The sequence below is a fragment of the Ranitomeya imitator genome, chromosome 10 (assembly GCF_032444005.1).
Source record: "Ranitomeya imitator isolate aRanImi1 chromosome 10, aRanImi1.pri, whole genome shotgun sequence".
Lineage (NCBI taxonomy): Eukaryota > Metazoa > Chordata > Amphibia > Anura > Dendrobatidae > Ranitomeya > Ranitomeya imitator.
The window spans coordinates 34,309,927-34,382,015 of record NC_091291.1 but is presented as its reverse complement, the minus strand read 5'-3'; the positions used below and the strand labels follow the sequence as shown (position 1 = coordinate 34,382,015).

At 43.5% G+C, this 72,089-nt stretch overlaps 1 protein-coding gene across 2 annotated transcripts; it reads right to left on the bottom strand.

Annotated features, from left to right (window-relative positions):
- Positions 1-21,648: 21,648 nt before the first annotated feature.
- On the bottom strand, positions 21,649-48,256 carry LOC138652072 (sarcoplasmic reticulum histidine-rich calcium-binding protein-like). Of its 2 annotated transcripts, XM_069742795.1 has the most exons (6): positions 47,282-48,256; positions 32,510-32,607; positions 31,416-31,484; positions 31,140-31,194; positions 23,300-23,336; positions 21,649-22,259 (listed from the first exon to the last, which is right to left on the bottom strand). In XM_069742795.1, the coding sequence occupies exons 1-6, from the start codon at positions 48,024-48,026 to the stop codon at positions 22,235-22,237; spliced, it is 1,029 nt and encodes a 342-aa protein (XP_069598896.1). In that variant the 5' UTR covers positions 48,027-48,256; the 3' UTR covers positions 21,649-22,234. The 2 variants fall into 2 exon arrangements, with proteins under 2 accessions (XP_069598896.1, XP_069598897.1); XM_069742796.1 differs by lacking the exon at positions 21,649-22,259 and having other exon boundaries at positions 23,296-23,336.
- Positions 48,257-72,089: the final 23,833 nt, after the last annotated feature.

The window sequence follows — 72,089 nt, the reverse complement described above, 5'->3', positions numbered from 1 at the left end:
TATCTATCTATCTATCTATCTATCTATCTATCTATTATCTATCTATCTATTATGTCTATTATCTATCTATCTATCTATTATCTATCTATTATCTATCTATCTATTATCTGTCTATTATCTATCTATCTATCTATTATCTATCTATTATCTATCTATTATCTTTCTATTATCTATCTATTATCTATCTATCTATTATCTGTCTATTATCTATTATCTATCTATTATCTTTCTATTATCTATCTATTATCTATCTCTCTATCTATTATCTATCTCTCTATCTCTCTATCTATCTATCTATCTATTATCTATATATATATCTAGATTCAAGATTCAAGATTCAATGAAGCTTTATTGGCAGGACCAAATACACATCAGTTTTGCCAAAGCAAGTGTATAAAGGCAATAGGGATAGGGACTGTGGGGATGTTGGGTAGGAGCTGTAGGGAAGGTGGATGGGGGCAGATCCATTGTGGGGGCTATAGTCCATGGCGTAGGGGAGGTGGATGGGGCAGATCCATTGTGGGGGCTATAGTCCATGGCATGGGGAGGTGGATGCGGCAGATCCAGGGTAGGGGCTATAGTCCATGGCATAGGGGAGGTGGATGGGGGCAGATCCAGGGTGGTGGCTATAGTCCATGGCATAGGCATAGGGGAGGTGGATGGGGCAGATCCAGGGTGGGGGCTATAGTCCATGGCATAGGGGAGGTGGATGGGGCAGATCCAGGTTGGGGGCTATAGTCCATGGCATAGGGGAGGTGGATGGGGCAGGTTCAGGTTGGGGGCTATAGTCCATGGCATAGGGGAGGTGGATGGGGCAGGTCTATTGTGGGGGCTATAGTCCATGGCATAGGGGAGGTGGATTGGGGCAGATCCAGGTTGGGGGCTATAGTCCATGGCATCATAGTTCTCTTTCTCGCAGTCTATGACATTCGCTCACATACCGCGCTGCTATCTCCACTGCTCTCTCTTCTTCTCCCAGCAGGATATATGTTTTCTCTTCCTCCTTCATGGTGATGAAGTCTGGGAAGAGAAGTGAGAGTCTCCTGAAGTGAGTGTCCCTCACTGCTGAGTATTTGGAGCAGTGTAGCAGGAAGTGGGTTTCGTCCTCTATGGCCTCCTGGTCACAGTGTTAGCACAGTCTTTCCTCCCTGGGCTTGTAGCTCTGCCTGTGTCGGCCACATTCGATGGCCAGACTGTGGGCGCTGAGTCTATATCGGCTCAGGATCTGGCGGTCTCTGGGGTCCGGGAGTTTCTCCAGATATGGCGCCAGTTTGTAGTCTCTCTGCAGGCTCCGGTACATGGTCAGTTTCTGTGAGCTGATGATATCATTCTTCCAGTCACTGACATACCTCTCCTGGCCTTCGTCTGCCATCTTCCTAATTCCGGCTTTTGTCAGGTTGTTGTGATTGGTGTTCTGGTCCGGTTGGGTTTGGCTGGGCTGTTCCGAGGGTTCTGGTTTTTCTGTTTCACCTACATGTATCAGGGCTTTATGGTGATGGGAGCTTGGATTGCTCCTATCTATTATCTGTCTATTATCTATCTATTATCTATCTATTATCTATCTATTATGTCTATTATCTATCTATCTATTATCTATTATCTATTAGATAATGAGATATTATCTATTAAAAATGAGAAATTGCTGGTCAACTTTGAACCCTTATAACTCCCTAACAAAAAAAAATTTTGTTTCCAAAATTGTGCTGATCTAAAGTAGACATGTGGGAAATGTTATTTATTAACTATTTTTCATGACATATCTCTCTGATTTAAGGGCATAAAAATACAAAGTTTGAAAATTGCTAAATTTTAAAAATTTTCGCCATATTTCCGTTTTTTTCATAAATAATCGCAAGTAATATCGAAGAAATGTTACCACTAACATGAAGTACAATATGTCACGAAAAAACAATCTCAGAATCAGCGGGATCCGTTGAAGCGTTCCAGAGTTATAACCTCATAAAGTGACAGTGGTCAGAATTGCAAAAATTGGCCCGGTCATTAAGTACCAAATTGGCTCTGTCACTAAGGGGTTAAACAATAGGTCAATTTCTGATGTTAGCGCCTCTATCATATAAAGTCCATTGTTTTTTATTTTTTCGTCTTTAGAAGGTTCCATTCCCTAAAATGTTTTAGGCTGGACATGCTACCGCATGGGGCAAGGATAAGACATAAAGAGAGTGTTATTGAAGAAGCTCATGTATTCCATCCGATATCCAAGGCTTCCAGGGAACACAGGACCGGCAGTAGTTCTCAGCCCCTGTCCCGAAATCCTAAGGCACATACCCGACCCAACGCTCTGCGGCCAAGAGATCGACACCAGACAAGTGAAGACTCGTCACTGACAAATCATCTGTTTGCACAGAAATGCCAAATTCCTCCATGTAACATCCATTCCCGTAATGGACATAAAGGGCTTTTCAGCACCAGGCAGCGCACCGACATCTTGTCTAGACCTCAAAACAACTGACGCTTATATAGAGGCAGAAAGCAGATCTACAGCCTGACCGGGCGGGAACCCCAAGAGTGAAGAAATATCTAAATCTATTATTCTAGTTCTAGAAAGCAATTTAATTAACACTTTAAGGATAGATTTAAAAAAAATCATCGATAAATGGACACATAGGCGATAGATAGATAATAGATAGATAGATGATAGATAGATATCAATATTCTAATCTATCTATCTATCTATCTATCTATCAATCATCTATCTATTATCTATGTATCTATCTATTATCTATTAATCATCTATCTATTATCTATTTATCTATATATCTATCTATTATCTATTATCTATCTATCTATCTAAAGAAGAAAAATGGAAAGCAGCACTCCAAAAAATTTAAAAATGAGGTAGACTTGAGAAAGGCTTTTGAATAGAAACGTCACCACGCCATGTGGACCCAATAAAGTCCACCTTATTTTGAGATATTTTGGAGTGCTGCTTTCCATTTTTCTTCTTTTGATTATTGGCAAGTTTGGATTAATTGCTTGGAGGCCTTGCACCCATTCATTATAAGTGCCGTTCCATTTTTTCTATCTATCTGTCTATCTACCTAGTATCTATCTATTATATATCTATTGTCTATTATCTATCTATCATTATATCATCTATCTATTATCTATCTATCTATTATCTATCTATCTATTATCTATCTATTATCTATCTATTATCTATCTATCTATTATCTATCTATTATCTATCTATCTATTATGTCTATTATCTATCATCTATCTATTATCTATCTATTATCTATCTATCTATTATCTATCTATTATCTATCTATTATTTATCTATCTATCTATCTATTATCTATCTATCTATCTATTATGTCTATTATCTATATATCTATTATCTATCTATCTATTATCTATCTATTATCTATCTATCTATTATCTATCTATCTATTATCTATCTATCTATCTATTATCTATCTATTATCTATCTATTATCTATCTATCTATTATCTATCTATTATCTATCTATCTATCTATTATGTCTATTATCTATCATCTATCTATTATCTATCTATTATCTATCTATCTATTATCTATCTATCTATCTATTATCTATCTATTATTTATCTATCTATCTATCTATTATCTATCTATCTATTATGTCTATTATCTATATATCTATTATCTATCTATCTATTATCTATCTATCTATTATCTGTCTATTATCTATCTATTATCAATCTATCTATTATCTTTCTATTATCTATCTATTGTCTATCTATCTATCTATCTATCTATTATCTATCTATCTATTATCTATCTATTATCAATCTATCTATTATCTTTCTATTATCTATCTATTATCTATCTATCTATTATCTATCTATCTATCTATCTATTATCTATCTATTATCTATCTATTATCTTTCTATTATCTATCTATTATCTATCTATCTATTATCTATCTATTATCAATCTATCTATTATCTTTCTATTATCTATCTATTGTCTATCTATCTATCTATCTATCTATTATCTATCTATCTATCTATTATCTATCTATTATCAATCTATCTATTATCTTTCTATTATCTATCTATCATCTATCTATCATCTATCTATCTATTATCTATCTATCTATCTATCTATCTATCTATCTATCTATCTATTATCTATCTATCTATCTATCTATTATCTATCTATCTATTATGTCTATTATCTATCTATCTATCTATCTATCTATCTATTATCTATCTATTATCTATCTATCTATTATCTGTCTATTATCTATCTATCTATCTATTATCTATCTATTATCTTTCTATTATCTATCTATTATCTATCTCTCTATCTATCTATCTATCTATTATCTATATATCTATCTAGATTCAAGATTCAAGATTCAATGAAGCTTTATTGGCAGGACCAAATACACATCAGTTTTGCCAAAGCAAGTGTATAAAGGCAATAGGGATAGGGACTGTGGGGATGTTGGGTAGGAGCTGTAGGGAAGGTGGATGGGGGCAGATCCATTGTGGGGGCTATAGTCCATGGCGTAGGGGAGGTGGATGGGGCAGATCCATTGTGGGGGCTATAGTCCATGGCATGGGGAGGTGGATGCGGCAGATCCAGGGTAGGGGCTATAGTCCATGGCATAGGGGAGGTGGATGGGGGCAGATCCAGGGTGGTGGCTATAGTCCATGGCATAGGCATAGGGGAGGTGGATGGGGCAGATCCAGGGTGGGGGCTATAGTCCATGGCATAGGGGAGGTGGATGGGGCAGATCCAGGTTGGGGGCTATAGTCCATGGCATAGGGGAGGTGGATGGGGCAGGTTCAGGTTGGGGGCTATAGTCCATGGCATAGGGGAGGTGGATGGGGCAGGTCTATTGTGGGGGCTATAGTCCATGGCATAGGGGAGGTGGATTGGGGCAGATCCAGGTTGGGGGCTATAGTCCATGGCATCATAGTTCTCTTTCTCGCAGTCTATGACATTCGCTCACATACCGCGCTGCTATCTCCACTGCTCTCTCTTCTTCTCCCAGCAGGATATATGTTTTCTCTTCCTCCTTCATGGTGATGAAGTCTGGGAAGAGAAGTGAGAGTCTCCTGAAGTGAGTGTCCCTCACTGCTGAGTATTTGGAGCAGTGTAGCAGGAAGTGGGTTTCGTCCTCTATGGCCTCCTGGTCACAGTGTTGGCACAGTCTTTCCTCCCTGGGCTTGTAGCTCTGCCTGTGTCGGCCACATTCGATGGCCAGACTGTGGGCGCTGAGTCTATATCGGCTCAGGATCTGGCGGTCTCTGGGGTCCGGGAGTTTCTCCAGATATGGCGCCAGTTTGTAGTCTCTCTGCAGGCTCCGGTACATGGTCAGTTTCTGTGAGCTGATGATATCATTCTTCCAGTCACTGACATACCTCTCCTGGCCTTCGTCTGCCATCTTCCTAATTCCGGCTTTTGTCAGGTTGTTGTGATTGGTGTTCTGGTCCGGTTGGGTTTGGCTGGGCTGTTCCGAGGGTTCTGGTTTTTCTGTTTCACCTACATGTATCAGGGCTTTATGGTGATGGGAGCTTGGATTGCTCCTATCTATTATCTGTCTATTATCTATCTATTATCTATCTATTATCTATCTATTATGTCTATTATCTATCTATCTATTATCTATTATCTATTAGATATATCTATTATCTATCTATCTATCTATTATCTATCTATCTATTATCTATCTATCTATCATCTATTATCTATCTATCTATTATGTCTATTATCTATCTATTTATCTATCTACTAGATTGTGGCCCGATTCTAACGCATCGGGTATTCTAGAATATGCATGTCCCCGTAGTATATGGACAATGATGATTCCAAAATTCGCGGCAGACTGTGCCCGTCGCTGATTGGTCGAGGCAACCTTTATGACATCATCGTCGCCATGGCAACCATTATGACATCATCGTCGCTGTGCCCGTTGCTGATTGGTCGAGGCCTGGCGGCCTCGACCAATCAGACGTGGGATGTCTACGTCCTTTATGACATCATCGTCGCTGTGCCCTTTGCTGATTGGTCGAGGCCGCCAGAGACGCGGGATTTCTACGTCGATGCTGTGCCGGTCTCTGATTGGTCGAGGCCTGGCGGCCTCGACCAATCAGAGAGCCGGGATTTCCAGGACAGACAGACAGACAGACAGACAGACAGACGGAAAAACCCTTAGACAATTATATATATAGATTATCTATCTATTATCTATCTATCTATTCTCTATCTATCTATCATCTATCTATTATCTATCTATCTATCATCTATCTATCTATTATCTATCTATTATCCATCTATCTATCTATCTATCTATCATCTATTATCTATCTATCTATCTATCTATCTATCTATCTATCTATTATCTATCTCTTTATCTATCTGTCTAGAAAAAAACAGCAGAAAGCAGCACCTGAACAATAGCAATAGTTGGGTGCAAGGCTTCACAGGCACATATCAGTCCTTATATTAGAAAAGTATCTATCTATCTATCTATCTATCTATCTATCTATCTAATATCTCCCTATCTCATCTTGTAGAGTCCCGTATAACACTAATTAGACTTTCCCAGTAAATCTGTCTGTCGTGCCCCTGTGACATTGATACAAACCACCAGATCTGCACTTTAATCCCTCAGGAGACGCCTGTCGTTCACACATATGACATCTGTTATATGGAACATTCCATTACAATACTATTGTAGATCTTCTGTCCTGGGAATGCAGAGTTTTCGGGAGCTCAGAGACCAGCTGGTCCAGTGGAACCAAGAATTCATCAGAGTTCTTCTTTTTCTTTTTTTGACAGCAGAAGGTTTTTGTTTTGATGGAGGACAGAATTAGAAAAATGATGGGAGAATTTGGTTAGGGCCAGTTTGACAGGTCGCTGGTGACAGCTCGAAGAAGGGACACAATGTAGGGCTTTCTTAAGGCTTTGTTCTGGTGTCCTGTCCGTGCCCTTCTCAGATACATTGTCTCCTCAGGGTTCACAGTAGGTTTCTTTGTATTGATGAAACCCCTTGGTCCTTTGCCTCTATTCAGTGGATATGTTATTGCAGGGTGTAAAGAAAACACACGCCGACTTCTGAATTGATGCCTAATTGCCCATTTGGAAATGAATGGTGAAGAGACAGATAGATAGCAGAGGGACAACATAAGGCCATGTCTAAGATGGATTTATGGCTCTAGACCAGGGCTAAGGAAATGTTATGGTGGATCTTCTTCTACTGGTGGTAGAGATTGTATCCTAACCTGGTGCTTGAAATGGAGTCCTAATGTAGAGATGGACAGGAGATGTAGGAACCTCTATAGTTTGTTCTAGAAGATGAACAGGAGATGTAGGAACCTCCATAGTTTGTTCCAGGAGGTGGACAGGAGAGGTAGGAACCTCCATAGTTTGCTCCAGGAGGTGGACAGGAGAGGTAGGAACCTCCATAGTTTGTTCCAGGAGGTGGACAGGAGATGTAGCAACCTCCATAGTTTGTTCCAGGAGGTGGACAGGAGATGTAGCAACCTCCATAGTTTGTTCCAGGAGGTGGACAGGAGATGTAGCAACCTCCATAGTTTGTTCCAGGAGGTGGACAGGAGATGTAGCAACCTCCATAGTTTGTTCCAGGAGGTGGACAGGAGATGTAGCAACCTCCATAGTTTGTTCCAGGAGGTGGACAGGAGATGTAGGAACCTCTATAGTTTGTTCTAGAAGATGGACAGTAGATGTAGGAACCTCCATAGTTTGTTCCAGGAGGTAGACAGGAGATGTAGGAACCTCCATAGTTTGTTCCAGGAGGTGGACAGGAGATGTAGGAACCTCCATAGTTTGTTCCAGGAGGTGGATAGGAGAGGTAGGAACATCCATAGTTTGTTCCAGGAGGTGGACAGAAGAGGTAGGAACCTCCATAGTTTGTTCCAGGAGGTGGACAGGAGATGTAGGAACCTCCATAGTTTGTTCCGGGAGGTGGACAGGAGATGTAGCAACCTCCATAGTTTGTTCCAGGAGGTGGACAGGAGATGTAGGAACCTCCATAGTTTGTTCCAGGAGGTGGACAGGAGATGTAGCAACCTCCATAGTTTGTTCCATCTCATGCATCTACCTGACCATAGGCATTCCCACCACTGCTCTCCTGCATCTAGACTTCTACACACTACCACCACTAACGATACTAACGATCTCAAAGCTGTACCTAGTCAGCAGTCATATTCCTGGGTTACATTCTTAGAATGGAATTGTTTAACCCCATAAAACTGGTTAAAGAGAGACGCTCAGATTCAGCCACCGCTCCGTTCCCAATCTGTCGAGTAGGACATTTGTTCTTCTTTCCTGCCTGGTATTTCGGGTGCTCAGTTGCCGCTGCCTTAACTTTAGTTTCGCCTTGTGCGCTGAGGGACTGTTCTTGGGATAAATGTCTGAAAAGCTAATACGCCCTTAAAAACCATCTTTATGGATCTCAGCTTCTTAGACCTTTGAAGTTGCTACTTTAATTTACTAATGTGGTTGCAACTTTTTTGCTTGCTTGTTTATTTTTTCCAACCAGATCCATGCCATAAAACAAGTACAATCAGTGGTCCTGACACATTAGTCCATCAGAGCTTGAATATTCTTCGGTCTATGAATTTGCTATATTATTTACGATTTTATTGGCGAGTGATGGCGCTTTACAATTACATCAAGTGTTTCAGAAGAAGTCTAAAGCGCAGAAACGATGAGAACACAATCTGGTCTTTGTTTGAATAGGAGAATTGTCTGCCAAAGTAGCCACAGTACTGGCCAAAGTACTCGGAGGCCAATTCATTAGTGAGTTATTTTCAAGTGTTGGTTTATTGACCTGACCTCATTTACTCTAACACTCCAGATACTTGGAGTTCTTTTCTGCTGTTCCAAGGAACAAGACCACTATACTAAATACGACATTGATACAAAGAGAATGTGTGCCCCTAATGACACATATTTTGGCCAGTTACACCCTTTATTCCAAGTAGACTCCAACCTTTGAAAAATCCGATGATTAAGGGTATGTGCACACTTAGTCTTTTTCAGGAGGATTCTGTCTAGAATCCACCTGAAAAAGCGCTAAAAAAAAGTAAAAAAGACAAAATTGTAGGCACCCTCAACTTAATAACTGCATTCAAAAACTTCCTATAACCCTCAACAAGCTTCTTACACCTCTCACCTGGAATAATGCTCCACTCTTCTTTTGCAAACTGCCCCAGGTCTCTCATATTTGAAGGCGCCTTCTCTCAATAGCAATTTTAAGATCTGTCCATGGATTTAGGTCCAGACTCATTGCTGGCCACTTTGCAACTGTGTAGCAGTTTGTTTCCATTAATTTCTGGGTGCTTCTTGAAGTTTATTTGGGGTCATTGTCCTGCTGGAAGACTCATGTCCTAAGACACAAACTCAGCTTTCTGACACTGGGCACTACATTGCCACCCAAAATCCTTTCATGATGCCTTGCACACAGGCAAGGCACCCAGTGCCAAAGGCAGCAAAACAACTCCAAAACATCTTTGAACCTCCACCATATTTGACTGTAGGTACTGTGTTCTTTTCTTAGTAGGCCTCATTCTATTTTTGGTAAACAGTAGAATGATGTGCTTTACCTAAAAGCTCTATCTTAGTCTCTTCTGTCTACAACACACTTTCCCTGAAAAACTTTGGCTTACTAAAGTACATTTTGGCAAACTGCAGTCTAACTTTTTTATATCTCTGTGTCAGCAGTGGGGTCCTCTTGAGTCTACTAATGTTTCATTGAAATGTCACTGATGCACCCTGAGCCTACAGGACAGTTTTAATTTCTTTGGAACTTGATTGGGGCTGCTTATTCACCATCTGCACTATCCTGCGTTGCAAACTTTCATCAATTTTCCTCTGCCATCCACATCCAGGGAGATTAGCTACAGTGCTAATGGTTGTGAACTTCTTGATTATGTTGTGCACCAAAAGAACATCAAGATCTCTGGAGATGGACTTGGAACCTTGAGATTGTTGGTATTGTTCAACAATTTTGGTTCTCAAGTCCTCAGACAGCTCTCTTCTCCTCTTTCTGTTCTCTGTGCTTAGTGTGGCACACACAGACACACAATGCAAATATTGAGTCAACTTCTCCCCTTTCTATCTGGTTTCAGGTGTGATTTTTATATTGTACACACCTGTTACTTGCCGCAAGTGATTTTGAATGAGCATCACGTGCTTGAAACAAAGTTGTTTACACACAATTTTGGAAAGGTGCCAACAATTTTGTCCAGCTCGTTTTTGGGATTTTGTGTGAAATGATGTCCAATTTGCCTTTTATTCTTGCTTTTTTATATTGTTCTAATACACACAAAGGAAATGAATATGTGTATATCAAAAACATGTGTAATTCAGAGAAATACTTCATTTTCTGGAACAATTTCAATGATGCCAACACTTTCCAAGGAAATTCAAGCTTTCCTGTAGGCTCATGGTGCATCAGTGTCAGCAACATTTGAATGAAATGAAACACTATAGCAGGAGACCCAGAAGGACCCCACTGCTGACACACAGACATAAAAAAAACTAGACTGCAGTGGTTGAAAATGTATGTGATTAAGCCAAAATCCTTTTGGGAAAGTGTCTTGTGGACAGATAAGACCAAGATAGATCTTTTTGGTAAAGCACATCATTGTACTTTTACCGAAAACGGAATGAGGCCTACAAAGAAAAGAACACAGTACCTACAGTCAAATATGATGGAGGTTCAAAGATGTTTTGGGATTGTTTTGCTGCCTCTGGCACTGGGTGCCTTTGTCTGTCTGTCTATCTATCGACCTATCTAATCTTGTAGAGCCACGTATAACACTAATATCAATCTATCCTTCTTTTTATCTTAGATAGACATAGTGCACTTTAGACCACCAGGCTTATTGTCCTACATCCTCAGTAGGAGTACAATTTTTATCTTTCGGATATAAACAGGAATATTTTTGTTCGCTGACGGGAAGCAGAAATTTAAAAAAAAAAAGCAGAGGAATTGAAACAAAGTTTTTTTTAGAAAGTTTCAAAACTTTTTATCAGGTGAATTAAACTACATTAACATCAAATCTGTGAGCTCCATACACAATACTAATAGAGTGGTAGATCCCCCTGACTTGGCTGGGCATGGGCGGTGTTAGAATATTGGCCAACCGCATACGTTTCGGTCCTAAATAATTAAGTAGTGACGTAAAGGAGAGTAATTTCCATTTTCATTGCTACGGAATATTTTGACCAAGTCATCATGAATTGGATCTTGGTATCCAGCATATAAATATCCATCAAGAATAAAACTGTGACTTCTACTAAGACTGGGGTGAGTCAGAGCCCCGTACGGGCATTGGCCATCATTATAAAGCAGTTAAACGCTCACAACCTGTGGAACATACGGTGGACCTCCTCACATTCCTCTATGAACATATGCCTGGGAGTAGCAGAAACTCCAGAGATGTATGACCTAGTCAACCCATCACAGTTGGACACAGCTCAATGCCCTCATTGTGTAGTCAAGTCTTATTGGTTTCTGCTATTCACGAGCACAATTTAGTCAAAGGGCTCTTTACTTAAACTGTCATTGTGTTGGACTATAGAAGACTGGAGATGGGTTAAGGCCAGAGAGGGAGGGCGGAGAAGTCCACCAGCCATGAATACTGAGCAGCTCGGCTTTGCCCGGGTCTCGTTCTGCCCCTTTCCATTCACTCATTATTTCAGGCTAGTGAACTTGAAGTAAGGAGACCCATGAAGCGCTGTCACTGGGGGCCAAAGTTTTCATCCTTGCCTGAATGCAAATGATTAAAAGAGCAACATGTATATGTGGACGGCGAAGGAGACCACCCCAACTCTTTGCATCCCCTTCAAAAATGGCAAACAAAAACAAACCAGTCAGTAACCCTTTGTGTAATTTTTCTGGCTTGCGGGCAGCTGGTGCGTACGGTGCAGCATTGCACTCTCGTGAAAGTTAAGATGGGTAAGGATCCACGGAGCAGACGAGGGCAGGAGACATATGTAGCAGGTGGTATAATTGTTCATCTCCTGACAATTATCATTTTTCATTGTCAAGTTTTCACTTGTTTCATTATTCTTTTCTTTTTGTTTTTTTGTTCCACTTGAAGTCAGAAGAATCACTAATGGAGGGAAAAAGACCACTAAGAGGTTCTTTATAGTCATTGCTCCCCAGATGGTACTTGAAACCATATTGCGCATTGGTCATTACACCCACTCGGCTCAAATGGGCTTCTTTCAAGTTGTAGCAGGTACCCACTTCTGTAAATGATACTAAGTAGTGAAGGATGAAGATATTGATCATTTTTTTGGGGGGAGGAATGTTTATTTTACACTTTAAATGGAATCATCTACTTTGATCTTACATTGGAAATAGTTTTCCAACCTGAGAAACTTTCCCAGATCGGAAAAGAAAGACTCAAATGAAGCAAGGCGACTCTTAACCAAGGATCTTCTTTTTGGTTCCAGTATGGGATACTAAAAACTACCCCCAAAAAACTTTAGGAGAGAAATTTTTAATGACATTGAGCAGACTAAGGGCGCAGTTAGACATCCATATAAATCGGAGTGATATCGGGCTCTCCCCACTCTAGTGGGACGGCTGTCATACTCGGGTCAGGAGAGCCACCGGCCAGTTGTTGCAGATGTTGTCCTTGGCGGGATTTAAACCCAGGACCCAAGTGTTGCCAGGCTGTAGGGCTAACCACCGAGCCACCATGCTGTCCCCAGATTGTTTGGGGTCTAACACCTGTCACCGCCACTCAGCAGCTCCTAGAACCTCCTCAGCTCCTATTGATTGGTGCTGTGTCGTTCATGTTTCCATCTGGCCATTGCTGGAGCTAATAACAGGGGGGTTACCGACAACCACCAATTTGATACTGAAGACCCATCCTAAGGCTAGTGTCACACCAGCGTTTTATCTCTCATCCAAGAGAATCCGTTTGATCTGAGTGTAATCACAGTGTGATCCGATCCGTCTTGGCTGACGAGAAGATAGAAGAAAAAACTCTCCATTGTGTCAGTCCGTGAAAATCGGACTGCACTCAGATGTCATTCAAGGGGTTTAAAGGATGTAATAAAAAATTGGGCTAAAGGAGGAAAATTATATAAAATAATGCAGTAATGAATTCCTGATAAATCCACCACATTTCCACCTCCACTGCTCCCAACCTATCTATCCTGCATCAACGGCATCCTAATCTACTCAAATGACCGCTGCAGCCAATCATTGGCTTCAGCAGTACAATATGTGTAGTTTGGAACATCATTAGTGCAGGACAGGCCAGAGTAGGGTGCAATAGAGGTGAACCTGGAATTGAAGACGATTTAATAGGTAAGTAATATGTGTTTCCAATTCTTATCTATGGCCCAATTATTTTAATCAAGCCAGAAAACCCCTTTAAGGGGAAGATTGCTTCCACCATAAGGATTCCATATAATAAATTCCTCTGCATAGTAGCGTCACATGCCTAAATAAAGCTTCCAACTATAATAGCCATGTCCCTATTTTTAGGTCACCTCAATGGTTCTTTCCCTATGAGTGTAATTTTGGACACCAGGTCTCAATCTGATCCTGGGGCAACTCATAAGAAGCCTCCATAGATTGCTTGCCTTCTGGGAGGTTTGCAGAAACTTCTGCAGTGAAGTAAAAATTTGCCAACTCTTCCAAAAGTCCTAGAGTTTTCTACTTTTTCCGTAAGTCTCCTGAACATTCCGAGAGAGTTCGCAGAGAGAGTAGGCTTCAATAGAAGAACAGAATTGGCTTATTTTGTGATTATTTTAATGTTGTTGTTACTTCAAGGGACAAATAAACCATAAACTGGTGCTGTTATAGGACCAGGAGGTGCCCATTTGACTTATGTACATGGCCTTTCTAAGTATACAGATGTTGCAAAACTTGAAATCTGTACAGTTCCTTATTTAAAGTTACTAACAATTCTGAGGGTGCTTAATTTCAGGCTGAAATCCCGCCTCTGATTCAACTGGGAACGACCCAACTTGGCGCACTCACTTTTGGGAGGGGTTTCCTTAAAACTGACACAGCTCAACTAATCTTAGCCACTGTACATAGAGCCCCATCCTGCAGTATATCTCTCCTTTCTGTCTCATCTGTATACAGTGTAGTAGGGGATACGGCACATGCCAATAAATAAAATCTATGTTTTTTCCAAAATTGTTAATAACATCTTTTCTTGGGAAATCATCTTCATGGCTACTCCTCGATTCGAACCAGTGACCTTTCACTTGGGAATCAACCTAATAACGCACCGAGCTATTGGGGATGTGAGAACAGGTTGTGATTTGTAGTTTACAGGAAGAAAAGGATTTTTCTACCACCAGAAGCAAAACAGTAACATGACAAGAATCTGCATAACTAATCATATGCTAAATAGTTGCAAGCCAAATTTATGTATGAGATAGCCAAGATGGTTGTCTATGAAATGATGGCGATCTCACATTCGAAGCAGTAGTGGATGGCGAGATATAGAGCCTGAAAGTCACAATTTCAGAACATCGTTACCCTTTTGCTGTTCAATGTATAAAAAAGAAAGTCTGGTATCAGCGTAATCCCACAGACCTAAAGAGTCATGTCACCAGGTAATTTTTACTCCACAAAAAACGCCATAAAAAATGAAACCCAAAAGACACCAGAATTGTGGATTGTTTTAGCAAATCACCTCACTTGGAATTTTTTGTTCTGTTTATCAGTACACGTTTTCCTAATTTTTTATGTGTCCACAGTTGAATTGTCAAGAAGACTCTTTTTAAAGTTTCCAAACACAACAGGTTGGCCAAATCCATCTCTGCTCGAAACATCTGAATGCGAAAAAATCAAACACAAAAACTATTTGTAGAAAACCGAGAGTTATGTCCACATTTATTCCACCCATCCAGACACCTACAGGTTTCCCATGCCATCTCGAAAGTGTTTTGTAAAGCAGATAGCATGTGAACTTTTACTTGTGAACTAATTGTTATTTCCCTGCGGATGGTAGGCAGCTGGATGTTGGTACTGACCTATTCACCCTTGCCGGTGTGGCACATTATGGGTCTACGCCAAAAACAGCAGGTGGCAATATTGTTCAACCCTCATTACAACCCTCTTTACAACTGGGTTAACTGTTCACGGCCAGTGGGGCGTGTGATGTGCGAGGGCCGTGTGTCTGAGGGTGGGTGCAAGAAGAGCGGATCAGAGGGGGCGACTAGTTAATGTTTCATTCTTTCACTGGAGGACACTCGGCTTTTCTGGTCACTGGAGAAATGCACTAAGACTTCAATTTATCCTATTTAGGCAACATTTTTTTTTAGGACAGAAGTAAGGGATTGAGGAACTTGAGTTGTTCAGATAAACCTTTATGGCTATTTGTAGGATTTGGCTTCAGGAATGAATCTTGACTTGAAATTCCCACCATTGAGCTTAGATCTATTGTGTTTTGTTGAAAGAACGCAACTTCGGCAAATATTTCAACTTAATAAGAATAAAATAAGCTCAAGATAACATATTCTTACATGTGTTTTTTACTGTTAGGAATTGTGGTTCTGTGGTTTCCACCTGGGAATTGATCGGGCCCGGTGCTACGCTACTCTGGTGACAAGTGCCGCCATTGTCCTCACCCTGGAGGCAGAGCTACCACGTGCGCAAGGAAACCATCCCAATCTTATGGAGCGTTGCGTTCTGGAGTAGTAGGATGTGTGGGGATGCGGGACACCGTATCTCCCATGGATTTCACTGCCCGGCGAATATGGGACACTGCTGGGTCTGGTACTAGGCAGTGGTGGGATTCTGCTATGTAAGTTAGCCGAGAGTGGTTGTCTGGGGGTGATTGGGAGGTTTTCAACACCTGTTCATTTCCTTCAGCATCAGGCGGCTATTTAACCCTGTTCCCAGCTCAAGTCCTTACTGTTTATTGCAGGTCCTGTGTGTGTGGTGGCGAGTTGTGATTGAAGTTTTGGTTGCTCTCTTTCAAGGTTTGTCTTGGGGTTCGTTTCCCTTTCTCTTCGTGCTACACTCCCAGGGTTTCTCACAAAGGTAACTACTTGATCTCTACTAGGCTTCTGTCGCATCACCAGATGCCCTGGGAAGGGGTCTGCTAAAGTCCCCCTCCGATTTACTGGGAGCTGGGTAAATATTATCCTTGACCATGAAGCTCGCTTAGTTGAGGCAACTTGCGCCAAGCACTTCTGTGGCCTGCGGTTTGGTGCCAGTCTTATCGCATCTCTCTTGCACATAACAATGACATAGGAGAGAAAATTAAATGTGGGATTCCCCTTTAAAAAAGAGTAGTCTCAAGTTTAGAGGTTATCTCCTGACCAGGGAACAATGGTCCACACGTGCGTCCTCTCACCTCGAAGCGCGTTTCGCCGCCAGCCAATTCCGGAAGAAGCTGACGGCAAAACGCGCGTCGGGGTGGATGAGGCATGTGTGGACAATTGTTCTCTGGGCCTTTCTCGGGTATCTCTAGCAGTATATACTTTCATACTAACCCAGACAGGGATCATATGTGGGAATATGACGGTGCAGTAATTTCATCTGACATTCATTTTATTTCATATACTTAGACCACTCACTAACTCCATAGGGATTAGAACTCCATAGCATTAGCTTAAATATAAATCAAATCTCTACTGAATCAGTGGTTCGTTTGTCATTCTCTAGCACAAGTGTCACACTGCCCATTCATCTGATCCTTCTTTTCTTTTTTTTAAGATTTATCAACTAAGACCATTTTACTCGCATTACAAGGGAAATAAGAGACTATTTTTTAGTGCGGCAGAAATTCTTATAGACATTTAATGGTAGGCCGATGTGCCAGGAGAGCGGGGTGTCCAATGTTGATTTGCAGCTCTATACGAATGCTGCCGGCAGTTCTGCTTTCAGCCCGTCCTCGGTTCATCCTTGTGCCAGGCATCTTGGCCACCCGGGTTACACGTTAACAGTTTGATAACTAATTTGACATTGGTCAAGGTTTTTCCTATAGTAGCTGTTGTGGAAATTTGAGGCACGGAATTGGCCATTAGGCGTATTCGTTTTTCTGTGGTGTTGTTGGGTGGCGATGGTCGGAGGGTCGAATAGGCATTTCAACCTCCTTCCTTGGCGGATTTTTTTGACCTGATGCTATCACATGCTTACTGCCTCGTGCAGTGACTTGGCGTGGGTGGATTTTTGTTTGATTTATAAAGGGTCAAAAGGGGTTGAAAAAAAAATGCATTGTTTTATTCTAAATAAAGCTGTGGCCATTCGTTAATTTTAATGAATTTGGAACAAAGAACGGTCAGTGAAAACTATAGGTGAAAAAAAGAAAAGTGTCTTAAAATTACCTACAAATGATGAACTGGGCCGATCATGTTACATCACTCACATGTTGGTGGAAAAACCAGTACAGAAACATGCTTGAACCTGAGATTACATCAAGGTTCGGGTTAAATAGCTACATAGGTGGCACAGCCAAAGATCGCTATGTGTGAATGAGGTGGCGTTGTAACCCATAGGGTGTTGTGACCAAGACAATCGAATTGTAGAAAATTGGACTTGGTTGGATGATTGTGTAACTGACTTGTTGGGGTTGCATTCACTAGTAACAGCGACACCGAGCGATCTTTTGCCAATCTTTTTCATACCTAACCTTATCTAGAATTTTCTGATTACTTTTTGCACAATTCACCCCTTTATATTGTTGAACATCTTTTGATGTGGTCAAATTTTGCCCTCGGAATTTTTCTAATAACTACTACATGGTTAATGTTTTATCTCCACTTTCAGCTGGTCCTTCTTTCTTCAATATAGTGCATTCTTGACAAACCTGGCTGGAGTTTTGAGTTGTTTTGTTTTTTATTCCAGTTCCTTTTTCAAAATTGATTCCAAAAAGAATTGCTGAAACATTTACAACCTAAATTGTGCGACAGTTTGGAACTTTTTGAAAAAAAAAAAATGGCTAAAAAAAGTAAAAATGACTTTTTAGAATGTTGCAAACGCTAAATCAAGGATAACCGGTGATTCAAATAAACCTTTTTCAGACATAAACCTAAACTGATGGAAATGATGCAGACTAATAAAACTGATGCAAAAACTTGGCAAATGTGATACAAAGCATAAAAACCCCTGAACAAGCAGGTTTTGTCGGGACCAGCCGACCATCTGATGTGTATGAGGGTCTAGACAGAAGTTAAAGATTTACTAAATGTATTAATCATTGTGCGTCATTTCTATATTTTTGGCACAAATAACAGCAACGCAGCCACAACATTCATCTCATGATAAATTTCCCAACAATTTCTTTGTGCAAAAAAAAAAATTTGCTTTTTGACACCCTAAAACTTTGCACAGGTCTGTCCCTCAGGACGAATTCATCAGTGGAATTTCTGAAACTTTGCTTGTGACTGAATTATTTTTTGCATCACATTTATCAAGGTATCACATAATGTTTAATGAATTTTGTGCATTACAGTTTTGTCAAAAGATGATTTTCCGCTTTTTAATCCACTTGTCTACTGAAGCGGGTTTGCTATTTTTTTCAGCAACTTTTTAAAAAGTCATCATTCCTAATTCTTGATAAATTCTCCTACTGTTTTTTTAAATTTTAACTACTATCCATCTTAGACTGTATTCACATGTTCCACCTAAGGATCAGCCAATTGGAAATCATGTCCAAAACGGATCTGTTTGCGAACAGATGCAAATGAAAGCAGACGGTCTCCTTTGAATTTTGTCGGGGCTTATGGTTTCCTTTTAGTGTCCTTTTTTTTTTTAGAAGGGAATATATGGTTCTGCGTTATGTATTTTTATATCTACTCTAAATCTGGACACATAACAGAAGTCAGACTGATGCCTGTTGCTTACCTGTCCCGGTTATCCCGGGTTCTGCTTCCTTCACTCTGGTCTGCTGCCCTCTGTTGTGCTCCACGTCGGATGGAATTTTGCAGATTGCCCATCGTGGCTCAGTGGCATCGTCTCCCTAGACCTTTTAAGGCCAATTAGGACAAACACTTGAGTTTTAGGATTCCGATTCAAGACTATAGTTTGGTGTACTCCACTGTCTGAGAACACTTTGCTAACCTGCTTCAAATCCATGCTGACTGCTACTTCATCAGTCTTCCTTCTCCCAAGATTCCTTAGTTTGCCATGTTCTCGCTTCCCACGTGCTATCCTGCCAGTTGTACCAATGACCAAGGTCTGTGTACCCACCCAGACCAGGTGGGCTTAGTGGGTCCACTTCACAAGGTGAGCTTCACAATCCCATAAGAATCAATGGGACCCCTCTGCTACTGTCTGTATTAATTAGAAAATGGATCCAATTTGGCCATTAATTTCGTTTTGTCGTTTCCTTAAACAGAACTCCGAAGGGGACACTCAACAGCTATAAAGGCTTAGAAGAAAGACTGTCTGTGACCCACAGCTATGGGGTCACAATTGCTGCTAGTGATTGGCTGCAGTGGTCATATGTCTGTGTCAGGATGTCATTAGGGTAACAGGAAGAACAGGTCGGGACTCCAATTCTTTAGAATCAGAACATATTGGGGATCGATAGCTTAATACATAACCTATTTTTTTACTTACTGTCTGGACAAACCTTTAGGCTAAGCCAAGGACATTCTATAGAGGCATGTCCAACAGCATAAGAACTCTTGGAGACAGAGGGTCTACTTCTGGTTGGTCCTACTTTTTTGCATTAAAAACCAGGGCTCTCTTTTCACAGAACTGTCTTAGCAAGAAGCAGGATAATACATTGACACAATGGCCAAGGAAGGTCCTTCTGTAGGACCATAATGGAGGACTAATTTCGACCTTTCTTATGTAAGTATACCATTGACCCATTGACTAATATTACAGTACCTCTGGATTCAACACCAACACATATGGATCGGAATATCCTTGTGTGCTTGATCCCTAAGGCAAATTGGGCACTTTTGTGGCCCAAGTAAGAACAGAGGGAAGAAGTGAGCAATGAATGTGAGCGTTCGTGTGCCCAAAACAAACAGTGGCTCGTGCCGCACAAGAGTTTTCTTGTTGCCAGTGTTTTCGGCTTTGCTTTCTTACTGAGTAAACTTCTGAAAGTGGGTGATATCATCGTCCTGGTGTTGTATAGAATGTTAAACAGCGGCCCGGAATTTCATGGTTATTGCACCCCTGTCCATCGCACACGCCTGCTCACCAGACGCACGCTTCCACCCTCCAGCCTTCAATAGACTTCACACTCCAGCTGCTGCATAAACTGCTGCCCCTCATGCTGCCCCATTGTACGGGTGGACGGCCTGACAGACCCCTCCACACACACACGCAGGACCTGGAAGAATTGGAAACAAAAGTCTGCTTAAAGTAGCACATGAGGCCGGCCGCCTCATTATAGCCCACTCTGCTTGCCCCATTCTTGCCTGCGTGCCAAGTTCAATGGCCTGAAATAATGACTGAAGAAGTGGGAGGCGAACCAGTAGACGGGCCCACTGGCCTCTCTTTACTTTCTGGGACAATGGAGATGAGGACCGTGCAGCAATTAACACTAAGATCATTGTTAGCTGTAATACTAGATATTAGGAAGTTCTTTGGGTATAATGCTCATAAGGAAAATGTACTTTAAATATAATAGAAACCATATAAGAAAACATTATGATGTCGGCTTAGTTTTTTTTTTTTTTAAATCCAAAGTTCCAGAATAGATCCTACTGGAGTAACCGAATGGTGCAATCATATAGTGAGCTGTCTTTAGTCACTTCAACTTGCAACATCAAGTCGTGGAATGATGGGAATCATGAGATGAAGACATGTTACTGATCAAATTCGAAACAAAATTTTCAATTTATTTAGTCTGAATTATGCAGAAATCCCCACACTCATGTTATTAGTGAGGTTATTAATGGTCATCTGAGGAAGGTTCTGCCACTGAATACACTTGGGCAAATCATCAAGATCCGCTGCTGGCAGCTCCCTTTGTAATTGCCGACCAATAATATACCATATGTGCGCAAAGGGAGACAAGTCCGGAGATGCTGCAGAAATGGGAGCACATTTAGACCACAAGGCTGCTCACAGTAGCACGAGCGACATGCAGCCTGGCATTGGGCTGGAAAGGCCTCCTGTTTCTGCGAATGGTGCTCATACCCTATACTGAATAAATCAAGAGTTTTTTTGAAATTTAGTTTCCATATTTTAGTTTCCCTATCTCCATCTTATTATTTTCATAGTTCCATGACTTTTAGTTATTGGTGTTGCAATATCAATGTGAGGAGTGTACAATTATTCATCATACCTTCCCAGATCTTTGTTTCCTCTATCCTTTCCATTTTTGCCAGTCTTCAGTCTATCACTCCAAATATCCTTCCTCTGTACCTCCTCTGCCGAAAAAACCTATGACTGCTAGTCTTGTTTTGAGTGCACGTCATTACGTAGACTTGTGCCATTTCTTCAATGTTTCCGTAAAAGCAGAAAAAAAATGCAAAGAATTCTAACATGTTGGACTTTTCGCAGCAATCATAAAACATGAGACTTAGGGTAGGGTCACACGACCGATTTTCTCCACATCCGAGAAAACGGTGCGATCATTAATGGCGTCAGTTCTTCTCGGATGAAAAGAGAAAAAAAAAAGTTTCCCCACCTTCTCCTTCCTGTCAGTTCATGAAAATCGAACCACACTCGGATAAGCTCTAAGCTTGGAACGAAATAACGAAAAATGCTCCTTAAGAGACCAGAAATACATTTATTGTTGGATTTGAGACCTGGAACACTTCACATAAAATAAATAAATATATGTCCCTTTATCTTTTCCCAAAAAAAACAAAAAGGAGGGATAATGTGTGACCCACGGTAGGTAACATATTTGTTCTACTACTCAAATTTTGATGTGAATTATCCTTATTTTGATCCATCTCCTTGAAAGAGACCCGGAGGAGTCAGCATCAATAAATAGTCTGCCTTATGACGACCTTCTAAGAAAGATTTCTTCTTGGACAAGGCATCTTCTATGGTTTCCTCAGAAGGAATTATTTTGAAGGCTCTGTCTCAGAATGGTGTTCAGGAGGTAGAAATCATTAATGGGGCAATGGAATATGGTGCTGGCGGGTGGCTCACTGGCCATCGTCCTGGTATTCAGAAGAGTCCCACAAAGACTCCAAGGCATGACCATCCCGAACGCCGGTGAAGGCCACCAACCACATTTTCTTTTAACTGTGATTTCAAATGTCCTTGTGTTATAGAAATGTTACCCAATGTAGAGAGAAGTCCAGTGCTAAGCTTCCTATTCCATGGTGTTTGGAAGTTTTCATTCTATTCGAATATGTTGGCGACAGTCCTGCGGAAACACAGACACCAAAGTAAGATCATGAAACGAACCAGAGCCAATTATTATGTCTAAAGGCCTCCTACAGATGGTCATCTATTGTGCATGAGGGCCACCCGACTCTTCCCCAACAGATGATGACGAAGGAGAGAAGTATCTGGCACATTGGGTTCTGATGGTCAATCCTTTTGTTCTCCAGGAGATAAGCCACTGCCTTAGGAGTGTGGCAGCAACCGTCCCATAGAGAACACAGGAGAAATTGGCCAAGCCAACATTTCCTGTGTATAGGGGAGTCGGGAGACATAGCTGTCGGCCAACCTATCGTTCCTCCAACAGCTGTCCAATATTTATAGGGGAAAAGACAAATGAAAGACACGATGTTTCCGGGTGCTGCCGCATCCAAGAGAGACGGGATAACCAGAGGATTGGATAAGAAGGACTATATTGACATCGCATTTCAAAGTGGTTCTAAGTCCTTTGTACCTTAAAGGAAAACTGAACTTAAAAAATAAAATGTTCTAATTTTTTAACCATTGCTAAATAATTTGGTCCGGGCACTCTGGGTACATAGCATGTTTTGGAGTCTGTACGCTGCTCGAATTCTCAGCTTATTACTTTTACCCCTTTAGTTCACTGAGAAGTGGAGGTCTCAAAAATGACGCTTCATCAATGAGCTTAGTAGGATTTTGCCACCACTAGGGGTTGATATGTATGGTGTCACTCATATCATGGGGGGTGCGAACCTTCACATAATCTGCTTGGCATTTTAAAGGATCACTACTGTTAAAACTGGTTCATTTCAGATCCTGAGGGGCGGGATACTCAAGTGTCGTGCCCCACCCCTGTTATCCTGCTCCACCCCTGAGGTTCTGCACTCGTTAATATAACACATGAAGCTTTGCCTGAGAGTCCTTTACATATATGATTGATGTCTAACTCAACCAGGACTAAACATAGACTTGCTAGATAGAGCAAGTATTATAAAATAAGGGCACGCTCCATATGATTAATATTCTGATCGGTAAAATCAACATGATGTAAAAGTCACTTACTTATACAGAGCTCCTGAGAGTTCATCTATGTAGCTCCCTGAAAAAAAAAAATACAATCATGCATGTTATAAATGACACATTATACCATATAGATAATGCCTTAAAGGGAATTCGTCATTAGTAAAATGCTTATTGTTTAAATTGCATATTCAAAATATTTTTTTCATTTTTTTTATCCTGGAGATATTCCCCCCCATATTATTATCAATAAAAATCCCTAATTATTGTTAACAGAAGCTCGGGCAACATGGCTGTCCCAACAATCATATACAGGAAATAGAATAAAATAATCTACAATCAGAAAATCAAAACAGATTTAAAAAAATATATACCACTGTCTGGTGTTTGATAATATATATTCTGAGAGCACCATAATCTAGAAACAAAGACCCTCATTCCTGTGATGTATCACTTACAAGGCTGTGCTTTTCTGTTTCAGTGTTTTATCAGCAGGAGATTATTACTGAAGGACTAGGTGTCTTGTGCCTCCTGGTCCCAGCCACGCCCACACCACTGATTGGCAGTTTTCTGTCAATATACAGCATACACAGAAAGAAGCCAATCAGTGGTGTGGGCGTGGTTATACACAGCTCAGCATTTGAGCTATGCTAGATCTGAAGCAGAGAAAACGGTGATTGTATCACAACTGCTGCACCCAGTAAACCAAGTGATACATCGTTGGAATCGGGATCTCTGTCCCTACATCATGCTGCTGTCAGATTACATATACTAATGACAGATTCCATTTAATGAGGTATTATCTGCCATATTATACACAGATGAAGCAGCCGCCAACTTTTCAGCCAACATCAGGATTGTCCACCAGCAGTGCTCTTACCCCAGGATATGTTTTTGCCTATATCTTTAGACTGCATATAGTGCAATCGAATTGATCTAGATTTCTATATTGTTCATTCACTTTGCTTTTGGTTAATTCATAAACAATAAACTGATAACACTTCTATTTTTCTTGGCATTCTTACTTTGCAGTATTTTTTTTCCACACCCGCCTAAAACTTTTGCAGAGTACCGTATATAGATAGATTTTTAAAGCATCCCCCTGTATAATTTAATTCCATTCCTAAGTGTAGTCTTACATCGCCGTTAGCGCCATCTACAGGCAAGCGGTGCCCCTACATCGGCTCATGAGCGGCCTGAGAGGCAAAAATGTATTTATTAGTCGACAACGGGGTTTCGTTCGTGACGAGAAGGTGAAGGAGACAATTGCGCTAATGGGTTTCGTTTTTATATTTTCGCAGGATTTGACTTCTAGCAATTAAAGAAAACTAATTAAAATAGCAAAGCGGTAATTTCTGCCAATTCATAGGCGATGTCTCCTGAGCATTCATTTTCATGTCAAGAATATGGATATTAGCTATTCCTGGAGAAGGCGAGGTTTCAAAGGCTGAAGATAAAATATTATTCTCTTTTCATGTGATTGATCCGACCTGCTGCACCTACGTGACAATGTTCATATTGATGGAAATGAATTTTTTGCATAAATTAAAAAAATTGTTCTTTTTTTCCCCGCTTTTAACTTTTGTGTGACTTTATAGATGCAAAAAGCCGCGTGCTCCTCAGCCCTCGGCCTCCCACTCTGTAACGTTATAGGGTCTCCACTTCGTGGCGGAGTTGCTGCAGATCCTTCTACTTCTCAGTAATATCATTCACATGTGATGGGGGAAGGTTCAGGAGAAAGAAATGTCATGAACGGACTTGTTACCCCGATGGCTCCCATTACAGGACCGTGATGGTATCAGTGAGCTCCGCACCACCGGCCATTATGTTATATTAGTAAAGGCAGGCGGCATGGCGGGGGTTTGATGTTATACACTGGGGGTGAGGGGCCGGATGCTTTACACTGGGGGCTTGAGGTTATACACTGATTGTGTGGGGCCGGAGGTAATACACCAGGTGGGTGAGGGGTTGGATGTTTTACACCTGTGGTGAGGGGCCAGATGTTATACACCGGGGTTGAAGGGCCGAAAGTTATACACTGGGGATGAAGGGCCGGAGGTAATACACCGGGGGTGAGGAGCTGGAGGTTATACACCGGGGGCGAGGAGCTGGAGGTAATACACCGAGGAGTGGGAGGTTATACACCGGGGGTGAGGAGCTGGAGGTTATACACCGAGGAGCTGGAGGTTATACACAGGGGGCGAGGAGGTGGAGGTTATACACCGGGGGCGAGGAGCGGGAAGTAGTACACCAGGGGCGAGGAGCTGGAGGTTACACACCAGGGGGCGAGGAGGTGGAGGTTATACACCGGGGGCGAGGAGCGGGAGGTAATACACCGAGGAGTGGGAGGTTATACACCGGGGGTGAGGAGCTGGAGGTTATACACAGGGGGCGAGGAGGTGGAGGTTATACACCGGGGGCGAGGAGCGGGAAGTAGTACACCAGGGGCGAGGAGCTGGAGGTTACACACCAGGGGCGAGGAGGTGGAGGTTATACACCGGGGGCGAGGAGCTGGAGGTTATACACTGGGGCGAGGAGCTGGAGGTTATACACCGGGGGCGAGGAGCGGGAGGTAGTACAGTGGGGGCGAGGAGCGGGAGGTAGTACACAGGGGGCGAGGAGCTGGAGGTTATACACAGGGGGCGAGGAGCTGGAGGTTATACACAGGGGGCAAGGAGCTGGAGGTTATACACAGGGGGCGAGGAGCTGGAGGTAGTACAGCGGGGGCGAGGAGCTGGAGGTTATACACCGGGGGCGAGGAGCTGGAGGTTATACACTGTGGTGAGGAGCTGGAGGTAATACACCGAGGGTGAGGAGCTGGAGGTTATACACCGAGGGTGAGGAGCTGGAGGTAAAACACCGGGGGTGAGGAGATGGAGGTTATACCCCGGGGGCGAGGAGCGGGAGGTAGTACACAGGGGGCGAGGAGCTGGAGGTAATATAGCGGGGGCAAGGAGCTGGAGGTAATACACCGGGGGCGAGGAGCTGGAGGTTACAGAACAAGGGTGGGGCATACCTCCCAACTTTTGAAGAACAGAAGAAGGGACACATTTTGGCCACATCCCAATCAACACCCATTTACCACTTCTTTCTACCCTGCCAGGAGGAGATGTCAGAGGGGTGCTGGCAGTGAGATTCCTGAGACTGCAGGACATAGACCCAAATCTGTGACTGTCCGCTGTATCCTAGACGGTTGGGACTAGAAATGAGCGGATGGATTCTCGAGCATGTGGTCCATTGTCCAGGGCAGTGGTTCTTGTTGGCTGGGCTGGAGGCTGCAAATTTCTAACCATCCGGCGTCCCCAGCGCGGCTTTTGATTAGTTCGGGCAGCGAGACGTCATCTGTGCGTCCTGCTCATCTCTAGTTGGGACCTGTGGATTATTTTTTGCTCCTTCATTCACAGTTGGAGCCGCCAGAACTTTCTCATCTTTATTTAGCTTCACTTTACAACTTCTGGCTTTTTTGTGTCTTTAAGGCCATATTCACACGTTGCAGAAATACTGTGGGGTTTTTTTCTTCAGATATTCTCACCAAACTACAAGATAATAATATTCTCTGATTATTGCTGCATTGTTATGCCTTTTCCCCCTTTATTTGATGCATTTTTAGTGCAGATATGAAGCCACTTTTTTTTACAGTACAGAAAAACTTTGATTCTGCACTTAAAAAAGTAACTGCGTTTTTTACATGCATTTTTTTAGGCTCATAGAAGATTCCAGAGGAAAAAAGCACAAAAACCGCACAGTTCAGTAGCGTCTTTGGACCACAGGGGTGCAGTTTTCGCGAAATCACATCCACTTTGCTTGGACAGCAGAATTTCTGTGCAACAAAAAAGCAGCAGAAAATATGCAGCATTTACACTACATGTGAACACGGCCCAAATTTCCACGCAAAGTGGATGTGATTTCATGAAAAAAAGATAAAGTCTAAACATAAGGTAAAAGATAAAAACGCTGCTGAACTCTGCGGTTTTGGTGCCTTTTTTATCTATAGGATTCTTTTGCAAAAAAGCATGAACAAAAAAAAAGCTTACATTTTTAAAAGCAAAATTAAAGCTTTTCTGTACTATTAATAAAGTGTAAAAAACTCTCCTTCACATCTGCCCCAAAATCGCATCAAATAAGGGGGAAAACACATAAAAGAAACGCCGCAAACACGTAATAATCAGAGAAGATTGTTATTGCGTTGTCTGGTGCGGACACCTGCGAAAAAAGCAGCAGAAATAACGCAGCATTTACGTTATGTGTGAACACAGTCTAAGCATTATACAGTTAGGGCCAGAAATATTTGGACAGTGACACAATTTTCGCGAGTTGGGCTCTGCATGCCACCACATTGGATTTGAAATGAAACCTCTACAACAGAATTCAAGTGCAGATTGTAACGTTTAATTTGAAGGGTTGAACAAAAATATCTGATAGAAAATGTAGGAATTGTACACATTTCTTTACAAACACTCCACATTTTAGGAGGTCAAAAGTAATTGGACAAATAAACATAACCCAAACAAAATATTTTTATTTTCAATATTTTGTTGCAAATCCTTTGGAGGCAATCACTGCCTTAAGTCTGGAACCCATGGACATCACCAAACGCTGGGTTTCCTCCTTCCTAATGCTTTGCCAGGCCTTTACAGCCGCAGCCTTCAGGTCTTGCTTGTTTGTGGGTCTTTGCGTCTTAAGTCTGGATTTGAGCAAGTGAAATGCATGCTCAATTGGGTTTAGATCTGGAGATTGACTTGGCCATTGCAGAATGTTCCACTTTTTGGCACTCATGAACTCCTGGGTAGCTTTGGCTGTATGCTTGGGGTCATTGTCCATCTGTACTATGAAGCGCCGTCCAATCAACTTTGCAGCATTTGGCTGAATCTGGGCTGAAAGTATATCCCGGTACACTTCAGAATTCATCCGGCTACTCTTGTCTGCTCTCATGTCATCAATAAACACAAGTGACCCAGTGCCATTGAAAGCCATGCATGCCCATGCCATCACGTTGCCTCCACCATGTTTTACAGAGGATGTGGTGTGCCTTGGATCATGTGCCGTTCCCTTTCTTCTCCAAACTTTTTTCTTCCCATCATTCTGGTACAGGTTGATCTTTGTCTCATCTGTCCATAGAATACTTTTCCAGAACTGAGCTGGCTTCTTGAGGTGTTTTTCTGCAAATTTTACTCTGGCCTGTCTATTTTTGGTATTGATGAATGGTTTGCATCTAGATGTGAACCCTTTGTATTTACTGTCATGGAGTCTTCTCTTTACTGTTGACTTAGAGACAGATACACCTACTTCACTGAGAGTGTTCTGGACTTCAGTTGATGTTGTGAACGGGTTCTTCTTCACCAAATTAAGTATGCGGCGATCATCCACCACTGTTGTCATCCGTGGACGCCCTGGCCTTTTTGAGCCAAGCTCACCAGTCAATTCCTTTTTTCTCAGAATGTACCCAACTGTTGATTTAGCTACTCCAAGCATGTCTGCTATCTCTCTGATGGATTTTTTCTTTTTTTTCAGCCTCAGGATGTTCTGCTTCACCTCAATTGAGAGTTCCTTTGACCGCATGTTGTCTGCTCACAGCAACAGCTTCCAAATGCAAAACCACACACCTGGAATCCACCCCTGACCTTTTAACTACTTCATTGATTACAGGTTAACGAGGGAGACGCCTTCAGAGTTAATTGCAGCCCTTAGAGTCCATTGTCCAATTACTTTTGGTCCCTTGAAAAAGAGGACGCTATGCATTACAGAGCTATGATTCCTAAACCCTTTCTCCGATTTGGATGTGGAAACTATCATATTGCAGCTGGGAGTGTGCACTTTCAGCCCATATTATATATATAATTGTAATTCTGAACATGTTTTTGTAAACAGCTAAAATAACAAAACTTGTGTCACTGTCCAAATATTTCTGGCCCTAACTGTAGGTTTATTACATTTTTTATGGGTTTAATAGAGAAAAAATATAACTCATACTATTTTATACATCATTTATCGATTCCCGTAAATAAACTGATCACTGTGTTGTGCTAGTTGTTACGATTGCAGGGTGTCACGCTGCTGCAATGCAGGTAGGTGCAGGCTCCACTAGATGGCAGTAGAGTGGAAGTAGGACTGCACCTAAACAGAGCTGGGCTGCAGTGCAGCAGTGAATCTACCACGAGAGGCAGCAGAATAGTCAAACAAGCCGAGTCAGATCCTAGACTGTAGTGCAGTACCAAAGGAATAAGCAAACTCACAGTCAGAGACAAGCCAGGGGGTCAGTAACGGATAAGACAAAAGACAGAAGCAGGTCAGGATACAAGCCAAGTCAAAACCAGGGAGTCAGCACACTACAGTTAAACATTGAGTCAAGATGGGAATAGGGGAATACAGAGACACTTATTCAGACAGCAATGCAGCAGGACAAATCAGAGCAATCAGAGTCAGCTACAGCAGCACTAGGCAAAAACTATAACTGACATCGCCTGCAGGAAGCAGCGGCGATAAATAGCCAACCTGAGCCCAGACTGAGGGTGGGAAAGGTTAACTCTTGACATGACCAGAATGGGAAAAAGGGAAAACAGGACTCAAAACCCAGTCTGGATCATGACACAGGGACAACAAATATATCTGTTATTTGCGCATTAAAAATGAAAAGAAAAGAAAAAATGACATTTTTATAATTGCTTTTTATTAATCTTTCTACTTTTATAGGACAAAAAAAAATCTGACTTTTTCTTCACCTCTAGTATACAGGAAACCTAGAAATACATTGTTATATACAATGTATCTCTATGGACATGTATTGTATAATATACTTCTGGGTACACTGCCTGCAATACAGGTCAAGATTACCAAATTCTCCTATGTTTATAATTATGGCCGTTGCTCATAGATAGAGCTGCAGCCTGGGAACATGTCATGGAGATACCTGATCACAGGAGAAGTGGCTAATTTAATTTACTTTATGCACTTGTCATGTTCCAGGCCAGGTTTTGTGTCCTTTCTTCCCCTTTTTCCGGTCTAGTGATGCCAGGGGTAAACTTTCTCAGCCTCAGTCTGGTCTCAGGTTTGCTATTTATCCCCGCTGTGTCCTGCAGACCATGTCAATTATAGTTTCTGCCTATGGCATAAGTAGCTGACCCCGTTTGCCTTGATTTGTCCTGCTGCTTGCTTACTGAACCCATGTCTGTTTATACCCTCTTCTGTTTCCGACTCTGTGTTCCCGTTACGTGTATTGACTCAGTGGTTTTGACTCGGCTTGGACTCTGACCTGTTGTTTTGTCTCTTGTCCTTGGCATATCTGCTCCTGACTGGTACGGACCCATTTGGCATGTTATTGACTCTCTGTTTGCTTATTCCCTTTGTGTTGCGCTACAGTCTTATATCGACCCGGCTTGTTTTGATTATTCTGCTGCCACCTGGTGGTGGCCTCGCCGCTGCATTGAAAGTCTGGTCATGGTGTGTGCAGTCCTTCCTCCACTCTATTGCCACCTAGTGGAGCTTGCAATTACCTGCACTGCAGCTGCGTGACAGCACTGAGCAGAGAGGTGTGGCCCCCTCCTTCTAAGGACAAAAACCTATGGAGCAATGAAGACTATGACATAGAGAGGTTTTGCAAAATTGGAAGACCCCTTTATTTTCATCCAATAAAAGAGTGAAAGGCTATAGAAATGGGGGCAAAAAATAAATCTATACCCATAAAGCCCCTTTAAACAGCTTCTGCAGTGCATATCAGACACCTCCGTCCAGTAGACGGAAAACTTGGAAGTATTTGTTTACCGCAATAAATAAATTTTTGGAGGATGCTTCTGTAAGGCCAGGTTCACACTGCCGAGTTTTGATAGACCCCAATTTCCGTACTGGCCTAGTGTTAGTATTTTGACCAATCCTGTGGGTGACTTACCAGGCTTGCAGGCTGTCTCACATATAACTGGGCACACGTAGCAAAACTGGCAATACTGCAAAAAGGAAGAAAAAAATAAGAAAATGATTCCAGCACGGTATACATGGTACAAATCCACACTGCTATGCTCTCATTGACCACTTGGTGGTGCAATAGGCTTTGCGTTGCCTTTTTTATTTTGTGCATGCAAAGGGTTTTATTTTTAGCAGAAATTATTTACGTAATTGGAGTGAAGCCGTCGGGTATATAGGTAATTGCTTGCATTAATGTACGTACCTCGCAGTTTTTACAATGCTCGCTCTTATCCTTTTCTTTACAGGGGCATTTATCACAGTCTCCGCAGTGCTGGAGAGGAAAAAAAAATCGATTCATCTTATGATATAACATAGGCACGTGAAATATATGTAATAGCTCTATAATCTGCACCATTAACCGAGATCAAACATAGTATAACACTGATTAGCTTCTCTAGGAGGAGTTTACCCTCTTTACGCGGTTTACCGTGTATGACATATAAATGTAATATTTTCATGGATTGGACTTTTAATTTCTTTATTTTAGAAGATTTTTTTTTTGTAATATTTTCATGGATCGGACTTTTAATTTCTTTATTTTAGAAGATTTTTTTTTTTTAAATTTTTCATTAATTTTCAATTTATCTTTCAGTCCCTTTCCTAGGGCTTGTACTATATTTTGAAATTTCAGAATATAATGGAAGAGACGACTGCCTCAGCTTCATATGAGGACCAAGATGGCTGCGATTGGGGTATTCAGTAGACCTCTGGCTGCCGTGTCAACCCATTGACACCCCACAACCATGCACACTGGAAACTGAACCGTTTAAATGCTGCTGCTAGTGATGGACAGCAGCATCTAGATGGTAAACAGCAGCAATCCGAACTAGCTGTGGTTGCTGCTGTTAGAGGCAGGTGTCAGCTGTTTAATATTGCCGACACCTGCCCTGCATGGAGCTTGCTCAGCTCCTGAGCCTGCTCCCGACACTGGCGTATATGTATGTCAGGGTGCACAAAGGGTATATTAAAGAAATACGTTATATTAATATTTAAAGTGATAAAAAAAATGAGTCCCTGATAACCCCTTTTGCAGAACAAGACTGTTCATTTTTTCATTCTGGTCCCTTAAAAGGTCTTCAGTAGACTATATATTCTTCAGAACATAGAAAACAACCACCGCTGCATATTGCTGGGCTGTGCAGCAGAAGTTGTCAAAAAGTTAGTCCCTTTCTCTGACATCACTTCCTGATCTGCAGCGATAGGCTAAAGCTTCACCTCCCAGACGCTCTTCTCTGCCCACCCCCAAGGGAGCAAAGAGCTCTTAGGATGAAGGCGTATAAACAATAGAGAGGTTACCTTGCAGAATGCACAGTAATGGCACAGGGATCCATCTTTGTATTCATCTTCATCGTCATCATCGTCGTCGTCATCATCATCGTCGTCATCATCATCATCTTTAATATCAAAAGTACAACATGACTTTAGCAGATTCCAAATGTGCCCAAATCTGGTTCATGTTTCACTTAAAGGGGTAGTCCGATTATCACCCATGGATAGGTGATAAGTTGCTGAATGGTGGGAGTCTCACTGCTGGGACCAATAAACAGATAAAAGATGGCAGGTAGAATGCCCGACTGCCGATCATCCATCCTCAATGGGGCTATCGTATAGAAACAAGCACAGTGCTCGCTAGCCCCGTGGGAAATAAATGGGGCGCTGATCGAGCATGCTCACTGATTCTTAAAGGTTTATTACCTATCTATCGGTAAGTAATTACCTATTCTTTGGAGAGGTGATAACTCTTTTTAACCAGACAAGCCTTTTAAAGAGGTTACCCACTACTTTAACATTGATGACCTATCCTATCAGCTGGAACTGCCGATTTGCCGATTTGCCCCGTCTACTGCTGGAGGCCGCGGCCGGGTACTGCATCTTCCTCCTATTCAAATCAATAGGAGGCGGATGTGCAGTGCTCAGCCGGGGCCACAGTCAGTAGTTAGAGTAGCTCCATAACTGAGCTTTTCTTGGAGACGGTACCGAGAACAGCTGATCGGCCGGGGTAGGGTCCATGATGACCTCTCCAAAGGATACAACATCAATGTTAAAGTGGTGGACAACCTCTTTAAGCTTCTAAAAATACACAGCTATCGACAGAGTTTAGAGAGCCTAAGGCCATGTTCACACCATCCTTTTTTTCATGCAGAATCGCCGCGATTTTCCCGCTGCGGGTCCGCAGCTGTTTTCCATGCAGGGTACATTACAATGTACCCTATGGAAAACAGGAACTGCTGTGCCCACATTGCGGAAAATCGCGAAAAAAGCCGCACTGAATAGCCGCGGTAAAAAAGAAGTACAATGTCACTTCTTTTTGCGGAACTGCAGTGGTTCTGCACCCATAGACCTCCATTGTGAGGTCAAACCCGCAGTAAAACCCGCAGATGAAAAAAATATCTGCGGGTTTTCTGCGGTTTGTGGTGCAGAACCGCTGCAGTGTGGCTGCCCCCCCCCCCGTGCCCCAATCCCACCCCCCATGCTCCGATGCCACCCCCGTGCTCCGACGCCCCCCCCCCCCGTGCCCTCATCTCCCCCCCTTATACTTACCTGGCCTCCCGGTGTCTGTCCGGCCGTCTTCTCCCTGGGCGCCGCCATCTTGCAAAATAGCGGGCGCATGCGCAGTGCGCCCGCCGAATCTGCCGGCTGGCAGATTCGTTACAAAGTGCATTTTGATCACTGAGATATAATCTATCTCAGTGATCAAAATAAAAAAAATAGTAATTTTTTTTTCCACTAAGGTTAGAATAGGGTTAGGGTTAGGGGTAGGGTTAGGGTTAGGGGTAGGGTTAGGGGTAGGGGTAGGGGTAGGGTTAGGGGTAGGGTTAGGGGTAGGGGTAGGGTTAGGGGTAGGGTTAGGGTTAGGGTATTTTCAGCCATTTTAACCCTAAAAAACTTCCTAGAAAACACACAGACTCTGCATAGAAAACTGCATCAAAAAACGCATCAAAAAACGCACCAAAAAAGCACCAAAAAAGCACCAAAAAAAGGACCTGCGTTTTCTGCCAAGAGCTGTGGTTTTTAGTCCTGAAAAAAAAGGAGGGAAATCAGGAACGTGTGAACATAGCCTAAAGCATACTTGCCAACAGTACTAATCTGGCCAGGGGAGGCAATCCTGCAAACCTCATCACAAAAGGATAAGTGTGGGTTAGTCCTGTCCTCCATTTTTTCATCTGAACATTGGAAGTATACGCAAAGGTCCAACTGCCACCAAGATACCATTTTTATAAGTCTAGGGTTAGATGGCAACTTCAGCCGCGACCCAAGTCACATGGCCAAAGATCGGTATATGTGAAATTTTTTTCAGCCGGTGTCTAGAGTTGCATAGCATTTAGTACATGATAAGATGGTTGGCTGAAGGTGTCAAAGGGGTTAAAAATCAATGTGGTCTAGGATAGTAAAAGCACAGAAAAAAGAATAGATACGAAAAGAAACCCTCTTTTCTGGACGGCCTGTTCTCTCCTGCTTATCTTAGGGATCCAAGAAGTATCGTTTCTCCTTGTGGAGAGTGACATGTTAAGCATGTCGAGGTGAGGAGACTTAAAGCCGCAATGCTCCTCTGGGAAATATGCAAAGAAGAGGATTAGAACTCTAGTGCCACCTATTGGAACAGTCAATGTTGACCCTTTATCGAGCCTTGTCACATGACTTAGGATAAAAGCCAAACAAGAATCTCAATTTGCAGACACTGTGCAAATTGAGATCTGGTTTGGCTTTTATCTTAAGTCATGTGACAAATCCTTTCTCAAGAAATAAGCAAAGTGTGCATGAGACTTCAGGAATCTTATTCACTTTGGTGGAATCAGGAAATCCTTCAGGTTTTGTGACAAATCTGCGTAGAAAGAAAAAGCGACAAGTCTGCAAGGTGTGCACAGGCCCATAGGGTATTTGTACACAATATTCTGCTTGGAAATGTGCTAAAAAACGCTAAAAAGAATAAGCAAAATGAGTATAGGGGATAACTTACTCATCACTGGGGGTCCAACCCCTGAAAATGGGGCGCCTTAGGTCTGCTCCAGGGCTGGACTGGCCACTGCTATGTGGGCTGTGCTGTATACTACTACGTGGGCTGTGCTATATACTGCTACGTGGGCTGTGCTATATACTGCTACGTGGGCTGTGCTGTATACTGCTACGTGGGTGTGCTGTATACTGCTACGTGGGCGTGCTGTATACTGCTAAGTGGGCTGTGCTGTATACTACTACGTGGGCTGTGCTGTATACTGCTACGTGGGCTGTGCTGTATACTGCTATGTGGGCTGTGCTGTATACTGTTAAGTGGGCTGTGCTGTATACTACTAGGTGGGCTATGCTGTATACTGCTACGTGGGCTGTGCTGTATACTGCTATGTGGGCTGTGCTGTATACTGCTATGTGGGCTGTGCTGTATACTGCTATGTGGGCTGTGCTGTATACTGCTACGTGGGCTGTGCTGTATACTGTTATGTGGGCTTTGCTGTATACTACTGTGTGGGCTGTGCTGTATACTACTGTGTGGGCTGTGCTGTATACTACTGTGTGGGCTGTGCTGTATACTACTTCGTGGGCGGTGTTATCTGCTATGCGGGTTGTGCTATAACCTATGCGGGTTGTGCTATATACTATGCGGGCTTTGCTATATACTATGGGGGGTATATTATATTCTATGGGGGAGGCCGTGTTATATACTATGAGTGGTATATTATATTCTATGGGGGAGGCTGTGTTATATACTATGGGGGGCTGCATTATATTCTATGGGGGCTACATTGTATAATATGGGGAGGTGGGCTGTATTATATTCTATGGGGGGCTGTATTAGATTTTATAAGGGATAATCGCATCATACTCTTTGATGGGTCTGCATTATATTCTGTGGGGAGGTGGGCTGTATTATATTCTATTCAGGATAACATTATATTGTATGGGGGGCTGTATTATATTTATATTCTTTGAGGGTTGATTGCATCATACTCTATGAGGGGGCTGCATTAAACTATGGGGGGGCTGCATTATATTCTATGGGGTGGCTGCATTATACTCTGGGGTGGCAGCATTATACTCTGGGGTGGCTGCATTATATTCTGTAGGGTGGTGGCTGCATTCTACTATATGTGGGCTGCATTATACTGTATCGAGTACTATGGGGAATACGTTATACTATATGAAGAACTATGGGGTGCATTATACTATGGGAAGTGAATTGTACTACATGGATGACTATGGCGGTGCATTATACTATATGGAGCACTATGAGGAGTTTATTATGCTATATGGATGACTGAGCAGTGTATTTTAATATATGGAGTACTATAGGGAGTGTATTATACTATATGGAGGACCGTGGTGCACATTATGGAGGACTATGGGGTGTATTTTACTAAACAAGTAAAATGCTGCATCTGTAAACTGTAGATGTGCTGCTGATAACAAGATACTGTATGGTGATCTGTTAGTGATCTATTAGTGATCATTCTGTCCCATCATTATTCCTCAGCTGGTGGAAAGAGGCTGGGAAACAAGCGTTGAACAACTTCAGTATTGTCGATCACACTCATTTAGAGGCCTGAACTCAGCGCATGTAAATACAACCGAAATGCTTTTGTGTGATGTGCAATATGTTAGCATTTGGGGCCCCATTTTAAAATTTGCCTAGGGCCCCACTTTGCCTAAAACCGGCCCTGCCTACAAGTGTACAAAGATATTATACAGTCACCATGTGACAAGTGGGTCTGGGTATCTTCAAACGCCAGGGCTGAATTTTAGTCCCAGTCCAGCCCTGGTCTGCTCCATTCATTGCGACTGCCGAACACAGTGCTCGGCCATTTCTGTCAGTCCTATGAATGGAGCGGAGGCCAAAAGTGCAAACCTCAGCTCCAATCAGGAGGCTCGTTCTCGGGGTTGCTGAAGATCCCAGCAATCGGACCCCCCACAATCAGCAAGTTATCCCCTACTCTCAATATAGGAGAAATCTTGATTTTTTTAGGGGGTTCCAACCCTTTATTACATAGATGTAGCAGTGCCTGTAAATGAAGCAACGTGAGGGAAAGGCACCCTGTTAACGTAGCTTTGCTACGCCCTATGTTACATTTAGCGATGTCCTACAGATACGGTTGATTTGGGAATGGACCTAAGTATTAACATCTGTGTTTTGTTTTATAATATCTTGATCATTTATCAGCTTTGCTTCTATTTTGACCTTTGACAGGAGGGTCCCATTACTCATTCTTGCCCTCACTTTTATCTATGTGCGCCATTATCTGATTTACTGACAGAAAAACCCTTTGTTGCCCATAGCATCCAATCACAGAGCAGCTTCCATTTTTCCAGAGCAGGAAATAAAATGAAAGCTGCGCTGTGATTGGTTGCTATGAGCAACGGAGCAAGTTCTTCTTCCCTACTACTGTTTACAACCCACCATTTTGTATAAAATAGTTCAGCCTCCAGGGGAGGCCAATTTAGAAACTTGTAGATTTGCTGCTGCTGTAATAGCACGATGGCACATTGTATTGTGTCCCTAAATATAGCCCCCATAAAGGCTTTATGCGGATGAACATTAGTGGGATAAGCGTTATCCAAAATGAAATATGACTAGGGGCGATGACAGGGCTGAAGCCGTTCAAGGACCCTTGTGAGGGACACAGGTCCCTCCGCCATATTAATTTGATAATAACAGGGGCTCTTTACCATCTACTTAATTGAAAAACGTGGCTGTTTTCTTCCAAAAACAGCGCCACCCCTTTCCACAGGTTATATGTAATATTGCAACTTAGCCCCAAGCCTATGTTAGTCTGCGGTGGGTGGTATTTCCATTTCGATATCTATCGCATGCCATGACACAATGGTGGGCTATCGATGGGTTGCCATGGCAGCTAAGGGCCTACTATGGGCCCCTATCACCGCCATCTTTGTGCTCCCACGAAACCGGTGACATAGGAAATTGCAATTTTTACAGTATACTCGAAAACTAAAGTATTGCAATAAATAGTACAAGAAATAAATCAAATGCAGGTTCAAGGGGGAAAATAAAAAAAATGAAAAGTAATTAACAAAAATGTAAAAACTGTAAAAAAAAAAAAAAAAACACATAAAAGTTTGAATCAACTCCTTTTTTTCCTATAAGGAAATTATGAAATTAAAAAAAGCATATTTACCGAAAAAAAAATCCAATTTATGAACTATGAAAATATAAAATTAATTAGCGATAATCCATATGGTAAATGGTGTAAAAAAATACATAGAGATGCCATTTTTCTGCTACTACACCTACCGTAAAAAATATAAAAGGAAGTGAACAACAAAACGTCATAAAAACTAATCCCCACACAACTCCATCAATGGAAAAAGAAAAAAAATGATGGGTCTCAGTAAATGGAAAAATTCATTTTTATTTTTTTTTACAAAGTTTTGACATTTTTTCAACCGCTAAAATATGAAAAAAAAACCTATACAAGTTTGGCATCCCTTTAATTGGACTGATCTGAAGAATCATGTTACCAGATTGTTTTTACTGCACCATAAATGCCATAAAAGCAAAAGAAGGAAAAAAAAATGGAAGAAATGTAATTTACTTTTACTTTTTAGTTTTGTCCCTTTAGGTTACGCTTCCCCAATGAGCTTTTAGTGCGTTTTCGGTGTTGCAGAATTTCTACACCTAATATTTAAATGAGATTACTTGCGTTTTTTCATTGCGTTTGTGTACGTTTTTTTTAAATGCGTTTTTATGGCATTTTTTTTTGTCTCTGTTTGCTGTGTCATGCTTTCCCTTTGTTTTTGATACTTCTTGGTTTTTTGCTTTGACAAAACTTTATTTCTACACTTGGGTGCATTTTTCATGCATTTTTTTGTGCATTATTACATGCATTTTTGATGAGTTTCCAAGGAGGAAACGCACTAAAAACGCATGTGCGTTTTTTTCATGAGGATTTTCCACATGTAATGTACCGTAAGTCTATGGAGAAAATCTGCACCGAAAATTCAGCCATAGAGATTGACATGCTATGGATTTGGAAAACGCACCACATCGTGGGCATGAGATCTCTAAAAATCCCACCTGCTTTGCTAGAATTGTAAAACGCTGCGTTTTTGATGCAGCATCAAAAAGGGGAAAACTGGAGAGTGGAAAACTGTCTCGCCTGAAGGCAGTGTTCACACGCCATTTTTTGAGAAGTTTTATTAGCGCTCCAATTCAAAATCCTTCTAAAAAAATAGCTTTAAAATGTTTGGAAAACTTTCCTTATTCATTTATATGGGAAAACTACTTTTCTTGCTCATATGAGGAGTTTTTTTTAGAACGTTTTATCCCTGAAGAAGTTTTGAAAATCGCCTGGTGGATAAAACAAAGCATCAGGTCGCGCTAACTGGATAGATATGTTTCATTCTGGGAGAGAGCTAACATGCATATTAATGGACTTATAGAGATTTTCGGACCTCAATATATTGATGATCTATCCTTAGGACATAAATATAGATATTGGCCTGCACTCTAAATCGGGTCGGGGTGCTGGTGCGACAGACCCTAAGGTCCAATAACAGAATAGTATGTAATCCACCGCACTCCCTATGTGGAATATCTTTGAACAGAAATGTATTCTTTTTTAAGATTTGCTAATTTATTCAAAAGGTGAAATCAATAACATCGGATCAAAACACAAGGCAATTGTTACAAATTGTGTATGCGACTCAGAATGGTGACGTTTCGACCCTCCCGGGTCTTAATCTCGGGTCGCACTAAATCCAGGGTTTGATAGAAAATAATAGAAAGAGCGATATCCCTGTGGTATCCAGGGGCAGATAGAGCTTTCTAATGCGTGTAGCCTAGTAAGAGATTCGTCTCTAGGTGCAACCTTAAAGAAAAATACCAGTAGTACGGCAACGTCAAGCTGATAATATGGCGGTGGATACGGTCCACGGGGCAAACCAATTATGGATTTATCCTTAATAAGGAATAATGGAGGTGCATCTGTTTCTTGGTGGTGATAGGACCATAAATATAGCCTACAGAAGGATCCGTATACGGGTATAACCTTAATTGTGAAAGACAGCGGCGCTTCTGCGTCTTGCTGGTGTTTAAATGAAAAGCACGGCCGAATGGGAGATCCGTTATGGGGTAAAGCCTTAATGGGGAGGAACAGCGGCGCTACTGCGTCTTGCTGGTGCAAAAGGCGTGAAACCCTGGGAGGAGAGAGCGGCGCTCCTACGTCCAGGCCAACACATAGGACGTAGGAGCGCCGCTCTCTCCTCCCAGGGTTTCACGCCTTTTGCACCAGCAAGACGCAGTAGCGCCGCTGTTCCTCCCCATTAAGGCTTTACCCCATAACGGATCTCCCATTCGGCCGTGCTTTTCATTTAAACACCAGCAAGACGCAGAAGCGCCGCTGTCTTTCACAATTAAGGTTATACCCGTATACGGATCCTTCTGTAGGCTATATTTATGGTCCTATCACCACCAAGAAACAGATGCGCCTCCATTATTCCTTATTAAGGATAAATCCATAATTGGTTTGCCCCGTGGACCGTATCCACCGCCATATTATCAGCCTGACGTTGCCGTACTACTGGTATTTTTCTTTAAGGTTGCACCTAGAGACGAATCTCTTACTAGGCTACACGCATTAGAAAGCTATATCTGCCCCTGGATAACACAGGGACATCGTTCTTTCTATTATTTTCTATCAAACCCTGGATATAGTGCGACCCGAGATTAAGACCCGGGAGGGTCGAAACGTCACCATTCTGAGTCGCATACACAATTTGTAACAATTGCCTTGTGTTTTGATCCGATGCTATTGATTTCACCTTTTGAATAAATTAGCAAATCTTAAAAAAGAATACATTTCTGTTCAAAGATATTCCACATAGGGAGTGCGGTGGATTACATACTATCCTTAGGACATGACATCAATATCAAGTTACAGGGGGTCCGACAACCTGGCACCCCCATCCATCAGCAGTTACGAGCTCTGGCCAGATGTAAACGCATTGCATGGAGCTGCCATTCAAATTTTTTGAAGCTGTTCTGCAGCACTTGTCAGTGGCTGCTACACTTTCTCCTCATATTGCAATTCCGCTCAATGTGTTTACACCCAGACCCTGCCGTTGATGGGTGGGGTACTGGGTGTTGCATCCTTACCAAACTGATATTGATGACCTATTATTATTTCACTGAGTTATTAGAAGATGTAAGTGACCCCCACTGATTACCAAAGTGAAAGGGCCACATGTACAGTAGTCTCACTGCAGTGAATTACTAATCTAAGGAATATAAGCATGCTAGAAACTGATTGATGGAGGTCCAGCTTTATGAACTAAGTCTGGTGTGTGACAACGTTACGACCCCTGCCTTCTTTTAAAGATCTTTCACTTGGTCAAAAGTGCCCACTTTTTGGTCTTATTTTATTCCTGCTGCTCCCCTTTGTATTCTTTTTTTCTTTTTTTTTTTAAATCCATCTTATGGTTATAGAGATATGCGCCTATTTGTTCCAATCTGATTTTTATGGTTTTTAAAAAATGAGGCTTTGCTCACTGGACACTAAGGCAGAGCAGGCTAAAGACACGCCCCTGAGGATCCTGTAAGCCACACCCCCTTCGGAAAACACTTTAAAAGTTAGCATAAAATAAAAAGACTCCTATCTCTCTGACAGTATGTTAGGTGTTAAAAAACAAAATTCAATAAGGGGAGCAGTGGGAATAAAAGAAGAGCAAAATCTTACCTCTCTTGATCTAATGACAGGTCCCATTTAAATGTAGTAAGAGATCCCTTAGATCCTATAGCACCGGGCTGTATATGTCATTCTTATAGACCAGTGTTCCCCAACTCTGGTCCTCAAGAGCCACCAACAGGTCATGTTTTCAGGATTTCCTTAGTATTGCCCAGGTGATGGAATTATTGCCTGTGCAGATGATGCAATTATCACCTGTGTAATACTAAGGAAATCCTGAAAACATGACCTGTTGGTGGCTCTTGAGGACCAGAGTTGGGGAACACTGCTGTAGACAATGCAGTGGTTGTCTCTTTTCAAATTGGGGACTTAGGACTCCTCTTCTTGTGATCGGTGGGGGTCCAGTGGTGAGATCCACCGCGACATATCACATATATTGTGATATAACCCCTTCAAGGCAATATTCACGCTGAGTTCTTTTGCGACAAACAAATTCAAAGTTTTTTTTTTCATCCAAAAACTGTTTCAGGAAACTTTTCATTTTTTGTGAAGTTTTTTGGTCAAGTTTTTCTTTTCCTGGAGAAGTTTTTAACAGTTTTGGAAGAGGTTTTTTTTTCTGCAGCCTTCTTAGTTTAAATCAATTCCAGGAACTTCAGAAAAGTATCATGCAATTTTTTTATTTATTTATTTTTTTACACTAGTTGATTTTTTTAAACTTCTTCAGAAAAAAATACAACCGCTAAAAAAACTTCTCATATCAAAAGCAAAGTGGATTTCCCATAGAAATGAATAGGAAGAGTTTTCCAAGTGTTTTTTTTTTTCGATTGGTTCTTGAGGAACATCACCACTGATCAGCTGCCTGTTTTCTAGGCATGTAGATGGGACGCAAGCAGAACCGCTGCTAAACCTACGGAGCCGTACGCACCAGTGCAAACAAGGAAGGGGCTCTTCAACCAACCAATCAGGATTGCTGGAAGTCGCCGACCAATGATCGAATATTGTTGACTTTTCTTAAAGTGGCTTTCCCCTTTTCAGAAAGTGTTTTCCTATAAGCTCAATTAGTAAAAAAAAAAATGTAGCCTTAATCACCCTCCCCTGGTCCGGTGCTGGTCTCCACCATTGCTCCTACCGTCTTATTATTGTCTGCAGCTCTCATGTCACTTTGACAGAGCTACGGACAATAACTGAGCTCAGCGGATCTGAGTCTTTGATTGACTGCAGCTCTGTCGACATGACCCCGGGGCTGCGGCAGAGACTAAGCGCTGGACCTGGGAAGGATTAATAAAGCGCAATTGGTTTTTTTTCCCATTAATGGAGTTTACAGGAATAACTTTTTTGAAAGGGGACAACCCCTTTAAGGATAAGCCACCAAATTTAAAGAACCCATTTAAATGATATGTAGGCGGGGAGCTGATTAACCCAATAGGGGATGTTAATAATTATAGGGGTTGTCCGGGACTTTAATATTGATGTCACACTCTGACCAATCAAACACCGATGACTTAAGATAGGATAGGCCATCAATGTTAAAGTCCCAGACAACCCCTTTAATTATATATTTATTTGGGGAAATTTGTCCTATAGAGTGGTCATCATGACATGAATGTATTTTGACCCATAATTGTATCCTACTAGTAAATTCATAACTCACATCCATGTGTTTTTTTTTTATCCTGTTCTTGTGATTGGCATTGGTCCCCCACCAAGTATATATACTTTCCCCTGTCTATTTATATCAATGGGAGCTGAGCTGCAGTACCCAGAATGGCCACTATATAGTGTCCGGCGCCATACACTGTGTTCTTCCGGTAATTGATCGGTGGGACTCAACGATCTGATGACCTGTTCTAGGGATAAGTTGAATTGTGAATAACCTTTTTAAAGGTAAAGTCATCACCTTTGTTGTCTGGTAGCAGCTGCTATAATATAGGGAATATCCCTTTAATTCTTACCGACTATCCTGCGCACAAGGTGGGCTATGCTATGCAAATCCAATGATCGTCAATCAATTGATTACTTATCAAATTATGCTTGTCGTTGTAATACCCCAAATAATAGGAAGAGATGATTAAAGCAGTCACAGTCACAAAGCAGTCATCCAGGCTTCATGGGTTGTTTAGTGAAAGCATTTATTAAGTGGTAAGTGAGATTTGCTGGAGCAGCTGCACAGGGCCGCCAGCACATTCCCGCTTTATAATAAGCACACGAAACACAAGCTGCACCGGGGTTAACCTCTTCTCTGACATTGCCGACTTTGCAATTTTGCACTGGAAACTAGAGAGCGGGCCTGAAATGGTTAACCTGGCCCAGTATAGAAACTGATCTCCCAGTTCTCGGGTAACTAACGTACCCCTTTTCCCTGCTGAATCCACAAAAATTAGAGCCACACACTGAAATGGACGGGATCCGACATCCTCCTTTAGAATTGGACACTTGTGCTTTGTTCACACTGAGTTTTTTTTTTGCTTAGTTTTTGGAACAGAAGAAACTCTGCAACTCTCCAATCAAAACTCATGTTTTTTTTTAAATTGAACTCATTGTGGCTTTTCGAGAGTTTCTGCTCCAAATAATCAGCAAAAAAACAAGGAAAATCACTGTAAAGATACTATTAAAAGGATTGGAAAAAACAGCACTGACTGTGCCTTGGATTGTAGCCCAGAATTAATAAATTTAAATGGGGTAATACTGCAATGCAATACCAGACATAACCTATGGACAAGGGGGCAGTGGTTCTGGAAAAGAGTCCTTTTTTTCTGGTCTCATGTACTTTTTTTTTCTGGTCTCGTGTAGTTCTTTTTTTCTGGTCTCTTATACTTTTTTTTCTGGTCTCGTGTAGTTTTTTTTTCTAGTCTCATGTAGTTCTTTTTACTGGTCTTGTGTAGTTTATTTTTCTAGTCTCATGTAGCTCTTTTTTTCTGGTCTCATGTAGTTCTTTTTTTTTCTGGTCTCGTGTAGTTCTTTTTTTTTTCTGGTCTCGTGTAGTTCTTTTTTTTCTGGTCTCATGTAGTTCTTTTTTTTTCTGGTCTCGTGTAGTTCTTTTTTTTTTCTGGTCTCGTGTAGTTCTTTTTTTTCTGGTCTCGTGTAGTTCTTTTTTTTCAAGTCTCATGTAGTTCTTTTTACTGGTCTCATGTAGTTCTTTTTTTCTGGTCTCGTGTAGTTCTTTTTTTTCTGGTCTCGTGTAGTTCTATTTTTTTTCTAGTCTCATGTAGTTCTTTTTACTGGTCTCATGTAGTTCTTTTTTTTCTAGTCTCGTGTAGTTCTTTTTTTCTGGTCTCGTGTAGTTCTTTTTTTTTCTGGTCTCGTGTAGTTCTTTTTTATCTAGTCTCATGTAGTTCTTTTTACTGGTCTCGTGTAGTTCTTTTTTTCTGGTCTCGTGTAGTTCTATTTTTTTTCTAGTCTCATGTAGTTCTTTTTACTTGTCTCGTGTAGTTCTTTTTTTTTCTAGTCTCATGTAGTTCTTTTTTTTCTACTCTCGTGTAACCCCCCCAAAAAAAAATTAAAGGGGTATTTCACTTTTAGGTATCAATGAATATATGTTTCTGATGTGGATTCTAGTTAATCTGAACTCTGTACTCATTTACAAGAAATGAATCATAACCTCGCTTTTCCCCCCTGGCTAGGATCCCAGCGATCAGCTATTATATGTAAAAAACCTGGAGGTGAGTGCTTAATTTCCCCATAGCACCACCACTGGAGAAATTAGGTATTACATCATGCTTGTTCAAATTATTGGATTGTCCATGTAATTTAGGACAGGGCTGGTCCTCCACATGTTTGTATTATTGTTCCCTTTAAATGTAGTGTACTATCCCTTTAGTCTGATAATCAAATATAGTGATGCTCCTTTAATTTTGGGAAGCGGCAAAGTGGGGGACCCCTGAAAGTTTAGAGAAACAGTGAAAAGGAGATCTTAAAGGAGTTGTCCAGGGTTTGAAAACTTGGTTAGAAAAACAGCGCCACCCACTGGTCACAGGTTGGGTGTGGAATTGCAGCTCATCTCCATTCACTTCAATGAAGCTGAGTTGCACTACTAGAAGCAACCCATGGTCAGTGGTGAAAGAAAGCAGCCATTTTTTTTTCTAATCCTGGACAACCCCTTTAATCGGTTGAGGTAGAGAACAGCGCCCTGAACCTGTCTTAAGACCAAGGTGGTCAGACTTTGCAGAATTTTAATTTTTTTTTGGAAGAGGTAGCATGACAATGACTTTTTACTATGCCACTCTGATACAGAGCCCCTATGTAAGTCCTTCATTTTTTTCTTAAAGGGGTTTTCCAGCTAAAGAACTGTCAGTCATACAAATCTGATTGGTATGGCTTTGGCAATTGGACAAGAATGAAAGAGCTCCCACCCATCCCGTCCCTGCTCGAGAGCACTCATGGGTATCCATTCACTGCAATGGGAGTGATCACGTGGAAATAGGATCCACTTCTCAAAATTCTCCAAAGGAGCAACTGGAAGCTTTTGGGCTTCAATGAAAAATCTCTAAAAAGTTCTCAAAATTGGGTTACCCCACTTGGTGCACTTTTCTCACTTTCTTTAGCTGGAATACCCCTTTAAATGAACATTAAACATATTACACAACTACAACATTTGCATACAATGTATCGATCACTGCTACATATGTCTCTATCAGAGCAGTGGATATCACATACCTCTATCGAATAAAACTGGACTCACCCATGCACGGACCGGACCGCGGGTCTCCTGATCCAAACCTGATGGTCTCATACACGCCCACGAAGCTGTTGAGCTTGGGTCAGGAGACCCTCGGCCAGCCCATGAATATAGCCAGTGGTCTGCAATCTGCGTCCTTCATGCAGAACTACACTTCCATTCTCCAGCTACACTCATCATGACCCGACACTTACAGGTTGGAGACCACTGGCTAAGAACCAGTCAACCTTTGACATGTCATCATCATCATCACCATCATTATAAGTCGGTGGAGAAACATTAAGAGATGGAAGTTAAAGTTGTTTTATTATATGGATTTAGTGACTTATCTGACATCCTTTTCACTGCTTTGTTCCATAAAGGGTTACAGTAAACAATTAAACTCATTAGTAATTTGTAAGCCGCCATTTGAAGTGTCCCAAAGTGAGCTGGTCCTCCAGTAGAACTTCTGTCCAGTCCATACCAATGTCCCAGTGATTTTGCCATAAATAAAGCAACGAAGACATAGCAAACAGCGGCAGAAGCTCAATGCTCAAAGCTCAAATTTTTTTTTTTTTTTTAGGAATCTTGTTCATGCCGGCAGCCATAGGTTAAATAAAGCCTGTGAGCTAACGCTGCTAGCTGACAATGGACATTTTACATACAAAGATTTTTTTTCATGTAGAAAAATATTGATGATACATTTCCATTAGAGTGAAATATTAAACTTCAGATGATCCCTATTAATTTTCAAAATATATGAAACACTTTAGTCTTAGTTACCTTCATCATCATCATCATCATCATCATCGTCGTCGTCGTCATCATCATCAGCTTCCTGCTTTTTGTCCTTGTCATCATCATCATCATCATCATCATCATCATCATCGTCGTCATCATTGTCATCGTCGTCATCATCATCGTCGTCGTCATCATCGTCGTCGTCATCCTCTTCCTGCTTTTTTACTATTTGATCATCGTCGTCATCGTCGTCGTCATCATCGTCGTCGTCATCATCGTCGTCATCATCATCGTCGTCATCATCATCGTCGTCGTCATCATCATCGTCGTCGTCATCATCGTCGTCTTCATCATCCTTATCATCATCGTCGTCATCATCTTTATCATCGTCGTCATCGTCGTCGTCATCATCGTCATCGTCATCATCGTCGTCATCATCATCATCTTTATCATCGTCGTCGTCGTCATCATCATCATCTTTATCATCATCATCGTCGTCATCATCATCTTTATCATCGTCGTCGTCATCATCATCATCGTCGTCGTCTTTATTGTCTCCATCATCATCGTCGTCATCATCATCATCATCGTCATCATCATCGTCATCATCATCATCATCATCATCATCCACGTCATGATCTACATGAGCTTTATCATCGTCATCGTCATCATCATCATCTTTCACTGCACCTTGGGCCTGCCCTTGGACCCCCGGCAGTAAATTCACATGGAAGGAGCAAATCGCAGTGACTAGAAGGCACAGCAGCCACACTTTCTGTGAGGCCATTTCGACGTAAAGCAGAAATCAACTTCTGAAATCTACCAGCAGAGTCACGGTGTCCTTCCCGTCAGCACAGAGGTGACAACCAGATGAAGAAACTTTCCCGTAAGCTAAATCAGTTCAATCCCAAGAAAAAGTTCTCATTCCTCAATAATCCAGTAAAAAGGAAGATCTTGGGTGGGAGACAAGAAGACGTCAGCAGACAACGGCAATACTGAACAAGAAAAAGCCTTGAGAAAAAGAGTCCAATGCTCAAGGCAGGCGTGATTGATAGCAACACATGCTCATAGGGAACCTTCTACCTCCGAACCAATCAGTGCAGCTCTACAGTGCCGCTAATATAGAAAGCGATGATGGCACATATCCCTTCATGACCATATTTGTGATCCACTCTGTGTAAAAGGTCACTGAAGGCAGCCCTGAGACACGTTACCAGTGAGTCTGACATGCCTCAGTTGCGTAGCTATACTTGGGACTTATCAGACTCTACTAGTGCCGTTCTTTGTGACAAGTACCTTGTGTGACCAAATAAATGCCTGGGATCAGACCCCATCCTGTAATAACGTCCCTCATCCTGGCCATATCCTGTAATAATATCCAACTTACTGTAATAATGTCCCCTATCCTGGCCCAATCCTGTAAACATGTCCCTCATCCTGGTCTCTATCCGGTAACAATGTCCTCCATCCTAATCCCCATCCTGTACTAATGTCCAAAATCCTGGTCTCCATCATTTAATGATGTGTCCTGGACCCTATCCTGTGATAATTGTTCCCTGTCCTGCAATAATGTACCCCATCTTGTAAAAATGTCTTCCATACTATAATAATGTTTCCATTCTATAATAATGTCGCCCTTTCTGGTAATAATGTTACCCATCTAGTAATAATGTCTATCCTGTAATAATGATCCTATTCCTAGCACCCATCCTGTAATAATATTACCCATCCTGGCCTCCATCCTGAAATAATATCTCTTGTGTTGGACCCATCCTGTAATAATTTATTGTAATGTCACCCATGCTGTGAAAATGTCCCCATTCTGACCCATATTGTGTGATGATGTCCTCCATCCTGGGATAATGGCACCCATTCTGACCCTTATCCTGTTTAATGTCCCCCATCCTGTGATAATGTTCCTGATTCTTACCCCAATCCTGTGATAATGTCCTCCATCCTGGGATAATGTCCTTCATTCTTACCCCTATCCTGTCATAATATTCTCCATCCTGGCAAAATGTCCCTCATTCTGACCCCTATCCTGGAATAATGTCCCCTATTCTTACCCCAATCCTGTGATAATGTTCTCCATCCTGGCAAAATGTCCCCCATTCGGACCCTTATCCTGTGATAATGTCCCCCATCCTGTGATAATGTCCCCCAACCTGTGATAATGTCCCCCATTCTGACCCCTATTCTGTGATAATGTCCTCCATCCTGTGATAATGTCTCCCATTCTGACCCCTATCTTGTGATAATGTCCCCCATTCTTACCCCGAGCCCATGATAATGTTCCCCATCCTGTGATAATGTCTCACATTCTTACCCCATCCTGTGATAATGTCCCCATCCTGTGATAACGTCCCCCATTCTTACCCATGTCCTGTAAATAATGTCCCCCATCCTGTGATAATGTCCCCCATATCCTGTGATAATGTTCCCCATCCTGTGATAATGTCCCCCATTCTTACCCATGTCCTGTGAATAATGTCCCCCATCCTGTGATAATGTCCCCAATATCCTGTGATAATGTCCCACATCCTGTGATAATGTCCCCCATTCTTACCCATGTCCTGTGAATAATGTCCCCCATCCTGTGATAATGTCCCCCATATCCTGTGATAATGTCCCACATCCTGTGATAATGTCCCCCTTTCTGGCCCCTATTCTGTGTATTGTTTCCTATGCTGCAATAATGTCCCTCATACACATACCGCTTAGAATTATCACCAAAAAGGTCTATCTTCATCTCATCAGACCAGAGAATCTTATTTCTCATATTCTGGGAGTCCTTCATGTGTTTTTTTTTTAGTAAACTCTATGCGGCTTTCATATGTCTGGAACTGAGAGGCTTCTGTCGGGCCCCTCTGCCATAAAGGCCTGACTGGAGGGCTGCAGTGATAGTTGACTTTGTGGAACTTTCTCCCATCTCCCTACTGCATCTCTGGAGCTCAGCCACAGTGATCTTGGGGATCTTCTTTACCTTTCCACCAAGGCTCTTCTCCCACGATTGCTCAGTTTGGCTGGACGGCCAGGTCTAGGAAGACTTCTGGTGGTCCCAAACGTCTTCCATTTAAGGATTATGGAGGCCACTGTGCTCTTAGGCTACGTTCACATTAGCGTTTTGCGTGTTTGCGTCGGGCGACGCAGCGCCGACGCATGCGTCATGCGCCCCTATATTTAACATGGGGGACGCATGGACATGCGTTGTGCTGCGTTGTGCGACGCATGCGTTTTTTTTGCCGCAAGCGTCAGGCGCAGAAAACGCAACAAGTTGCATTTTTCTTGCGTCCAAATTTTGGCAAAAAAGGACGCATGCGTCGCAAAACGCAGCGTTTTTGCAGGCGTTTTGGTGCGTTTTTATTTGCGTTGTGCGACGTAGCCTTAGGAACCCTGAGTACTGCAGAAATTCTGTTGTAACCTTGGCCAGATCTGTGCCTTGCCACAATTCTGTCTCTGAGCTCCTTGGCCAGTTCCTTTGACCTCATGATTCTTGTTTGGTCTGACATGCACTGTGAGCTGTGAGGTCTTAAGGTAGCTTCACACTAAGCGAGGTCGCTAGCGAGATCGCTGCTGAGTCACAAGTTTTGTGACGCAACAGCGACCTCAGTAGCGATCTCGCTATGTTTGACACGTAGCAGCGACCAGGCCCCTGCTGTGAGATCGCTGGTCGTGTCGGAATGGCCTGGACCTTTTTTTGATCGTTGAGGTCCCGCTGGGTAGCACACATCGCTGTGTTTGACACCTTACCAACGACCTCGTTGACGACTCAGACACCGACACATAGGCGTGCATTTGCGTTGCCTTTTCCGCACCCCTCCGCTCCGATTGGTGGTCGCTACTGCGTTCTGATTGGCGGTCATGCCTTCAACAGAAGGCGACATAGTAGCGCTTTCATCCTTTGTTCCTGACCGCGTGGTGGTTTGCAGATCGTTGTAGAGTTCTCCGGCCTGCGACTCCTCTTCGATTTATCTATTCTTCAACGGTTCTTCTGACACCTTTTGTGCACGGTAGGTATCGTTTGGGGTCTCAAATGCGTTCCCACCGAAGGGCTATTGTGTCGCCTCATAAGGCCAGGCCGCCACCAATCAGAATGCAGTAGTGACCACCAATCGGAACTGAATGGGCGCGGAAAAGGCAACGCAAATGCACGCCTGTGTGACTACAACGTCACACAGGACGTCCCTCATCGAGGTCTGAATCGTCATAATAGCTGCCATGTGACAGGGTCACAACGACCAACGACATCGTTGTACAGGTCGCCGTATCGCTGCTGCGTCGTTGGGAAGATCTCACTGTTTGACATCTTACCAGCGACCACATAGCGACGCAGCAACGATCCCTGACAGGTCGTATCGTTGTCGGAATCGCTTTAGCGTCGCTAAGTGTGACGGGGCCTTTATATAGACAGGGGTGCGCCTTTCCAAATCAAGTCCTATCAGTTTTAGTAAACACAGCTGGACTCCAATGAAGGAGTAGAACCATCTGAAGTAGAATCACAAGGAAATGGACAGCATGTGACTTAAATATGAGTGTCTGAGCAAAGGGTCTGAATACTTATGACCATGTGATATTTCAGTTTTTCTTTTTTAATACATTTGCAAAAATATCTACATTTCTGTTTTTTCACTCAAGATGGGGTGCAGAGTGTACATTAATGAGAAAAAAATGAGCTTTTGTGAATTTAGTAAATGGCTGCAATGAAACAAAGAGTGAAAAATTTAAAGGGGTCTGAATACTTTCCGTACCCACTGTATTTACTGTATGTAATCTGTCTCTTCTATCCTGTCGGCTCCTGCAGTGATTTTACAGTACACAGCAGATGAATTGCCAGCTTTTCTTTTATCTATCTATGTAATATATATATAAATATATGTGTGTGTGTCACTGACATCTATATATTGTGATGCAGTGACCCCGTGGCAGCTAGGGGGCGCTGTGTGTGCTCCTCGGGATATACATGGAGGCGTATCTGTTGTTATAATGGTGGTGAAACAGTGACTGGCAGAATTGTAAGTGGCCGATATGTGTCACAGAGGGAGTCTGCATGGTAAGTCTGATGTAATGTTGTTGTTCTGGGACCTGTAGTCCCACAAGTGTTTGTATAGTTGTAAGGGAGATTTACTAGGCTACTTATGAGAGATGGGCGGGTCGAACTAGCCACACATACACACTCCCACCTGTGGGAGTGTTTACAGCTTTATAATGTGACCAGGGTGCGAGTCACATGGTCGCTGAGTGTGGACCTGAATGGTCTATGCTGGAAGGTCCTGGAGAGCATACGTGTTGGTGGGAGTGTTGTCTCCCTGGAGAGCCATGGTGGGGTTTTGGACCTGGTGGCCTGGGGTGTTGGACAGACTGTTATGAACTGGTGATTTAGAACCACAATAGACCTGGTGGTTAAGAGCACTGAAAATGACCTGATAGTTACTAATAACATAGGACGAGCTCTGAGACGTGGGAACTCTGCTGACCGCAATCCCTAATCCTATCACACCACACTAGAGGTAGCCGTGGAGCGCTCCTGACCAGACCTAGGCGCCTCGGGCACAGCCTGAGAAAGTAGCTAGCCCTGAAGATAGAAAAATAAGCCTACCTTGCCTCAGAGAAATTCCCCAAAGGAAAAGGCAGCCCCCCACATATAATGACTGTGAGTAAAGATGAAAATACAAACACAGAGATGAAATAGATTTTAGCAAAGTGAGGCCCGACTTACTGAATAGACCGAGGATAGGAAAGATAGCTTTGCGGTCAGCACAAAAACCTACAAACAACCACGCAGAGGGCGCAAAAAGACCCTCCGCACTGACTAACGGTACGGAGGTGCTCCCTCTGCGTCCCAGAGCTTCCAGCAAGCAAGACAAACCAATATAGCAAGCTGGACAGAAAAAATAGCAAAACAAAAGTAACACAAGCAGAACTTAGCTTATGCAGGGAAGACAGGTCACAAGAACGATCCAGGAGAGAGCAAGACCAATACTGGAACATTGACTGGAGGCCAGGAACAAAGAACTAGGTGGAGTTAAATAGAGCAGCACCTAACGACTTAACCTCGTCACCTGAGGAAGGAAACTCAGAAGCCGCAGCCCTGCTCACATCCACCAGAGGAAGCTCATGGACAGAACCAGCCAAAGTACCACTCATGACCACAGGAGGGAGCTTGACCACAGAATTCACAACAACAGACGTCCTGAATAGCACCCGGACAGGTCACATGCCTGTGTGTTGGACGATCCCCGGTAGGGACGGACGTCCTGAATAGCGCACTGAGTAACCTGTGTTGGAAGACCTGCAAGTAGGCTTCCTGAATAGCACAACATGTGTTGGATGTCCTGGGAGTAGGAGTCCTTAAGCTATGGACTTCCTCCGTGAAGCCCCGCCCTCGGTCGCACCTCCGCCGCTAGCTCCGCCTACTTCTCCATGCGGCCGGCATGCGGCCTGCGTACCTATCTTTAACATTAGGTACGCAGGTCGTGCGGCTGTATGCTACAAGCTGCGTCCTACGCTGGTCGCCGCATCGACAAAACGACGCTTGTGGAAGCATCTGCATAGAGTGGCACGACCTGCGTACCTAATGTTAAAGATAGGTACGCAGGCCGCATGCAGGCCACATGCAGAAGTAGGCAGAGCTAGCGGTGGAGGTGCGGCCGAGGGCGAGGCTCCACGGAGGCCCTCCGCAGATCAGCAAAACGCGAATGTGAAACCTGCCTAAATTGGATGCTTGGTGTGAAAAATCGGATTGTACTTCCATGACATTTGCTTGACACTCATGCGACTCTCGGCAGGAAAACTCAGACCGATTTTTCATACATTTAGTGTGACTGCGGCCTAAGTCACAGAATTTACCATTACTGTATTGGCATGAAAAGTATGTAGAGCGCCTGTATATAACTGGTTTCCACTTCTATCTGACTATTGGTAGTGAAATTGGCTGTCTTTTTTGTGAGAGAGCCCAGATAAAAGATTGGCCGTAAGTCCTTAGGACACTAGTTACACACCTGACCATTGTCTCAAGAGCATAAGAACCCTGTATACAAGGGATCCAATAGAGCCTATACGACAACATGCAGACGCCTTGCAACTCTATTCTGGAAATCTGTAACTATAACTCTATACTTATATAGGTTATGGTGTCTTATGCTTTAAATATACAGCATGTAAGAAACTTGATTTTTAACTCTCAAATTACCTTGTATTGATCACTATTTTTTGGGCTGTGATCTAAAGCATATCAAATCTGAACCTGTCATAAGGTGAGAATTGACCAGGTTTCATTCTTATTTTATTACTTTAAATCCATCATATGGCTCCAGAGATATGGGGCTTTTTTCTTAGTGTTAATTTTTATGGTCTTTACCAAAAGGGCATGGCACACAGGATCCTCTGGGGAGTATCTCTAGGCTAGAATAATGTATTCAAAGGGGATGTTTTTGGCTTTTCGCTTGGCAACACGGACTTTCAACTCCCTCCAAAGGTTTTCTATAGGGTTGAGATCTGGAGACTGGCTAGGCCACTCCAGGACCTTGAAATGCTTCTTACGAAGCCACTCCTTCGTTGCCCTGGCGGTGTGCTTTGGATCATTGTCATGTTGAAAGACCCAGCCACGTTTCATCTTCAATGCCCTTGCTGATGGAAGGAGGTTTGCACTCAAAATCTCACGATACATGGCCCCATTCATTCTTTCATGTACCCGGATCAGTCGTCCTGGCCCCTTTGCAGAGAAACAGCCCCAAAGCATGATGCTTCCACCACCATGCTTTACAGTAGGTATGGTGTTTGATGGATGCAACTCAGTATTCTTTTTCCTCCAAACACGACAAGTTGTGTTTCTACCAAACAGTTCCAGTTTGGTTTCATCAGACCATAGGACATTCTCCCAAAACTCCTCTGGATCATCCAAATGCTCTCTAGCAAACTTCAGACGGGCCTGGACATGTACTGGCTTAAGCAGTGGGACACGTCTGGCACTGCAGGATCTGAGTCCATGGTGGCGTAGTGTGTTACTTATGGTAGGCCTTGTTAGGCTACGTTCAGATTAGCGTTGCACGACACACGAAAAAACGCGTGGAAACGCACGCAAAAACGCTGCGTTTTGCGACGCGTGCGTCGTTTTTTTGACGAAATCGGACGCAAGAAAAATGCAACTTGTTGCATTTTCTTGCGTCCGACGCTAGCGTCAAAAACGACGCACGTGTCGGAAAACGCAACAAGAAAAACACATGCGTCCCCCATGTTAAACATAGGGGCGCATGACGCGTGCGTCGCCGCTGCGTTTCCCGACGCAGCGTCGGGAAACGCTAATCTGAACGTAGCCTTACATTGGTCCCAGCTCTCTGCAGTTCATTCACTAGGTCCCCCCGCGTGGTTCTGGGATTTTTGCTCACCGTTCTTGTGATCATTCTGACCCCACGGGGTGGGATTTTGCGTGGAGCCCCAGATCGAGGGAGATTATCAGTGGTCTTGTATGTCTTCCATTTTTTAATTATTGCTCCCACTGTTGATTTCTTCACTCCAAGCTGGTTGGCTATTGCAGATTCAGTCTTCCCAGCCTGGTGCAGGGCTACAATTTTGTTTCTGGTGTCCTTTGACAGCTCTTTGGTCTTCACCATAGTGGAGTTTGGAGCCAGACTGTTTGAGGGTGTGCACAGGTGTCTTTTTATACTGATAAGTTTAAACAGGTGCCATTACTACAGGTAATGAGTGGAGGAAAGAGGAGACTCTTAAAGAAGAAGTTACAGGTCTGTGAGAGCCAGAAATCTTGATTGTTTGTTTCTGACCAAATACTTATTTTCCACCATAGTATGCAAAAAAAATGATAAAAAAACAGACAATGTGATTTTCTGGAATTTTTTTTCTCAGTTTGTCTCCCATAGTTGAGGTCTACCTATGATGTAAATTACAGACGCCTCTCATCTTTTTAAGTGGTGGAACTTGCACTATTGCTGACTGACTAAATACTTTTTTGCCCCACTGTATGTATCATGTAATCTTATGGGTCATGGATTGTTACGTGTGTACAGGATGAGAACCAATAACAACGCAATAATATATCACCAGAAACACCAGCAGAACAGAAATGCATCACCAGTACCACCATCAGTACAGAAATATGTCACCCCAACCACCATCAGTAGAGAAACACATCACCAAAACCACCATCAGTACATGGATATATCAACAGAACCACGATCAGTACATGAATACATCAACATAACACCATCAGTAAATGAACACATCAAGTAGTTTAGTAGAGCAATCAATTGTAATGACAGGTCAGACCTATATACAGTTCTATCACATGAACCTACAACTCCCAGTATGTCCTTAAAAATGGTAAGGTGGTATGGGGAATGGTTATCTTTCATTAGCCTGCGGACCATACAGGAACCACAGTACTGATTAGAGGCAGGCAGTATTACAAATATACATTTATATCCAGGTACCTTACAAAAGACATCTTAGCTGATTGGAATCCTTTTTCCTTCCTTTCTTCTTCATCTTGTCCAGACATCATGATAACTTTTCACATCCACAGCTCATCTATGCAGACTTCCATCTTCTCTGGTTTTCTACAACATATCCTGACCCAGTGCACTTAAAAATAGCAGCATGATTATAATGCTCCTGAATAAAAATATCTGCCCTACGTTATGCTCCAAGCACAAACTATCATGCCACACTGTCTGTTTTATTTTCCATGCCCTCCACAATGCCCCCTCCTTCCTCACACTATGTCCTCCCTCCCTATAGTGCCCAGTCACCATAATGTGCCCCCCTCATCATCCCCCCACATAAAATCCCCTCATACTGCCCCCCTCTCCATACTTAACCCCACACTACCCAGTCTCTATTAGGTGCCCCCTCACACTATTCTCCTCCAGTCTCTTTATGCACAGATGACGTCACGTTGGCCGTGGCTAATCAAAAGCTGCGTTACATACACTGTTCTTGTTATCTAGCAGTTAAAGCCTTTATATCTCAACTTCGCGGGTGTCACTCTTAGTCTCAGTACCCTTGCCCTAGTGGAGGTCCCCACTATTTCCCGCTAGGCCACAAGTCCTAGATATGTGTGTCACTGAGTATACAGTGTGCTTGTCACACTGGTCATCTCCATGCCCTGAATCACGCTCAAGCCCACACCATATGCCTATGCTGGAAGTAACAGGAACGGTTCTCTGCTCCAGCTAGAGCGTCTCCACCGCCTGGTTTGGTTATGGTCACGACCTTCTACTGGCACGGTGAATAGATCTTCCACACAACTCAAGCTTTCTCCGGCATCTTGGATCCTTCAGTGGTGATGGTGGCTGCAAGTTCACCTAACAGGCACATGACCTGTACAGGTTCTGACACCAACTGCCTCTTCTTGGCCTGGCCTTTTATAATTAGTAACTGCGACACAGGTGTTAGCTTTAAACTCTTCCTCTGGGAACATTGGTTTTCACTACTGTAATTCTTTCTTTACTTTCACCAGCAGATGATGGAGTTCGCTTGAAATTGCTCAGCTAGGCATCAACCTTAACTGTATTCTTCTCTCTTGTCCACTTCCTTGCACATCCTTATGGAGCGCCCCCACGTGAGGGCAATGGGGTACTCGGATCCGGGCCCTTTCTGTAGTCGATGGGGATGTCACGGTGGCTAGACCCAGTCCGTGGCCCTTTGAGGGGTGTCCAATAAAAGGTGTACAGTTTATAGAGATAGTGTTCGTGACGCCACCTGTGGTATTTGGTCAGGGTGACCGACGCTGCTTAGGGGTCCGCTGGGGTGATGTTATGGCAGCTAGATGGTATACCTTCCCACAGGTGAAGTATGTCCCCAGGGCTTCCCAGTAGTGTAGTAGGTAGATGGTGGATGGTGCAAGGCGCAGGGAATAACAAGGACACAAGGTTGCAGTCTCTTTACCTTTACTGAAGGTTTCAGCATCCACAGTCCAGGGTACCAGACCACAGGGCAGGCAGAGTCCGTGCTGTTATGATCAGGTAATTCAGTACCACAATGGACAAAGAAGTCAGAGCACATACAGTGACCTGACAGTAACCCAAAAACATAGAACGAGCTCTGAGACGTGGGAACTCTGCTGACCGCAATCCCTAATCCTCTCCAACCACACTAGAAGCAGCCGTGGATTGCGCCTAACGCTCCCTATGCAACTCGGCACAGCCTGAGAAACTAGCTAGCCTGAAGATAGAAATTAAGCCTACCTTGCCTCAGAGAAATACCCCAAAGGAAAAGGCAGCCCCCACATATAATGACTGTGAGATAAGATGAAAAGACAAACGTAGAGATGAAATAGATTCAGCAAAGTGAGGCCCGACTTTCTGAACAGAGCGAGGATAGGAAAGGTAACTTTGCGGTCAACACAAAACCCTACAAATAACCACGCAAAGGGGGCAAAAAGACCCTCCGTACCGACTAACGGCACGGAGGTACACCCTCTGCGTCCCAGAGCTACCAGCAAGCAAGAAAAAACCAAACAAGCAAGCTGGACAGAAAAAAACAGCAAACAAAAATAACAAAAGCGGAACTTAGCTATGCAGAGCAGCAGGCCACAGGAACGATCCAGGAGGAAGCAAGTCCTATACTAGAACATTGACTGGAGGCCAGGATCAAAGCACTAGGTGGAGTTAAATAGAGCAGCACCTAACGACTTCACCACATCACCTGAGGAAGGAAACTCAGAAGCCGCAGTACCACTCTCCTCCACCAACGGAAGCTCATAGAGAGAATCAGCCGAAGTACCAATTGTGACCACAGGAGGGAGCTCTGCCACAGAATTCACAACAGTACCCCCCCCTTGAGGAGGGCTCACCGAACCCTCACCAGAGCCCCCAGGATGACCAGGATGAGCCACATGAAAGGCACGAACAAGATCGGGAGCATGGACATCAGAGGCAAAGACCCAGGAATTATCTTCCTGAGCATAACCCTTCCACTTAACCAGATACTGGAGTTTCCGTCTTGAAACACGAGAATCCAAAATTTTCTCCACAATATACTCCAACTCCCCCTCCACCAAAACCGGGGCAGGAGGATCAACAGATGGAACCATAGGTGCCACGTATCTCCACAACAATGACCTATGGAATACGTTATGGATGGAGAAAGAGTCTGGAAGGGTCAAACGAAAAGACACAGGATTAAGAACCTCAGAAATCCTATACGGACCAATGAAACGAGGTTTAAACTTAGGAGAGGAAACCTTCATAGGAATATGACGAGAAGACAACCAAACCAAATCCCCAACACGAAGTCGGGGACCCACACAGCGTCTGCGATTAGCGAAACGTTGAGCCTTCTCCTGGGACAAGGTCAAATTGTCCACTACATGAGTCCAAATCTGCTGCAACCTGTCCACCACAGTATCCACACAAGGACAGTCCGAAGACTCAACCTGCCCTGAAGAGAAACGAGGATGGAACCCAGAGTTGCAGAAAAACAGCGAAACCAAGGTAGCCGAGCTGGCCCGATTATTAAGAGCGAACTCAGCCAAAGGCAAAAAGGACACCAAGTCATCCTGATCAGCAGAAACAAAGCATCTCAGATATGTTTCCAAGGTCTGATTGGTTCGTTCGGTCTGGCCATTAGTCTGAGGATGGAAAGCCGAGGAAAAAGACAAGTCAATGCCCATCCTTGCACAAAAGGCTCGCCAAAACCTCGAAACAAACTGGGAACCTCTGTCAGAAACGATATTCTCTGGAATGCCATGTAAACGAACCACATGCTGGAAGAACAATGGCACCAAATCAGAGGAGGAAGGTAATTTAGACAAGGGTACCAAATGGACCATCTTAGAGAAGCGGTCACAAACCACCCAAATGACTGACATTTTTTGAGAGACGGGAAGATCAGAAATAAAATCCATAGAGATATGTGTCCAAGGCCTCTTCGGGACCGGCAAGGGCAAAAGCAACCCACTGGCACGAGAACAGCAGGGCGTAGCCCGAGCACAAATCCCACAGGACTGCACAAAAGCACGCACATCCCGCGACAGAGATGGCCACCAAAAGGATCTTGCCACTAACTCTCTGGTACCAAAGATTCCAGGATGACCAGCCAACACCGAACAATGAACCTCAGAGATAACTTTATTCGTCCACCTATCAGGGACAAACAGTTTCTCCGCTGGGCAACGATCAGGTTTATCAGCCTGAAATTTTTGCAGCACCCGCCGCAAATCAGGGGAGATGGCAGACACAATTACTCCCTCTTTGAGAATACCCGCCGGCTCAGATAAACCCGGAGAGACGGGCACAAAACTCCTAGACAGGGCATCCGCCTTCACATTTTTAGAGCCCGGAAGGTACGAAATCACAAAGTCAAAACGGGCAAAAAACAGCGACCAACGAGCCTGTCTAGGATTCAAGCGCTTGGCAGACTCGAGATAAGTCAAGTTCTTATGATCAGTCAAGACCACCACGCGATGCTTAGCTCTTTCAAGCCAATGACGCCACTCCTCGAATGCCCACTTCATGGCCAGCAACTCTCGATTGCCAACATCATAATTTCGCTCAGCAGGCGAAAACTTCCTGGAAAAGAAGGCGCATGGTTTCATCACCGAGCAACCAGAACTTCTCTGCGACAAAACAGCCCCTGCTCCAATCTCAGAAGCATCAACCTCGACCTGGAATGGAAGCGAAACATCTGGTTGACACAACACAGGGGCAGAAGTAAAACGACGCTTCAACTCTTGAAAAGCTTCCACAGCAGCAGAAGACCAATTGACCACATCAGCACCCTTCTTGGTCAAATCGGTCAATGGTTTAGCAATACTAGAAAAATTGCAGATGAAGCGACGATAAAAATTAGCAAAGCCCAGGAACTTTTGCAGACTTTTCAGAGATGTCGGCTGAGTCCAATCATGGATGGCTTGGACCTTAACAGGGCCCATCTCGATAGTAGAAGGGGAAAAAATGAACCCCAAAAATGAAACCTTCTGAACACCAAAGAGACACTTTGATCCCTTCACAAACAAAGAATTAGCACGCAGGACCTGAAACACCGTTCTGACCTGCTTCACATGCGACTCCCAATCATCCGAGAAGACCAAAATATCATCCAAGTATACAATCAGGAATTTATCCAGGTACTCTCGGAAGATGTCATGCATAAAGGACTGAAACACTGATGGAGCATTGGCAAGTCCGAATGGCATTACTAGGTACTCAAAATGGCCCTCGGGCGTATTAAATGCAGTTTTCCATTCATCGCCTCGCTTAATACGCACAAGATTATACGCACCACGAAGATCTATCTTGGTGAACCAACTAGCCCCCTTAATCCGAGCAAACAAATCAGATAACAGCGGCAAGGGGTACTGAAATTTAACCGTGATCTTATTTAAAAGGCGGTAATCTATACAAGGTCTCAGCGAACCATCCTTCTTGGCCACAAAAAAGAACCCCGCTCCTAATGGCGACGATGACGGGCGAATATGCCCCTTCTCCAAGGACTCCTTCACGTAACTCCGCATAGCGGCGTGCTCAGGCACAGATAAATTAAACAGTCGACCTTTTGGGAATTTACTACCAGGAATCAAATCGATAGCACAATCACAATCCCTATGCGGAGGTAGGGTATCAGACTTGGGCTCATCAAATACATCCCGGTAATCAGACAAGAGCTCTGGGACCTCAGAAGGGGTGGATGACGAAATAGACAGAAATGGGACATCACCATGTACCCCCTGACAACCCCAGCTGGACTCAGACATGGATTTCCAATCTAATACTGGATTATGGACTTGTAGCCATGGCAACCCCAACACGACCACATCATGCAGATTATGCAACACCAGAAAGCGAATAACCTCCTGATGTGCAGGAGCCATGCACATGGTCAGCTGGGTCCAGTACTGAGGCTTATTCTTGGCCAAAGGCGTAGCATCAATTCCTCTCAATGGAATAGGACACTGCAAGGGCTCCAAGAAAAACCCACAACGCCTAGCATACTCCAAGTCCATCAAATTCAGGGCAGCGCCTGAATCCACAAATGCCATGACAGAATAAGATGACAAAGAGCAGATCAAGGTTACGGACAAAAGAAATTTTGACTGTACCGTACCAATGGTGGCAGACCTAGCGAACCGCTTAGTGCGCTTAGGACAATCAGAGATAGCATGAGTGGAATCACCACAGTGGAAACACAGCCCATTCTGACGTCTGTGTTCTTGCCGTTCAACTCTGGTCAAAGTCCTATCGCACTGCATAGGCTCAGGTTTATGCTCAGATAATACCGCCAAATGGTGCACAGATTTACGCTCACGCAAGCGTCGACCGATCAGAATGGCCACAGACATAGACTCATTCAGACCAGCAGGCATAGGAAATCACACCATGACATCCTTAAGGGCTTCAGAGAGACCCTTTCTGAAAATAGCTGCGAGCGCACCTTCATTCCATTGAGTGAGTACGGACCACTTTCTAAATTTCTGACAATATACCTCTATCTCATCCTGACCCTGACACAGAGCCAGCAAATTTTTCTCTGCCTGATCCACTGAATTAGGTTCATCGTACAGCAATCCGAGCGCCAGGAAAAACGCATCAATATTACTTAATGCAGGATCTCCTGGCGCAAGAGAAAATGCCCAGTCCTGAGGGTCGCCACGTAAAAAAGAAATAACGATCCTAACTTGTTGAACTGGGTCACCAGAGGAGCGAGGTTTCAAAGCCAGAAATAGTTTACAATTATTTTTGAAACTCAGAAATTTAGTTCTATCTCCAAAAAACAAATCAGGAATAGGAATTCTTGGTTCTAACATAGAATTCTGAACCACAAAGTCTTGAATATTTTGTACTCTTGCCGTGAGCTGATCCACACATGAAGACAGACCTTTAATGTCCATCGCTACACCTGTGTCCTGAACCACCCAAATGTCTAGGGGAAAATAAAGGCAAAACACAGTGCAGAGAAAAAAAATGGTCTCAGAACCTCTTTTTTCCCTCTATTGAGAATCATCAGTACTTTGGGCCTCCAGTACTGTTATGATCAGGTAATTCAGTACCACAATGGACATAGAAGTCAGAGCACATACAGTGACCTGACAGTAACCCAAAAACATAGAACGAGCACTGAGACGTGGGAACTCTGCTGACCGCAATCCCTAATCCTCTCCAACCACACTAGAAGCAGCCGTGGATTGCGCCTAACGCTCCCTATGCAACTCGGCACAGCCTGAGAAACTAGCTAGCCTGAAGATAGAAAATAAGCCTACCTTGCCTCAGAGAAATACCCCAAAGGAAAAGGCAGCCCCCACATATAATGACTGTGAGATAAGATGGAAAGACAAAAGTAGAGATGAAATAGATTCAGCAAAGTGAGGCCCGACTTTCTGAACAGAGCGAGGATAGGAAAGGTAACTTTGCGGTCAACACAAAACCCTACAAATAACCACGCAAAGGGGGCAAAAAGACCCTCCGTACCGACTAACGGCACGGAGGTACACCCTCTGCGTCCCAGAGCTACCAGCAAGCAAGAAAAAACCAAACAAGCAAGCTGGACAGAAAAAAACAGCAAACAAAAATAACAAAAGCGGAACTTAGCTTTGCAGAGCAGCAGGCCACAGGAACGATCCAGGAGGAAGCAAGTCCTATACTAGAACATTGACTGGAGGCCAGGATCAAAGCACTAGGTGGAGTTAAATAGAGCAGCACCTAACGACTTCACCACATCACCTGAGGAAGGAAACTCAGAAGCCGCAGTACCACTCTCCTCCACCAACGGAAGCTCATAGAGAGAATCAGCCGAAGTACCAATTGTGACCACAGGAGGGAGCTCTGCCACAGAATTCACAACACCGTGCGGTCCGAAGGCAAATCCAGAGACCCCTTATCCAGGTGGAATTCAGTAGCCTTCCCACTAGCGCCTGGGTGTTGTAGTACCTCCCTGCTGAGCAACTCGGTAAGGTCCTCACAACTGTTGTAGATGTTCTAGATGTTATTTCTTCCTCTCTGTCCCCAGATGGTGTGGATAGGACTACCCGTATGACTGATAGCCTGAGGCTTGTTTATAGGGACCCTAGAGACGCCCCGACCCCCACAATTTGCCACCGTGTCTTCTTAGGTATTTAGGTCAGGCAGCCAACTTGGAATTGACTGTCCTGACGGTCTCTGAAGTACAGCGTAGAGTCTATTACTCCCTCGGTGTTCCGGCCACCGGCTACGCGCCTCAGAAGGAGGCAGCAACTCTCAGAGCAGAACTCCTTTTGGTTTTCTCCTTGTTCTATGACTTCGTGTCTCACTCTCTACAATACAATTCTCTTTGTGCCCTTTCTTAGGATGCTGTCGCATTGGATGCAGGCGCAGCTCCGTGTCTTTCTGGCTAGGCCTCTGACAGTATCCCACCCCTGTCTGGGGCCCTCTGTCTGCAGCTTTGTGGTGTTCCTCCTTTCCCTCTGTCTGCCTGACAGGTGTTGCCTGGGCAAAGCCCAGTCAGATTCTCACTAACTTTCTATCCAACCCACCAGTTTTACCCTAATGTGAGGAGTGGCCTAGTAGATAGAACCTTTGCTCCCCCTGGTGGATTGGAGTGTGAAGTGTATGTGATGTTTGTGGTACCTGGCAGGGTGAACTCCTTTAGTGCCATCAGACGTAACATCACTCCCCCTGGTGGAAGAATAACATTACTGCAACGGACCAGGACTCTGGGGCGCTGCACTTACTCCCCATACTGTTTCCGCATCCATTCCCCATACCATAGCTCCAAACCATCCCAGATTCAGTGGGACTGTCCTAATTTGAGGACTCAGTCCCACAGGCTTCTGATACCTTTTTACAAAAGTGCTTTGTCCTGGCTTCTCCTACTCACCTTATCTCATTTTGTGGTTCCTCCTCATCTGGGGATGGGAATACATCTCGCTGCTCAGGGAATAAATTATATTAATCACTTTTTCACCATCCTGTGGTCAGGTCTTTACAGGACTTGAACTCGCATCTTCCATATTTGTTGCTCTGTCAAGGAGCCACATCCCACAACAATTAACATATGAGAATTTTGTAATCTTGACCTGTATTGCAGGCAGTGAACCCATAATCAGATTATACATGTCCATAGAGATACATTGTGTACAGTATAAAAATTTATTTCTATGTTCATTGTATACTGAGGTGAAGAAAAAGATTTTTTTTGTTCCTATAAAAGAAGTAAAAATAATAATAAGTAGTGATGAGTGAGTATACTCATCGCTCGGGTTTTCCCGAGCATGCTCGGGTGATCTCCGAGTATTTGTTAGTAGTGATGAGCGAGTATACTCGTTACTCGAGATTTCCCGAGCACGCTTGGTTGTCCTCCGAGTATTTTTTAGTGCTCGGAGATTTCGTTTTTTTCGCCGCTGCTGGATGATTTACAGCTACTAGCCTGCTTGATTACATGTGGGGATTCCCTTCTGTAAGGGGTCTCCAGGAAGCTGAAATATGGAGAGCTGTTTGTCCCCAGGCTCTATGGTCAATATTTATCAAGCAGTTTTTGACAATTTTCTAGCTTTAAAAGTTAGAAAAATTTTTGCCCAACTTGTAGTTGACTTTTTTTTATTTTTTCCCCTGTTTCAACCACCTCGGGCAACTTTTTGAAAAATAGGCAATAAATTCACCATAATTTGTGCCAAAAAAACTGGTGTAAGTCTACAAAAATGTACTCCAGTCCCCGACTAGAGTATATTTCTTGCTGTGATTACTTGGTAGCTGAAATATATGCCACATTCATTAAAGCCAGGCTTCCAATGTGTGAACACAGCCTTAGGCCTCATTCACACGTATGTAAAATGGTACCGGTGTCATCAGTGTTTTCCATCAGTGGTTTGGATCAGTGTGTCATCAGTGTGTGGTCCGTAGATAAATAGTAATAAGAAAAATTAAACTTTGGTATAAGGATTGTCTGGACTAAATGTGATGTAATTTACAAAAAATAAATCGTACTCCCCTGCCGTCATCCTCCCTAATCCATCCTAAGCCACTTGGTGGTCTACATTGGCACTGGACGGGATGACATCACTTTTCACCAACCAGAGGAACATTATGGACTGTGATAGGCTGCAGCGATCCGGAAACTTGATCTTAATATTTTATTTTTTCTGATGATGTACTGTTCAAGTCCCTTGACCGCTGCCGCCTATCACAGGCCGCAGCGGTCCAGCGACTGGTGAGCAGTGATGTCATCATTTCTGGTACAGAGCAGCCTGCGCTGGACCTAAGCAGGTGAAAATCATTGATTTTCTTATTTTTAGCAAAAATGCCAATATGTGTCTCTGGGTGGAGCTTTTTATGATCTGGGGCCCCACTTTCATTTTTACCTAGTGTAACAGTTTGACAAAAACTGCCACTATTAAAATGGTTCTTCTTTCCCATTTTTATACTAGATTTAAAGGGGTTGTGCATTTTTAGAAAATCCCAGCACCGGGCGCAGCTTGCTACAATGACATGTCGATAGAGTGACAGGCAATGTCTGAGCAGCTCCTGCGCTGTCGACAGACCCAAGAGCAGCGGTGTTTTTTCTACCTTTTACAATAAGCTGCACCTGTGGATGAGTATTCTCTAAAAAGAGGATAATCCCTTTAGTGACTTGACGAACCTATGTAGGATCAGCTGCCCTTGGGGGAAAGAACTGGGGGGATAACCCGATTTTGATAGCCCTTTTCTTCCAAAGTGTCTACGTCCATCTCCTTGGCGGCAGATATCGTGTTTCTGGTCTAACATGTATGGTTTCACCTATGGAGGCTTTCAGCAGAAATGTGCTGATGGACACGTTGGGTTTTAGGGACTGGACACAGGAAAGTGCTGTCTACCAGTAACTAGAGCCCAGTGTACACTGTCAGCCCGGCATTCCAGGCCAGCTTGTGTGCTATAAATACTGCACGAAGCATAGCTGATGCTCAGCAATAAGGGTGGAGGCGACGAGTCACAGAGGCTTTGCCAGGTTTTAGGTTTCTCCTGCAAGAAGCGCTCGGTGCACATTGTTGGAGATCTGTAGGGTGATGACAGCTTTAATCGCAATATGCACAAACCATTATTAGTTCATAGCTGAATCCCAAGCATGTTCTGCCAATTGACTCTTTCCTTGATCACCCTCCATGAAAGAATTATCCTCATTACTACAACTCTCACCCTGGTTGTCACGTAGAAAAGAATTAATGAAAGTGGTTAGCACTGTTGGGTCCTGGGTTCCAATCCAACATCTGCAAGGATGTTCTCCATGGGTTTCCTCCTATACTCCAAGGACATAGTGATAGGGAATTTATATTGTAAGCCCCAATGGGGACAGTGATGATGATGTGTGTACTAGTGATGAGCGATAAGGCGTTTTCCGAGCACGCTCAGGTGCTAACCAAGTGACTTGGCGTGCTGGAATGGTTGGCCTCTGGTTGGCCAACTCAGTTCTTAGGCCTCATTCAGTTGTCAGTTTTTCTCATGTACGATAAAAACGGACCGATTATTTGGATAAGAGTTTGATCAGAGTGTGGTCCAAGTGTCTTCAGTTTCTCCACCTTCTCCTACGGTATATGACAGTCTGTGAAAATCAGATCGTATTTGGATATCACCCGAGTGCAGTCCGATTGACCTATAGGCTTGCATTGTCGATTTTGATATGATACTTGGATCAAAATCAGACATCTCTGAGATTTTCTGCAAAACGCTCGGTGCGCGAAATATCATGGACTTGTAATAATGACCCTATAGACTATCATAGGTACCAGTTCTGTCCATAAAAATCATGAGTAACACTCATAGGAGACCATCAGACGTCTGACATGGGTCTGAGCCCAGCTCGGGGATATCTGGCTGCAATGGGGAGTAAACCTGTTTTGTAGGCTTGTCTTGGACAAAGATGGACAGAGTCCCACATAGACACCACAGACATTCTGTAAGCAAAAAACCTGAGCACCAAAATGATGATGGAGAGCGAAGATCTTGATGCAAAAAGTGAAAATTTTATTTTGATCCTGTAAAAAAAGGTCCAACGTTTGGACGGATGCATTTTTTTCTGTGCCAAAAATCATGCAAAAATGAACGCATGCGTCACAAAAAGTTGTGTTTTGCATGCGTTGTGTCGCCGACGCAGCACCGCACAACGCAAATGTGAACTTAGCTTTAATGGCTCATTTACATATTAGAAAAAAGCATGGATTTCTATGGACTAAGACATCAGATCGCAAATATCAAGATGTCCTTTTATTCGACTTCCTATGACCTACATGCCCAATTAGACGGCTTAGGAGGGTTGATCCTACTGACATATTCCCTATATAAGGAGACAGATACAAACCATGGGTAAGGAGTCAGAAATGGGTTGGAGTACATAAAAAAGGAAACTGAAAAATGATATACCGTATATATTCAAGTATAAGCCGAGATTTTCAGCCCATTTTTTGGGGCTGAAAGTGACCCTCTCGGCTTATACTCGAGTCATTGTCAGCAGGTCATTGTCAGCGGGGGTGGGTGTTGTGAATTCTGCTCCTGGGCTCCCTCCGGTGGTTGTAAGAGGCACTTTTGTGAGTTCTGCTCTTGGGCTCCCTCTTGTGGTTTCAAGTGGTATGGCTGCTCCTTGGAGTTAGCTGTTTTCAGCTGCCTCCACTTATCATCTCCTCTCTCGCCTATTTAAGCCTGGCTGTTCCTTCAGCTAGTGCCACTTGTAAATGGTTCCTGGTTGGATTCACATCTCTTTGGAGTTCCATGTTATCCTGACCAGTTCAGCAAAGCTAAGTTTTTGCTTACTTTTTCTGTCCATAGTTTGTGGACTTATCCATTCTGTGCTTTCTTTGTTTGTCCAGCATTATCAGTTTGAAGTATTTTCTGTCTTGCTGGAAGCTCTGGGAAGCAGAGTGACCCTCCACACCTTTAGTCAGGTGTGGAGGTTTTTTGTTTACTCTGCGTGGATTTTTGTAGTGTTTTATACTGACCGCACAGTGTTCCATCCTGTCCTATCTATCAAGCTAGACTGGCCTCCTGTGCTCATCCTGGTTTCATTCTGTGTATGTCTTTTTCCTCTCCACTCACAGTCATTATTTGTGGGGGGCTAATCTATCCTTTGGGGATTTTCTCTGAGGCAAGATAGTTTTCCTGCTACTGTCTTCAGGGGTAGTTAGCTCTTAGGCTGTGACGAGATGCCTAGGGAGAGTTAGGAGCATTCCACGGCTGCTTCTAGTGTTGTGTTGAGCTTAGGGTCTGCGGTCAGTACTGTTACCACTTCCCTCAGAGCTCGTTCCATGTTGCTCCTAGACCACCGCATCATAACAGGTGGGGGTCGGCGGGGGAGCGAAGCGGTGACATACTGACCTGCTCCTGGCGCTGTCCCTGCATGTCCCATGGTTTCCGGGTAGCTCTTCCTGTGTTCAGCAGTCACGTGGAACCGCTCATTAAAGTAATGAATATGGACGCATATTCATTACTGTAATGAGCGGTACATGACAGCTGAACACAGGAAGATGCCGCCGGCTCCCGGAAACCATCTGACAGTGAGACGCTGCCAGGTACTGCGCCGGGAGCAGGTGAGTATATCGGGGGAGGTGAGCATTGCGCGATAGTCACCTTCCTCGTTCCACCACTGCACGCTGCTCTGTCTTCCATCCTCTGCATTTACAGTTCAGGTCAGATGGCGCAATGACACGATTAGTGTGCGTGCCGCCCTCTGCCTAAACAGTCAGTGCAGAGGATGGAAGACAGAGCGGTGCGTGGAACGAGGAAAGTGACTATCGCAAGTGCCGGGGCCCTGAGCGAAGAGAGGTGAGTATGTGATTTTTTTTATTTTAATCGCAGCAACAGCAAATGGGGCAAATATGTGGAACATCTTATGGGGCCACAATGCATGGAGCATCGTATGGGGCCACAATGTATGGAGCATTGTATGGGGCCATAATGTGTGGAGCATCTCATGGGGCCATAATGTGTGGAGCATCTCATGGGGCCATAATGTGTGGAGCATCTCATGGGGCCATAATGTATGGAGCATCTTATGGGGCCATAATGTGTGGAGCATCTCATGGGGCCATAATGTATGGAGCATCTCATGGGGCCATAATGTGTGGAGCATCTCATGGGGCCATAATGTGTGGAGCATCTCATGGGGCCATAATGTGTGGAGCATCTTATGGGGCCATAATGTGTGGAGCATCTTATGGGGCCTGTAAGACTCATGCTGGTGTGGTAGTTGGAGGCAGGTATATCTCGCCCAGGTGTTTGTCCTATGTGAATTAGGCCACTCAGTATCTTCAGGGTGCTAATGGGTTAATGATTGCAGGAATAAAAGATGACCAGCTGGGGGTTTCCAGTGTCTGCCTGGGGCACCCAGATTGCCTGCCTGTGTGAGACAAACGTGAGTGAAGAGCTGTGCTCAAGATCTGTGTGATGTTAGCTGGGTGGGAGAAGCCCCCCCAGTTGTTGAGATAGCAACGTATTTGTTTAGTTAGTGCCGGACAGGCTAGGATTTATTTTTATGTTTTGTTTTGTTCATGTTGCTTTCACGTTAATAAATCTGACCTGAGGTCAGCCTGCTCAGAAACCTGCTGTACGCCTCAGATTCAATGCACAAACCACGTGACCTTTGACCCCAGCAAAGGCGATCCCAGAGTGTTTTGTCACATTGTGGTGGAGAACGCGGGCATACCGTGGCACAGGCGACAGCATGGAAGACGTGGTGAAAGCCTTAGTACAGTCCACTGCCGTACAGCAGCAGGCCACTGCCGCACAGCACGAAGCTAATCGCTTGATGGCCGCACAGCTGAAGGAGTTAGTGGACATGACGGTTGCAGACCGCCAACTTCTCCAACAGGTGGCGCAGCGCCTGGTGAGCATGCCTGACGCTGACCCGGAAGCAGAGTCCAGAAGGATCCATGTGAGTCGATACTGGCAAAAGCTGACTGCAGAAGATGACGTCGAGGCATACCTGACAACGTTTGAGCGGACGGCGTTGAGAGAGAAGTGGCCGAAGGCACGATGGGCCGATTTGATCGCCCCGTTTCTCTCCGGCGAGGCCCAAAAAGCTTACCATGATTTGGACCCGGAGGTCGAGGACTTTGAGAAACTGAAAGCTGAGATCCTGGCCAGGCTTGGTGTGACGACGGCTGTCTGGGCACAGAGGGTACATCAGTGGACATACCAGCAAGATAAACCGGCGCGGTCTCAGATGTTCGACCTGATCTACTTAACAAAGAAATGGCTGCAACCCGAGGTACTGACAATACCCGAAATAATCCAGCGGGTTGTCCTGGACAAGTACCTGAGAGTACTACCCCCAGCGCTGAAAAGGTGGGTAAGCCAAGGAAATCCCACGACAGCGGATCAACTTGTGGAGTTGGTCGAGCGTTATTCCGTGGCAGAAGGACTTCCCGACGACCAGGGCTGCCACTAGAAATTTCGGGGCCCCATACTGGCAAAATTTTCGGGGCCCCCTTGAGACTCCGCCCAGGCTCCACCACAGCCCCGCCTCCAGGCTCCACCCCTCGAACTGTCCACAGTCCCACCGCTCTCTCTTGGAAAAACTCCACTTCTCACCAATCACACATTAACAGTTCCCATCACCAGATCACACATATAGCAGGCAGCTTTTGTTTTGGCCAAAAGATTTTTTAAGCCGCCACCATAACACGGTAGACACTTTTGGCCGGGCCCTACTCTGCCGTAACCTATTAAATATTTGTTAAAATATGCAATACAATTTAGGTATATTTTTATTTATTTTTCAATTTTTAAAATGCCCAATAATATCACATAGAAGGAACAAATACCACAACACCATGACCAGATGACATATTACCACCACAGTGATCGAATAATATCACATACAAGGAACAAATACCACAACACCATGACCAGACCACATATTACCACCACAGTGATCGAATAATATCACATACAAGGAACAAATA

Excerpts from the sequence above, each read along its gene's own strand:
- LOC138652072 (XM_069742795.1), bottom strand. The coding sequence starts at position 48,026 with ATGGCCTCACAGAAAGTGTGGCTGCTGTGCCTTCTAGTCACTGCGATT. Across the intron at positions 31,485-32,509 it reads ATTACTGTGCATTCTGCAAG|CACTGCGGAGACTGTGATAA; the intron begins GTAACCTCTCTA and ends TTTCCTCTCCAG. Across the intron at positions 22,260-23,299 it reads CTCTCAGGAGCTCTGTATAA|GACTGTCGCCAACATATTCG; the intron begins GTAAGTGACTTT and ends GTGTTTCCGCAG.